This window comes from Poecilia reticulata, chromosome 16 (assembly GCF_904066995.2).
Source record: "Poecilia reticulata chromosome 16, P_reticulata-male-v2, whole genome shotgun sequence".
Lineage (NCBI taxonomy): Eukaryota > Metazoa > Chordata > Actinopteri > Cyprinodontiformes > Poeciliidae > Poecilia > Poecilia reticulata.
The window spans coordinates 7,272,715-7,342,715 of record NC_088845.1 but is presented as its reverse complement, the minus strand read 5'-3'; the positions used below and the strand labels follow the sequence as shown (position 1 = coordinate 7,342,715).

The 70,001-nt window shown below is 37.1% G+C and overlaps 7 protein-coding genes across 13 annotated transcripts in view; 4 read left to right on the top strand and 3 right to left on the bottom strand.

Annotated features, from left to right (window-relative positions):
- The window catches only part of arl16 (ADP-ribosylation factor-like 16), a 3,294-nt gene extending 2,002 nt beyond the window's left edge, over positions 1-1,292 (top strand). For both annotated transcript variants that reach the window (XM_008416118.3, XM_081597276.1), the window contains one exon: positions 1-1,292. This exon is cut by the window's left edge and continues 362 nt beyond it. The gene's annotated coding sequence lies outside the window, so the exon portion shown is untranslated.
- The window catches only part of LOC103468803 (epsin 3a), an 11,395-nt gene extending 646 nt beyond the window's left edge, over positions 1-10,749 (bottom strand). The window contains 12 exon segments of the mRNA XM_081597277.1: positions 1-2,370; positions 2,513-2,593; positions 2,596-2,744; positions 2,800-2,920; positions 3,001-3,138; positions 3,677-3,806; positions 4,036-4,119; positions 4,468-4,560; positions 5,045-5,122; positions 5,746-5,860; positions 8,461-9,142; positions 10,402-10,749. The exon segment at positions 1-2,370 is cut by the window's left edge and continues 646 nt beyond it. Coding sequence (XP_081453403.1) covers positions 2,075-2,370; positions 2,513-2,593; positions 2,596-2,744; positions 2,800-2,920; positions 3,001-3,138; positions 3,677-3,806; positions 4,036-4,119; positions 4,468-4,560; positions 5,045-5,122; positions 5,746-5,860; positions 8,461-8,993 — 1,818 coding nt within the window. The 5' untranslated portion in view covers positions 8,994-9,142; positions 10,402-10,749 and the 3' untranslated portion in view covers positions 1-2,074.
- A 5,963-nt stretch (positions 10,750-16,712) lies between these two features.
- Positions 16,713-20,733, top strand: LOC145555334 (uncharacterized). 2 transcript variants are annotated; one of them, XM_081617061.1, is made up of 5 exons: positions 16,713-16,820; positions 17,919-18,052; positions 18,277-18,423; positions 18,667-18,768; positions 19,538-20,733. In XM_081617061.1, exons 2-5 carry the CDS (start codon positions 17,951-17,953, stop codon positions 19,841-19,843), a joined length of 657 nt encoding a protein of 218 aa, XP_081473187.1. In that variant the 5' UTR covers positions 16,713-16,820; positions 17,919-17,950; the 3' UTR covers positions 19,844-20,733. The 2 variants fall into 2 exon arrangements, with proteins under 2 accessions (XP_081473187.1, XP_081473186.1); XM_081617060.1 differs by lacking the exon at positions 16,713-16,820 and having other exon boundaries at positions 17,866-18,052.
- Positions 20,734-24,956: 4,223 nt separating this feature from the next.
- On the top strand, positions 24,957-36,956 carry tmod4 (tropomodulin 4 (muscle)). Its single transcript, XM_008430880.2, has 10 exons — positions 24,957-25,109; positions 29,630-29,791; positions 30,752-30,908; positions 31,474-31,593; positions 34,344-34,436; positions 34,548-34,678; positions 34,885-34,992; positions 35,263-35,406; positions 35,523-35,667; positions 36,736-36,956. Exons 2-10 carry the CDS (start codon positions 29,690-29,692, stop codon positions 36,756-36,758), a joined length of 1,023 nt encoding a protein of 340 aa, XP_008429102.1. The 5' UTR covers positions 24,957-25,109; positions 29,630-29,689; the 3' UTR covers positions 36,759-36,956.
- A 1,567-nt stretch (positions 36,957-38,523) lies between these two features.
- Positions 38,524-42,779, bottom strand: scnm1 (sodium channel modifier 1). 4 transcript variants are annotated; one of them, XM_081617058.1, is made up of 9 exons: positions 42,648-42,779; positions 42,251-42,324; positions 41,675-41,745; positions 41,504-41,592; positions 40,403-40,497; positions 39,558-39,658; positions 39,335-39,468; positions 39,132-39,252; positions 38,524-39,040 (listed from the first exon to the last, which is right to left on the bottom strand). In XM_081617058.1, exons 2-9 carry the CDS (start codon positions 42,275-42,277, stop codon positions 38,932-38,934), a joined length of 747 nt encoding a protein of 248 aa, XP_081473184.1. In that variant the 5' UTR covers positions 42,278-42,324; positions 42,648-42,779; the 3' UTR covers positions 38,524-38,931. The 4 variants fall into 4 exon arrangements, with proteins under 4 accessions (XP_081473184.1, XP_081473183.1, XP_008429108.1 ...); XM_081617057.1 differs by lacking the exons at positions 42,251-42,324; positions 42,648-42,779 and adding an exon at positions 41,899-42,057; XM_008430886.3 differs by lacking the exons at positions 42,251-42,324; positions 42,648-42,779 and adding an exon at positions 41,899-42,057 and having other exon boundaries at positions 39,132-39,225.
- Positions 42,262-44,910, top strand: lysmd1 (LysM, putative peptidoglycan-binding, domain containing 1). Of its 2 annotated transcripts, XM_008430885.2 has the most exons (4): positions 42,262-42,393; positions 42,798-42,866; positions 43,500-43,777; positions 44,158-44,910. In XM_008430885.2, exons 1-4 carry the CDS (start codon positions 42,304-42,306, stop codon positions 44,339-44,341), a joined length of 621 nt encoding a protein of 206 aa, XP_008429107.2. In that variant the 5' UTR covers positions 42,262-42,303; the 3' UTR covers positions 44,342-44,910. The 2 variants fall into 2 exon arrangements, with proteins under 2 accessions (XP_008429107.2, XP_008429106.1); XM_008430884.2 differs by lacking the exon at positions 42,262-42,393 and having other exon boundaries at positions 42,687-42,866.
- Positions 44,782-52,356, bottom strand: tnfaip8l2b (tumor necrosis factor, alpha-induced protein 8-like 2b). The gene is made up of 4 exons (XM_008430883.2): positions 52,239-52,356; positions 51,870-51,938; positions 48,150-48,473; positions 44,782-46,398 (listed from the first exon to the last, which is right to left on the bottom strand). Exons 3-4 carry the CDS (start codon positions 48,465-48,467, stop codon positions 46,156-46,158), a joined length of 561 nt encoding a protein of 186 aa, XP_008429105.1. The 5' UTR covers positions 48,468-48,473; positions 51,870-51,938; positions 52,239-52,356; the 3' UTR covers positions 44,782-46,155.
- Positions 52,357-70,001: the final 17,645 nt, after the last annotated feature.

Genomic DNA, 70,001 nt, shown 5'->3' with positions numbered 1-70,001 from the left:
ATTATTTGCTGGAAAAAGGACATGATTCTATGAAATAATCATTGTGATGTTGGCTCAGTATCATTTAGGTTACATCTACCAATTTTCTTTTATACAAGTCGCTCCAACTAGTTCATTCTTGCCTGATGAGAGGTAATCTAAGCTAAAACTAAATTTAATGGATCCAAATATGGATGTGAGTTTGACTTAAACTTTCTTTAAGTTTTAACGGTTTATGAATGAGGGAGAACAAGGAGTGTGACTTATCAATAAAAGTACTATACGCAAAGAGTTTACTACTGGTTCTAGCGGTTCCAATTACAAATGATTAAAAGCTTATTGTGCAATTACAGATTGCATAAAATTAATGTTATCACATTTTGCATATAATTAGAATATTGTTATAAAACATCCCGACTAACGAGCGAGGAAACCATTATGCAGAGAAAGACACAAAAAGAAGTACAAATGTTTGCAGAAACAGTCAGAAGTAGGTCGCAGTCGCTCTGAGATGATGTGCTGTGTAGAGGAAAGCAAAGTACAACTCTTCATGTTTATTTATAGGCCAGAAAATGAAGGCCACTATAAAAAAATACAGAGCTAGATAAAGGTACGCCTATGGATGAAGTGGATAATTTGTTAGGTGTTGATAAAAGTGCAGAGGGAAGATTCGTCACTAAAATTCGTTTCTGGCATAAATCTAAGTTCTTTCAGCAGAACAATGACTTGAATTGCACATAAAGCACAAAAAGAATGGATTACTGAGGAGGGAAAAGTGGACCGTTTAAAAACCTGGCCGTGGATTAGTCCTCTGTTAAATCTTTCTTGGAGCTAGCACAAAACCAAAATAATATAACAAATAAAACAAACTGCTCATGGTCAGGACTTGGTCAGTGAATCTTTTCCTTCCATTAAGTTTTCCTACTTTTTTCAGAAATGACCATTTGTTATGTTCACTCACGGTGGAGTGCCACTGTCTGCTGCACAGCTGCTGAATCAGCTATCCAGTCCATATATTACATTCATGTATTTAAAGTTATTTTTCTATAGGTTTTCTTTAGCTGTAAGTAAACAGTGGAAATGACTGAGTATAACGAATCTGTACAAGCTTCTTTTATATTCGAATTTATAGCATTTTTTTTTTCAATGAAAATAAAATTTAGTAAGATGCAGCCATTTATGTGGCAACTTGTTTATATACCATTGTCAGTATTGGGGTACAGCATAAATGTAAATGTATTTTTTGACAATATCTATACTTTTTTTCTTCATTGGTCTCTCGATTTAATTAAACTGATGCTACCAATTCTGTACATTTGTATTTATTTTTTCTAATATTGAGAGATTTACATGAGATTTAGATGTTCCTTTAAGTTTTATCGGGATTTCACCCACTTGCATGTAAAAGCAAAACAAAGACTCAAACTGGTTTTTTTTTAGTTTTTTTTTTTACTTAGGGTGATTATTTTCTGTTTAAATGTACTTCTGATAACAGAGGAGATGAGGAAAAATAAAGAGTAAATCATTCTGAATGAAAATAAATGGTTGCAGATTTGCTGCTGTATTTCATTAGTTGGTGTTTTAACAAGCAAATGGTTTTACATTCCTGATGCAATCTTGCATGTTGGAAATTCAAAACACAATAGGTAGTTTAATCCCACAATTATTTTCAAATTATATATATATTTATTTATATACATTTAATAAACCGATCAGTTCTGGTCCAGAGAAGGTTCATCGGGTAAATGAGTTGATGCGGGAGCGTTTCAGGCACTGGGCAGCAGGTGTTGCCTGTTGCAAGAGATCTGAGGCTCAGCGCAAACCACAAAGCTCGTGGACAACAAAGTAATATCAAAGTGTGCTTCTGTTTTGTTTGAAATTGTTACCCATTAAAAACAGTACAACAGCTTTCATTGGTTGTGGTGGAGGAGCAGAACTAGCTTGCAACAATATAAGCATTACTGTTGTATACAACGATATAAAAACCATTAATAATACGCTTTTCAGACAAATCTTTAGGGCTGCGGTTTGGTTTGCAAAACTAGCATTATTCCAAGAGCATTCCTCCTTTTTCCTAGCCCAGTTTGGAGGGTTGTTATAAGAATGGGTTTATGTTGATTTGTGAAGCTTGTGATTCCTCATTGCTGGCCGAGGAGAAGGGCAACAAAGGCTCAGGGAGCTTCACTGGCAGCTCCAGACCAGGCGGAGTGGGGTGGGTGAGCGACGAAGGTATGGCGGCACCCTGGTGGCTTGTGGGCAGGGGCAGTGAGGCACTGTATGGCAGAGAGGTGCTCTGGGGAACCGGAGAGGTGAAGCTAGAGGTCATTTCATTCAGGCTGACCTTTGGCTGCTCGGCTTGGAATGGATTGGCAGCTGAAGGAGCACCAAGACCTGAGCCAAAACAAAAAGAAGTCATTAGTTTACTAATTCTTTTGGTCTGGTTGAATGCCAAACTGCAAGTAAAAATGTACAGGGTGTGTACTACTATCTGCTTTCAGCTGTAGCTGTGCAAACATTTGTAGTGCCAAAATACCTGCTAAAATGGGTTTGGTCTTAGCAGTAGGATTTGTTGGAATGAGCACATCAAGGTCTACCAAGGAAGCAGCCGACGGACGAGGAATGACTCCGGTGTCCTGCATGTACGAGGCTTAGTGTTGGCAAGGCTGTCTCTAAGACCAGACATGTTGAAGAGGTCAGAACTGTCCTCATCTTGACCGTTAATACTAGCACGGCCGCCATCCATTGCTTCGTCAAACAGATCCCATCTAGCAGGAGAGATAAGCGGCAACGTAAGAATGTGGGACACACAAAACCCGGTACAGACTGAGTGAAAGACAAACTTTACCTGAAGGGCTTCCACTTCGAAATGGGGGTTGCATGAATGCTCCTTTAGCGGCTGTTTTGTCAGACGGAGCTAAGAACGGATCAACTCCAGAGGACGCTGCGGATAAGCCACAACTTGTGACGTTTTTACTTAACTTTTTTTGAGATGTACGAGTGTGTCTGACGACCCACACTTACCAGAAGTCCAATCTTGGGCTTTGGGGTTGGAGATGTTGTCTTGGAGCGCATCCCAGGGGTACGCTGGAGGTTCCCACGGTGGTGGGGGGCTTTGGGAAGGTGGCGCCATCCAGGGGGAATCAGCTCTTGGAGTCTTGTCTTTTTTTGAGGAAACGGCAGTAAAACATGTTTTCGTCAGCAAAATGGAGGGAAAAAATTACCATCAACAAAGAGTCTGACTACACAATGCACCTACAAAGGTATATCTGTGTAAGAAAAACACTGATTGCGCAAGAATATTTTGACACAATTGCAAAAATATTCATACCCTTCAAACCTTTCTCACTTTGTTATGTTTACAAACATAAATAGATATGTGGATTTTTTATTTTCTTTTTATAAATCAACACAAAGTGGAACATAGTTCTATTGTACAGTTTTGGCCTAGTTACTGCTCTGAGTAGGTTGTTCTTCATCAAATAGCCTTTTTTTGAGTTTGTATCCAGTTAACAATTAATCGATTACTACATTACTTGACAACTATTCTCTTCCATCAGTACTTCCTATAGCCACTTCTGATTTCAATCACAGCTGCAACTCCTTAAGGTGTGTCTCTGCAGTCTAATAACATCTAATAAGTCAATGTTTTGGCCATTCTTTGATGCAGAATAGATTGTTAAATGTACTCAAGGCTCACCTAGAGAGTCCCAGGGGTCTGTGGCCCTGGCCCCAGCTGCTGCCTGGTGTGACGTGTTATCCCAGCGGATGTCACTAGGCGGTGCATCTTTAGGTGCCGCAAAAATATCAACCAGGTCCATGAAGGCCGTCTGAAGACACAAATAAGAAAAATAAACATGTGATAAACCTATTATTTCTATTGTTTTAGAACACTTTTTGTAGGTTATTTTACATGTTTGTAAATTTTTAATCAATGGCATAATACAACTTTAGGTTTTAGTCTAATAAATAACTTTCTTTTAGTAAAGAGTCTGTATGCATCTAAAATTATCACCCTCTACTTTCTATAAGGCAACAAAATGTCAAAACTATTCATACCCCGCCTTTTCCCTCCATTTCACGTTTGCTCTCCTCCAAGGCTTTCTGGAGATCAGAATCATCTCCTCGGCGAGTGCGCTGCTCCTAAAAACAGACACAGACACATGGATGCCTTTCAGCAGGACGGCTTTGGGCAAAATGCACATATTGTCACATTATCCTATATTTATGACTCTGCGCTGTCCCGGGGGCGGCCGGTTCACACAGTTGGCACAAAGTGGAGCGCTCTCTGGTTAAATAGTGCAGAGAGTGCGGCGCATCACTGTCACAATGCAGATCCATTGTGTTGCAGTGTGTTAGCATAGACACATAAAAACCGAATAAAAAAAGACAAATGATCTGTTGAAATGCAGCCGAAAACATATCATTTGAAAACCTAAAGGGTTAAACAGGAAGTTAAAAGTTGACCAAAAGTTAAACAGCGATGACTACCTGCTGGTGTTCCTCCTTGCTCAGGCTCAAGGCTAACTGGAGCTGGGCATCCTCGTCCATTTCCACAGCGGGAGGAGGGGCACGCTTCACTGGCTGTTGGAGGAAGTAAGCATGATTTAAATTACGATCGGAGCAAAAACAAAGCTTGGACATCCTCTTTATTGACTGCATGCAATTTTACTGAGTAAACATTCAAATAAAGGTGAAGGGTTCAATCCTTTCAGCACCAGGCCAGAGTATCTGATGCGTTGACCTCAACCAAGTGGAATTACAAAGCAGAAATCTAGTGGTTAGTTTGTAAAGAAGGATGAGGTTAGAGATGGTTATTCTTTGGAGAAAAGATGACCTTGTCCAGTTTAAAAAGTGACGAAACGATGGATATTATGAATCGGGTGGTTAATCTTTGGAGAAAGATGACCTCGTCTAGTTTAAAAAGTGACGGAATGATGGATATTATGAGTCAGATCTATAGGGGAAGAGAAGTGGGGGAGAGTGCATGGAGCTGGTTGTTGCAGAGCAACAGGTGAAGTGCTGCAAGACAAAGGCAGGCTCATCCCTGGTCCAGGTTTACTTTTACCTTCTGCGCTTCCTCTTTGCTGAGTTTCATTGCGATCTGGAGCTGAGTCTGCTCATCAATTCCCACTGTGGGAGGTGGCTAGAGTCGAGTAGGAATGATTAGGAGGAAGACTGATCAAAAGGAGACATTCCAAGCATTTTATCACTGAGTTCATGGGGAAATCATTTAAACAATGCAATAAGTTTTGTTTTTTTTGTTTTTGTTTTTAAAACACAAAAAGGAAATATGCGTTAATAAATTTCTCATTATTATAGAGCTCACCTTGTTTGACTTGGCCTAAACCTTTTTAGCATAAACTAGCATATAAACGTCTCAAACGCTGCCCTTGCTATGCAGACTAATGCGGAATGTGGGTCCTCAGGAGTGGATCGATGCACATTTCCTGTTTGGCTCCTCGCTCGCTCACTCTCAGATTACTCATTCTTCGGCATCACTCACACTGATTGGTCAAAGTCCCATCACTGATAAGCGTACAATTGCGTCATTTTCATCTCTAGGAAATGGTGGCGCGGACGACAGGCGGGAGAAGTGAGGGAGCAGGAGCTGTTTAATGTTTTACGAGGGTGAAGCAATTTTAGAAGGCAGCTAGTGCAGCTAAGAAATCTCTCTCTGTCCGACATGTGTGCTGGAAAGGCAGGAGTTTTGTATTCTGCTTGTGTATGCGCGCGCGGGTGTGTGTGTGTTATGTCCGTTAGAGGTACCTTTTCACTTTCTTCTCGGCTCATAGCCAGAGCCAGCTGCAGCTGCAGCTCCTCTTCTCCAGTAGACGCTGGAATGGCTTGTTCGAGGTCTGGGTCAAATCGAGATGAAGGGAGGCTGCAGGGAGGCTAGAAGGACAGACAGAGCAGAGTCGAGTTTTATCAAAGATTTGGGAACACGTGTTTGGGAGGCAGAAAGATTTACCGACGAAAAAAAAAAAAGGGAAACAAAACCACACAGGGTGATTTTTAAGGTCAGGAAAGAGCCAGAACTGTTGTTGCATGTTAATTTTCCGTTGGCTCTTGTTTAGGGCCTTAGCTGGCATGGCTCGCCACAGTCTGCCCAGTTCTGCCTGGGCTGAAAACAATGGCGCTGCTGTGTGGAGAGTGAGGTTGCTGGTTGGGGGGAGAGAAATGGATGCATCGGATTTGGAGTCGGGCCCACCTTGTTACCCCGAAACCTCTGAGAGGGTCTCAGGACGCATGTGTAGATTTGGGAAACTCACTGAGGAAAGTTTGGCACTGTACCAGCCCGGGTGCCAGGCTGTAGGTCACTGGGCTAAAATAAGGACGTAGGCCGAATGCTGGCAAACTGAGATCTCGGAAGCCAATCATTGCCAGATTACTGCTGCTCAATCTGATCTGAATTACTTGCTGAAAATGAATATCCGCTATCATCCTAACCCTTACATCATCCGTCAGCATTTTGACCGCTGGAGATCGGCACCAGCTCCCCCTCCACCCTCCTAGGATTACCCAGATGTAGAAAACAATTGTGAATGGATTTCTATCTGGGGAGGGGGAAAAAAAATCAATGCTAACTGGTATTGACAGGATGAAACAAACCAATCCTGTAGCATCAAAACCCAAAGCTTAAAGCCCAGATAAGTACAGGCGAGGAATATCGAAGACTCCCTGGACAAAAGGAAAATTGATTAGTAAACATTGAGATACAATCTGAGGACACATCTTTGTTCATTTCATCAAACAAGCTGAGGAAATCACCAGAGGAAAGTGGTGTTTTATGAAAACAAAGATCTGCTGCAACAACCTTTATAAAAACCATATAGACAACATGAGCTCTAAAGTATAATTATATACCACAGAAAAACATGTTTACAAGGGGGTTGTGGTTTTCACATCATGTGGTTTGAGTTGTTTGCAGTCGCTGATAAATCAGTGACATCAAAGCTTTCTGCAGATCAAGCAAAGGGAAACTGTTCAGTACAAGGAAAAAATCTGAAGTAAAAAGTGTTTGTAGTGAGATTTTGTTTGTCTATAAAACCAAACGGCAATTAAATCAACATTGAGAGGTCACTTGGCTTAGATATTGATTACTGTCACTAAAAACACACTGAAATAGTCGATTATGTTTGATGTTGATTCATCATTGTTTTTACAGCCAAATCTGACTCTGATTCAGTGTTTATCCCACTGTTCCCCGTCTACTCTGATATCGCTAAATAAAATCCAGTGCAATAAGCTGCCTTAATTAGAAGTCACCTAAATAGAGAATCTATCCGGCGGGCAACTACTAATTATGAACTTCACCAAATCTGCCCTTTATGGAGGAGTGGCAAGGAAAAAAAATCTAAAATCAAAGTCCAGTTTGCAGTGGACACAGCAAAAATGTGGAAGGTGTTCTAGTTGGATGAGATGAAAACTGAACTTTCTGACCTACATAAAGCTAACTCTGCAACTCTCCCCTACGCATACCAGGAGAAACAAGGTGATGGAGATCCTTCTTCAGCAGGGAAAGAAGCATTTTATCAGACTCGACTGGAAGGAGGGTGGCGCTAAATGCAAGTCAAATCCTGGGAAAAAAAACCCTGTTAGCGGCTGCAGGGAGACTTGAGACTGGGGCAAAGGTCACCTTCTAGCAGGGTAATAATTCTTAACTTAGAGCCAGAGCTACAGTATGATACTTCAGAGCATAGCCTTACTGTCTCTTAAAAGTTCAGGGACAGATACAGTTATGAATCTGTGGTAAGAATTAATATTCGCATATGCTCTCCATTCAATAGTTATAATTAAGCAATTCAGGTTCTTGATGAGCAAAGCTGGTAGAGACACAAACCAAAGTGTCTCTACCTAAAGTGTCGAGTCAGGGTGACTTTTTCATTTTTTTAACATTTTATTTAAAAAAAAAAAAAAAAAAGCTTAATATTCACCCCACTTTACATATCGACAGAAATTAAAAGTTTGCGTTCAGTGAGAATGAACACTTTCGCTAGGCACTGTACGCCACCAACTAGGATTACGGCAGTACTGTCATCACAGTTGAGGTTTCATATCTGACGGACACCAGCTGGGCCCCTTTCTTTTGTAAATCCAGTTTAGCTGACATGACGGTTAAGGAGAATGAAAGGAATGCAGACGTCCAGCTGTGATGGGCGAGTCTGACTGACATTTTACCACAGCAAGAAGACCAAGTGCTTCATCAACATGTCCTGAGAAGATAGTATCAGAGTGGAATCAATCGGATGTCGGTAAAGATTCACAAGTAAGAAGTCGGCAGAAATCCATACGTAGTGTTAAAAATAAACAGCCCAATCACAGTATCTATCTGATGATGTTATGACTCGTCATGTGTGCATTCCTTAACAATGACGGGCCGCATGCCGCAGGAAACGTTCAGGTGTCATTCTGGACAGTTTTTACCAACTGATAAGACATCTTGAGGTAAATATTCACGTGCTTTGTAAAAATCGGGGCAACTCACAGTTATACGATGGTGATCTGCATCTGTTTAAGTCGTCCCCGCCGTGGCGTCCAGCGCTGCCTCTCCCCACCCGTGACTTAGTCTTCTGTGCCTGGCTCCTCTCGCTCTTCAGCTTCCCGTCATCCTTCAACAAAGCCACCAGTTGCTTGGCCTTCTCTCGGACGTGAATGCCCTGGTCATGTCCGTCTCGGTCTATGTACTGGAAGTCTTTAAGCGTCTGAATGGTGTATATGTTGTCCCGGCACGATTTGACCACACGCTCAGAGCCCGCTTTGACCAGGTAGTCTAGTAGCGTGAGCGCTTTGTAAACGTGGCGCCAGTTTTTGCCGTGATCGTTCAGCCTCTTCAGAATCATTCCCATGACTTCGGTGAAGGCCACCACGTTGTAGGTCAAGTCTGCAATTTCACCCATGAGGGTGGAAGAGGGTCCCCATGGGTCGTTGGAGGTGGCCTCTCGGACCTTGATCTCGGCCTCCGTGTAGTTGTTGACCATGTTTTTCATCTGCCGGCGAAGCGATGAACTCTGCATGATGGCTGCAGTGTCTCACGTGTGGCAAAGGGGAGAACAAACAGCAGGACAAGCCCACTGCCTTGGGCGAGGTGAATGCTCAGTTCAGCAGACAACTGCAGGAATGTCGACACAACCTGGCAACTTTAGTGGCGTCCACAACTGTGGTCCTGCAGGGGGAAAAAAAAAAAACACAGCGATAATTTGATCCTTTACATTGATACCATGCTAATCACACAATTGTTACTCATTTTTGTCATTATCAGCTAAAAGCAGCTAAAGTGTCACTTTTAAATCGCGATTGAAAGAGTTCAGTGTTTCCTACAACGTTAACCACACACTCTCCTTTCCATTTAAACTCCAATAATAACCTCCTTGCAGAGACAACCACATAATGTGCTGATTTAATAACCTGTGTTTTACCTCTGAGTGTTATCAGAAAGGAGAGAAACTGACCTTCCCTGTTGTTCTGGGTTGATTACATCAGAGAGCAGCAGATATGTTTCCAGCTTCTGAAGTTTCAAAGACTTTGTTAAAAGTTTTTGAAAACCTCAAAGGAGCAGAATTAGTCACTTTCTCTTTAACGGTGACTATTTTGTGTAAATTTATCAGCTTTTATAAACAGATGGAACGAACAGCTTGTTCTGGTAGAGTCATTTTGGTGAAATCTTCCATGACATTGAAGGTACAATAAGACAGTGAGTAAGATTATATTGTAGAAAGAGTGAAACGGTGGCTTCATGTTGAATCCTAAAACGCAAGTCACCAAACTGCGACAGACAACATGCCTTAAATCCGGCTCAAAACGAGTCTGTCCTGTGGAGATGCTGCGCCTCAAAGCAAATAAGGTTGACAAATTGTGTTTAAATATATCTAGTAAAAACATGCAGTCTTCGTAGTAAAATTAAACAGCTAAAGAGGCAGGTAAACTCTCCTTCAGGCCTAATTTTACATCTAATCTGAGTGCTTCTGTATAAATTAAAAGTATTTGTGACAGAGCTGGCAACTTGATTCAGACGTTCACATTTTAAAACAGAGTGAAACCAATGGCTCTATGAGAAATAAACAGTTTTTTGAAAAAGTTTCCTCCAAAACCATGAAGTACTCAGAATTCTCGCTTGAAGCCATGGGTTTTCTCGCTCAGTAGCCAAATGAAATCACTCCCAAATCAGACCAATGAGCTCTCGGAGCGAACGTGAAGAGACATTTAAACCGGGCAGTAAATCTTGACTTATTTGTCCTTTCTGTCCTAAACCAGGACGGCTGATTGGTGCCATTGTTGCGTCAAGTGGGACGATCACGTAGGTGAAAGTATGTGACGGTGACTCAGCTATGTTTCCGAGTTTAAAAGTTAAAACATCGACGGAGCCTTAGCAAACAAAATCACCCGTGAAGACTTGGCTAATTCCTCCCATCTCCCCCTTCTTACCTTCATGTCATATCGCGTCAGCAGGGTCCCAACTTAGGGAGGATTTAGGTGGAAAGAGAGAGGTCCCCGCCTCTCGACATATCCCGTAGCTGCCTCTCGGATAGGGAACAACTAGTATGGGTGTTTAAAAGCGCAGAGGAAAATCCCGCACACTCGGAAATAATCTCAAACTGAGCGCGACGGTTTGTTTTCAAACTAAACTTGCGCGTGCATTTCTCAAATCCAGGCTTTTGGGGGGCTACAGAAGAGACACACACTCACACACACATACACACACACGCAAAGTGAAAAAAAAATGGATGGAGACCAGGGTAGGGAGGGGACGAGAAAGAGAGAGAGGGAGGGGAGGGAGGGAGGAGTGCTCGGTGCATGCAGAGTCAGTCTTAACCCTTTAGTGACCGGCAGGAGAAGTATCTGGTCTGAATGGAGCAGGTGTTCATGCTGAGGAATCCCAAACAAGGCTAAACTGGTTGAAAACTAAAAAGTTTTGGCCAGATGGAACCCCCTAGCTCAGCTGAATTAGATCCAAATACATTCATTGACATATGAAGTGTAAAAAAAAAACAAAAAAAAAAAAAAAAACGTATGGCTTTTGCAGCTGAATACTCACAACTCAGAAATCTTAGGTCATGACTTTATTATGCCATATAATCTTGAGGAAGACAGCTGATTTGACAGTTTCCCGGAAGACAGTCATTGACAATCTTCACAAGAAGGATAGGCCATTAAAGGTGCAGTATAAAACGTTTAATATATATTAGGAAGCAATCAGTGTTGCTTCCTAAGTGGACAGTTTGATTTCACAGAAGTTTGATTTACTTGGAGTTATATTGTGTTGTTTAAGTGTTCCCTTTATTTTTTTGAGCAGTATATATATATATATATATATATATATATATATATATATATATATATATATATATATATATATATATATATATATGTGTGTGTGTGTGTGTGTGTGTGTGTGTGTGTGTGTGTGTGCGTGTGTGTGTGCGTGTGTGTGTTTTTTTTACATATTTGGTAAAATTGTCATCATCTCGTGACAGTTTTGCGACAGATAATCTGTGAAAAAATCGATCTCTTTTTCGTCCTCCCCGAGCTATTATTGTCATCTGAAAAAACGCACTGCTCCTTTTCACCAAAAAGAACCAATCAGGGTCAGGAGGAGTGTCTTAGTACTGTCAATCAAACGCATGTACTCGCTGCTAAATGTGCTAATGGTGGAGAAACATCTTACTGTTCAGTGATTCTTGAGAATAGGGACAAAACAGGTCCTATGGATAAAGCACAAAATTTGAATAAAATATACACAAAATATAATTTTTTCAAATATGTGACTGAACTAACCTGGGTCATGTGAGCACAACAATGTATATTTTCCAGGTATTTGCTGAATATTTTTTTATTTTAAACATTGTAGTCGGTGGATAATGCCTGTAAAAGCCCTTGTCCAGGAGCAGAACTCAATACATTATAATAGTTTAAAACAATTAAAGAAATACAAAAATTATATATTATGACAATTAAGTACAAGTATTCATAGAAATAATTATAAAAGTATCAATAAATTGAATTAAAAATAATTTTTATATATTTTCCAACTCCATTAAAATTTGTGGAAATGAAAAGAATGTAAAAAGAAATCAGGCATTATTGGGGGGCACCAGAACTTCTAAGGACCCCACGACCACTTCCCTTCTCTTCCTTTGCTAAGAGGGCTGGTTAGCTCTGGTTAGCTTACGTTATTCTTTAGTTTTTTCTTCTTTTTATTCCTAAGTTTTTTGTCACAACCATGATGTGTCAACACCATAACTGACAATTTACAAAACTTTTGTGAAATTTTGTGAAATAAAAGCTTAATTTTGGTATAATGTAAAGATTTCATGGACCTGATGAACTACAATATGGCCTCCTTCAGAATTACATCATATAAATTGAGATAGTTCGGTTTTTTGTCAACTCCCTCAGATGTCAACTCCATCAGAGTTTTTGTGACTCTTTCAGTGAAATTGTTGTCAAATCTCACTTAAATGTGCAATTAATTCATTTTAATGTATTTTACATAAATTGCATTACTTCACATGTATCAAGTTTTTCTTTTTACTCACTAGTTTGTCATCACCTTCAGTTCTCCGTCATGCAGTGTCAACTCTGTCAGATGGACCCTTGGTTATCTGCCGTAACCAGGGGTGAAAGTAGTTTTAAATTCTTGGGGGTACTATGACAAAAAAATTAATAAATAAATAAAATTCTTACAGGTACTATTACAAAAAAAAAAAATATATATATATATATATATATATATATATATATATATATATATATATATATATATATATATATAAAATGAGAGCTAACCATGAAGGCAGACAACGAGCATGTCTTCACTGCAGACAGCGACTGCAGTGAAGACATGTCTAACAACGGTTTGATTTACATTTATGAGAAGAAATGATCGAACACCAGAGGTTACAGTTTCTTCTGCCCCTCCTCTGGAATATGGTAAATGGCCCTTTGAAGAGGAGCTAAAAATATTAAATTCAGAAGAAGACAATAATCCTAGAAGACCTAATTAGTAACCATTTTGAGGCTGGAGAAATCTGATTTGAACCAAACATGTCTGATTTAAATTTATGGGACAAAAGGTAAAAAGATTTGACAGGTTTCCCGTTTGCAGTTTCTCTCCGGGCACTCCGGCTTCCTGCCACAGTCTGAAATCTCCACTGAAATGATCCAGTAGGCAGAGGTGGACCCGTGGAGGCGGGTCCGGTGGGCGGCGCCGGTGCAGGGGGCCCAGCCCAAAAGGCCCAGTCTCCTGCACTGGGGTTAACACTGGGAAGCGGAGCCTCGGAAGGAGCATAGGGGGGCGGAGGAGCAGCGGGAAACGATGTCTATATATATACATTTTATATATATATATAAAACGAGAAATAAAAGCATAAATATATATTTAGTTTTTCCTTTTCCTAACACATGAGTTTCCATCAAGTAATGTATATATTTTCTTTCTTATTTCCCCCAAACATGAGTTTTTGTCAAGAAAAATAGATATTTTGCTTTGTCCTTTTCTGCTTGCTGTATTTCTGCTGCATCGTTATGTTAATGAGGAGCTGCCTTCTATGTCTACTAACTGATGGCTTTGCTAACTAGCCTGAGCATTCTTGACAAGCTGTGCTAGCTGCAGCGTAGCATGGAGCGAGGGGTTAAAGGAAGGGAAGATTGATTAGTACCACACATGATTGTGATTGGCAGCGCCAAGACCCGCCTCCTGGCTTTGATTGGTTGATAGATAGCACTGAGAAAAGGCAGAGTAGCTTATCTGCGTCATATACCCTACTGCCATGACATAGTGACAATTTCAACAAATATGTAAAACAAAAACAATATATATATATATATATATATATATTGTATATATACAATATATACAATATATTGTATATATACAATATATACAATATATATATATATATATATATATATATATATATATATATATATATATATATATATATATATATATATATATATATATATATACCCTATGTCTACTCTGGTTATTCACAGAGTAGAAAATTAAAAAGTCTTCAAGCCACAGGAATAATAATTTGGGGAAAACATATCTGCTGATGGTGGCCCACTGTGTTTTATCAGGTCTTCATGTTTCTCTGTCAAAAATGTAACATCATCAGATTACTTTATGTGTAATAAATATATGGAATTGTTTACTTTATGAAATATTATAGGCACAAATAAATTAAGTTGTTGTACTTTAAATTGTGTTGTTATCTCTTTTTGTATATCAATAAAAAAATCTTCATGTAATATTTGTACTCCACGCCATTAGGGGTGCCACAGTAAACACAGCAGACTCAAACCAAATAATTATAAAATGTCTGTACATGGAGCCAGTAGCAGGATCTCTAAATATTTAATAATACGTCATCTGGTTTGCTACAGATACGATCTTTCACATGGATGTAAAACGATGCAGCAGTTTAACCCTAACAAAAAATTTGCTTATTTCCTGGAGAGGTTATAAATAGAAAAACTGTGACAGAATTTCTCAGCACATCTCCCAGAAAGCCCTTTGGAAAAAAAAACCCCAACGCATTTCCTTTCCAGCAGCCTCATCTTTTCCTTTCTGTTCTTTATTTATTCATCGGCCCTAATGGGACATTGTGAAGCCACATCTTCGTGCATTAATTATTCACCTAAAAATCTTTTTTTTTTTCTTTAAGGCATACGAATTTGTTTGGAATCTCGAAAATTACGAAACTGAAATTTGAATTGTTTACAGGAACAATTAGGAGTATCAGTTTGTCATCTAAAGTGAGAAAACGATTACCTAAGTGAGAGAGAATAAAGCCGTGGGAGAGATGAGTGGGTCCTGCTGCTGACTGAGCAGGATGTACAGGAAATACCAGTTCCACCTTGAAACAACAAAGACATTCTTTGACACAACAAGAAAAGGCCAAGGTGCACAGAGATTAGGTACAAGCAAATCAATGAAACAAACTCCCAGGACTTGTATCTGGCATTTCAACTGTCACAGCTTCACCAGTTTAAGTCTGATGGGTTCTGTTTACAACTCTCGGTCTTTCTGTTTCTCTGTGGGCTATCCCAATCACTGTGGACACTTCCTCCCGCCTTCCTCCTTGTCTGTCTTGGCACCCTCTGCCTTTATTTCTCCTCAAAACAGATGCTTGGACGGTCTTTGTTTCCCAACAAAAGCGTGATGAGGTCAGAGCAGGGAGGACATGCAGGCGAGGTTTGGGAAACAGGAGGGGAGGAGGAGCAAAAGGAGGAAGAGAGAAAAACGGGCTGCAGTGACGTCACATGCAGAAGAGGAAATATGACTTCTTGCTTGCAGGCGTGTGTAGGTCTGTTTGCTAAGCATTTCTGGACATGAAGCTCTTTGTAGGTTCATAAGTAACTTATTGATGTTGAAATCTGTGTGTGTGTGTGTGTGTGTGTGTGCGTGTGTGCGTGTGCGTGTGTGTGTGTGTGTGTGTGTGTGTGAGTGAATGACTGTAGTGTGAAGCGCTTTGGGGTCCTCTTTGCTTGATAAGGCGTTATTCAAGTACAAAGCCATTTACCATTAACCATTTACCAAATATTTCATACTTTGGAGATCAACAGAAGAATGTGACAGAGATTTTAGTGGGGGGAAATCCCTGGGACATTAAACATAATAATTTAAAGATATCCATGGTTGTATGTAGTGAATCACTATTTATTTGATTTCTAAAAACTTGCAGTTACAACAAACATTCAGCCAGTGATCGTTTGGTGGTGGCCCAAGTTGATGATTCAAGGTTCAACTTCAACCTTGCAATCTTTCTCAATTGCTTTGGTTCATTTCTCTGATCAGAATTCAAATTCTCACAGCTGTTTGTTCAACGTCCACAACATTAAGTCATTTGCGCTTCATAGTAGTAGTTTCTCATACCTGTGCCAACAAGTCGAAAATGCTTTGTGTCAGTTGCTTTCATTTTGATGACACTGACACGTCCAATGATGTGAGTACTTGCTTTTAAGGAATGAACAATGTATTTTGCAGGTTCATAACTGAGTTTTGAAATTTGTACTGCTTTCAGAAACTTGCTGATGTGAGAAATGCATCAAAAAGCGACTAAAAAAACCTGTAAAATCAACTGAATCTTATTACTGCCCTCTAGTGGTGGTAGTTCAACGTGTTTCCTGTGAAACTTCACAAGAAAATCATTTCTAAGAGCTCACTGATGTTGTTCTGTCAAATATTTCCACTTGTATCATCTTCAGTGTTGGACAAACATAAATCTACAGAGTTCAAAGGTGAGGAGAACAAAAATATGACCTACAAACCTAATGACCCACCTAAAAGACTGAAACAAACAGAAAAATGAATAAATAGATTGTTCAGACTAGAAGAGATAATTAATGGAAAATATGAATATCTTGCTACTTTTTGCAAGGACAGCACATATTTGCATGAGCCTACTTTAGTTAAAATAACCTAATTTCATTGTATAGTAATCCAGAAACTGCAATCAAAATAAAAGTGAAATTGAAAGTATTATCTTCACCAGTTTAACTACACTGAAAAAAGTGTGATCAGGGTTAAGTAATATTTACTAAATAAATAAGAGCAAACTATACATAATAAAAAAGACTGTGTGCAGTTTTGAATGTCACTGAGCTGAATTAACCAAATTTGAATATTTTTTTAATTGCATTTTACTCTGTTTTATTTTAAATATAATCAGCAAAAAACAATAAGTATTATTTATTTATTTTCATTGGTAAAGTCCAAAATGCAGAAAATTGATACATTTTACTCATTTGGGAGGCCTTGACTTTTTCCCGCCCAAGGCATTTTCATCACAGGAACATCGCGTCTGCTCAGCATTTCGTGGACTACCGTTTGCTTAAAGGTAAGACATGTTTTAAGTGTTTTAGTTAAACAATTCAAGTGTCTGTAGCAGTTAAACATTGTCTTAAGTTACTGCAAATTAGCAAACATGGCAACTTTACTGTACAGCAAGTCAATTAAGTTATATTGTGAAGGATTCGAAGTCAGTCTAGTCATCTTTGATTTGACTAAATGCATTGCAATGATTGAAAAAGTAGTCTCAATGTCACAATTTAATGTGACTAACGTAACACCGTTATATAGTGGCCGTAGAATACAAGCTACTCTTTTATTTAATTTAGTTTCTTGGTCTCAGCCCAAGCTTCCCCTCCCCCACCTTAACAAGCTAGCTAGCATGTTTGGGCACCATAATGGAGGAACAGACTTTCAACGGTGAGATAATCAATGAGCTAATCAACTCAGGAGTTTCGTTTAAAGTTACTGCATGTAGTTTTTACAATTAAAATGTACTCAAGTAACATTTTTACTCAAGTAGCATGTTAAAAGCAGATTTCTAATCAGTTTTTATAACGGTACACATTTCGAAAGAAAAATCAGCCGTTTTGCATAGTTACATTTTCAGACAAAGTGCGCTGTTTCTTCTTTCTTCTTTTAATTTGGCGTGTTTTGAGCGCAATGGCTGGTGTTTTGCTAAACCCCAGTTCACCGGCTCTCACTGAGGCTCTCCATTAACATTACGTTAGTTACATTCAGTTGGCACAAACGGCTTCCTCATTTTTCCCGTTTTCTCGGAAAAACGTTATGCTTTCAAACTGTGGCTGCAGCTCACACTGACAGATAAACAGTTACAGTGAGATGCGTCTATGAATGTTGGGTTGAAATCAGTATGTAGCTTCGTACTGACTGAGCTGCGACAGAGAGAGTGAGAGAAATGTTTCCTTAGTCCGTTTTGGGCATCTTTGATTTTAATATTTATTTTTTGGCATTTGTTGATGTGCATATTACCTTAAAATCTGTTTCATATTTTTGTCTTAACATCTTAAAACGATAGTTCATTTTTTTAAGTAGGATTGGATGAGGTATTCATCCATAGTTGACATATTATAGAGCTGGATGATTTAAAAAAAAAAAAAAAACTTAATTGTGATGATCTTTTCAGTGACATTACAGTTGCGAAATGATTTGGCCAAAATGGCCAAAACATTTGCACACAGAAGAAACGAAATCATCAACCAATCACACAGTATAGAGGACATCAAAGCCAGATGGCCCGCTCTATTTGAGACATCTCACGTGAGTTCTAAGTGCATGCCAATCAGAAATATTCCTAGTCAATGTGAAGGATTGCATTTGTGATTCTGCATTTAGCAATTTGATACAAAATGTGTTACGTTACTGTCATCTTTTTTATAGATCAAATTTGATCCATCTTCTTGCTTTTGAAAAATGTCGTAAGAACAGTATGTATGTTTGTAATATTTGATGCTTTAAAACTGGTTTCATGATTTGTCTTTCAGATCCAGGATGAGTTTCACAGAATCACAATGGTGCATCTTGAATCAAAGTTCATGTCCAAACTGGATGAATATACTCCTCGACTTGTGAACCTCTTCCACTCGAAGGGCGGAAGCATGGGGTTGAGATTGCAGGCTATCCTACTCAAGGTATCTTTCATTGAGCATTATCGGTGCTAATATTTTATTCTCAAAGTTTTGTGTTTAAACTTCTGGAATATCATTACTTACATTTACTGGAGGTTAGCCTGTGATTGTCTTTATAAATGGAATATGAAATAATCGCATGAGAATTTGTATGAGTAGTGTTTATTACACTGGTCCCCAAGACGGCACAGGAACTCAATATTAACAGTAATATAAACCACCTGGTGTTTCTTTTTTTCGTTTCAGACTCCAAGCAATCCTGACATCAACATGACCAGAGATGTTATCATTCGATGTTTGATGATGTACCTTGGGGAATCTACAGATGAACTCTTAAAAGAGTACGATGTAAGTTGAATTAGATGTTAAAATATAAAGTAGGTGATTTCTCTCATCTCTTGTACTTGTTATTTGTTGGAAAGTCAAATCACAAAATAGTCATAACTGTATTTCTCCCAGTAGTTCTTGGCAAGGTATATTATTGTCCTCTGTTAAGTGTGTTTAAATTCTTATTTTCCATTAAGTAATTTTTAAATGCTAGTGCAGAATGCTATCTCAATTTGATTTCACCAACTGGCATAATGTAAAACTTGTCAGTAATTTATGTAATTTTTTTCCTAAGAATGCTTTACCTAACCATAACTTTTTTATTTTTAAGTCTTGGCAATTTGTCCCTAAAAGTGAGCTAAGAAATTATGGCCAAGACGCTGCTTTGTGAATACAAAGACATTTTTACAGAAAGTCTGAGGCAACGCAGAATAAGATATTAATCAAGACGGTGCCAAGAAGAAATAATAGTGTAATGGATTGATTTAATTTCAGAAACTTCATTTAGAAATATTTGTAACTGTTCAGCTCCTCATTGCATAATTGATTATAGTATAATATATTATTATGATTGATTTATATATTTTTTTTTTCCTTTATAAATTATGTGTGGGTTTTTTTTGTGTGTTATCTCAGATTTGTCTAAAACACTGACATAAATAGAGTGCATTACACGCAACGGCTGACAAACTCCAGATTTTCTTGTCCAAACAGTTGCAAGCAATTTGGGAAATGGAACCTTCTCCTTTGGCTGCACTGTCTGATATGCACAATGTTCTTGCTATTACAGGATGCTGATGAAGACAGTGTGTCACAGGACCTTGCTGTTCAAAGCCTGAAGATCTACAACATCAAAGCTAACACGTCAGAGGATCCAGACATCGGTATCGTGGTGGACGGCATGAAAATTCTAACTGCTCTGGGTAACTTTCCAAGGGCTTGCTCCCTGCTTGTTGGGTTGGCGTATGCTGTGAATCTCGCCTATCCAAAGGAGCTCAGATACACGTTTGAAGTGTTTCAGAAACTTCTCCTCGGGCTGGATAGTTCAAAGCTCTCCCCAAAAGTGAACAGCCTCAGGAATAAACTACTGGCTTAAGAAAACGGACCCTTGCTAAACAAAAGGGAATAGACAAGTCACTGTCAAAACCAACACGCAAAACTTTGTGAAATGCTCGGTGAAGTTAGTTAAAATTAGGGTCATTTTCAGTTCAGTGGATTTCTGCATGTGTATTTTTTCTTACAGTACATTACAGTTAACCACCCTTTCTAAGGACTGACCCCTTGTTCTCATATATGCCTGTTATATGGCTTGGATCTGTTCAGGTCTGTCACATGAACCCTTGTCCCTTTTATACAGCATAGAGCATCCACTATTGCCTTTTTGGAGAGTCCTTGCAGGCTTCACCACTGAAGGGTGATGATCTGCAGGCCGGAAAACTTTGTTGTGTTTCATTTGCACTTTATTTAATATGTTTTTTTCCAGTTCTGTCTTTCAACTTATTTTTTGAAAAGGAAAGTAAGTGTCACGGAGCCAAGGGCCCCAACACAGTGACAAGATGTAGCATAAACATACAAAAAAAGAAAATGGAAGTTTTTATGCCTCAAAGGTCTCGCCCAGCTCTCACATCTTGTCATGCGTTTTCCCCAGGTAAGTTTTATGTGCATACTTGTTTTGGGCTCTGCATGCCTTAAACATGCAGAGCACAAAAGTGAACATAAGAGTTCACTTTAAACATAAAGTGAACTCTTATGTGATTGATAAATTGTTGAAGCAAGTTTAACTGAGTCCACGTTGATTGTTGTTGATGTGATGGTTCTAAAAAATCATGTTAACTACTTTGAGCAGAGTGGCACTATGTTTTTGACTTGATACTGATGTATATTGCCCCTTCTCTGTTTTATTGTTGTATTTAGGAATTTTGCACTAGTTGGTGCTGGATAAACACGTTTTATAAAATTGCACAAATAAATGCTGCTGCTGTTTTATGCATTGTAATTTGTTATTTTTTGATGCCACTCAAGTTTGGTCAGGATATTGTGTAAATTAGACACAGAAAAATTAGGGCAACAAAGTGACATTCAATATTATTGAATAGATTTAAAGTGCTATGATACAAATAAAAACTTAAAATTGATCAATTATTTTAGCTACAGATTAATAAGAACAACAGTTTTAATGTGTTGAATTAACCAATAATGTGCTACAATATGAATTGATATTATTTGTATTATTTACTTAATCCAAATAATTTTTATGTTGATGTTTAGTAAATGTAAATCAATTTCACCCATTTAATTAATAAATATAAGTTAATTTTACCTAGATTATTAGTAAATATGATTAAATTTCCCCCAGATATTTAATAAATCCACATCATTTTTGCTCAGATAATTAGTAAATAAAAATTAGTTTTTCTTGTAAAATTGACTTGGATTTACTAAATATTTTTGGGCAATATAAATGATCATTTGCATTGATATTAATAAATCAAACACATTTCAGCTGTTGCTTTTATTAAGATGTACTTCATTTTTTTAAGTTAAGTTAAGTTAACATATTCAATACTTTTTAATCAAAATTGTAGAACTTAAATTCTATTCAATTATATTACGTGTCACTTTGTTGCCACAATTTTTTTAAGTAACCATTGGTCAAATTTTTCTCAGTGTAGACTTTCAATTAGGTGTTGTGTTTTTGGCAGGTGGGGAAGATACTGTGGTGCATTTTCAAGACATGCTCAAGTATCTTCATGGTTTTTCACTTTACGCTCCAGCTTCATCCCACAGTCCAAAAAAGAATGATTGTGAGGTTATTTCAGATGCATCGTCCTGTAAAAGGCCACCAACTTGTCTACAGGAAATCCTTCTTTCTCCTGAAACATTCCTTAGCCTTTTAGCTGGTTCTGTAAGGAATCATTGTCTTATTCCACCAAGTAGAGAGGTGAAAAGAGAAAATACAATTAACTAAACACCCATAATATACCCATGTGAACCAAAAAGGAAAATTTCCCGGCAAAGTTTGGAAATGCCACATGATGTAAACAATGAGAAGATGAAGTTATGAAATGAAAAGTGCCTATGTTTACTTTCCAAATGTTCCCATGAAACAGGGGAACTCCATGTAAACCTTTAGTGGGAAGAAATCAGACTCATGCCAAACAAACATCTACTGCAATTAATGTTGGCGCCATATTTTGGGAAAAAAAAATATACATCACACCACCTACTTGTTTCAGTGTAGTGAAAGAAAAACACTAATTAATAAAAAGAAAATAAAAAGAAAATCTAACAAAAATGATCTGAGGAATTGTTAACACTCAGATGCATAGTAGTTTATAGTTTTTTTAAAATTCAGTGGTATATTTATGTAGCTTAAACCAGATGTAGTTGAGGGCAAAAATATTCATACCACTGGGAAATTCTGGTTTAAAATTTAATAATAAATAATTAATAATTTAATAAAATTCATTCTAAGACACGAGACAAGCATCTCAAAATACAATAAAACAAATAGAAGTAGTATTATGTTATTGAACGTTGTCAGTTCTGAACATTTATATATAGAAAAAATATATGTTTCCAATTATTTTAACTATCTTGATACCCAGCTGTTTGGGCTTTGGTTTTTATTTGGGATTGATTTTATTTTTGTCTTGTGATCACTTTGGGGTTGTTTATATTGATTTAAAGATCTTTCCATCTCCATGAGAGATTTTTTTTTTAATTTATTACTTTCTTCAAATTTCAAATTTTACCTAGACTGAAGCTCCTTTACCTTTTAACAGTGTTGATGCCACAAGGGTTAATTCACAAAGTTTGAGTAAACTGGAGACATGCCTGTGGATTTATTTTAGGGTAACACCTTCAGCACACTTCCTCTGTGTGACATCACGGAACATCAAAAGAAATCAGCCAAGATAACAGGAAGAGACCTGCAGACTTCTAAAAGTCTGGTTCATCAGTTTCCAGATGGCTGAAGATGTCCTGTACAGTATAAGCAGTCCAGCCTATCAGGTCTTCATCTCCCAGCGGTGAATCTGTTTTGCTTCAAGATGTGTAAATCCACTCCAGAACAAAAGCTGGTAAGAGAGGGCGATTATCTATACTGAAATGAGTCAGTTACTGTCATAGGCTGAACCCATTAATTTGAAAGCAACATAAAATGCGTAATGCATTTTGTGCATCACAAAATTTGTGTGATGCACATTTCTCAGGAGAAAAATAATTGAATTTCTGGAGACATGTCCTGTGATTCTGATGAAGCAAGCATTTAAGAGTTTGGGCAGCTTTACATCTGGAGGAAAAAGAAAAAAACTCTTAGCCGAGAAGAACACTAACCCCTCTGTGGGGTACGAGGGATTGCATCAAAATTGTAACTCACCTAAGATAGGGAAAACATGTTGTGTAACTTTTAACAGAGTATAGAAACATCTATAAACTATATAAAGAAATTGAATTGATTTGTATCTGCATTTATTTTTCTTTCAACTTTGTATCTTTTCTTAAAGCTCAAAAAGATGGAGATTGGTTTGGCTCATCTGTATTGTCCTGTGATTGGCTGGCAACCTGTCCAAGCTGCATCCATTCTCTCATCTGGACCAGACTCATTTCTGCCACCTAGTGGTGATAAAGAAGAGAAAAGGTGACTTTACAACAGAATAAAATTAAATAAACAACCATGAAATGCATAAATGTATCAAAAACTTGAAAATTTCCAAAATACAGTTTGGAAGTGCCAAATGATGACAACAATGAGAAGAAGAAGTGAAATTAAAAGGGTTTGTTTCAAAGCACTTTCTAAAAGTTATTCAAGCAAAACAGGGGAATTACATACATGCCAGTCATTTCTATGCAGAATTCCTCAATCTTTAATTAGTGTGCGTACTGTCAGGTGGTCTGGGATTTTTATTGCATCACTTATTTCCTTTATTTTTGACAAATAATTAAAAAAAATAAAATATTGTGTAGATCTCAAAATGCATTTTGAGATTTGATTATCGTGTAACTTTAAAACACTATAATACTGGAGTAACAGTATTGCTTCATAATTGTTCTACATATTTTTTTTTTACCTCTTTGCATGAAAGTTTCGGGGTTTGAATCCAGGCAGGGTTCCATCACTTTAATTATGGAAAATGGTTGAATGAAATTTCTCGTATAAATTCTTTCAAAGCATTTCAAACAAACTGTATGTTACATTAGTTTTCTATTGTTGTGGCATTACTTCTTTTAAATGCTGTGCCACTGTGTTGTTACACAGTACAAAGTCTGACTGGCAACCCATTTAAATACATTAGGCAGGGTAAACATTTTTTAAATTAACATCATGTATACTATTTTTAAGCAAATTCATATTCTTTTAGATTACATTTCACAAAATCAGAGCTAATTTCTTAGCTTTCACTCATCAAGTGATGGTAAAATAAGTAAAATCCAAGGAAATGAAACACTACTTTGTGTCCTGCAATCATTCTTCTTCTTTATCCAATAACAAAATAATTGTAAGTTTGTCAAACTTGGCATGGTAAAATAAATATATCTGTAGACCTGTTAATCTTTGATTCTTCTTAATCAGGTCAAGGTAGATTAATTATTTAAAAATGTATATCTTCAACCTTTTGCTGTGTAGATGTAGTAGTAGTAATAAAATATTAAACAGTTACTATAAAAGGGGTATGATAACAAAAAAAACAATAACACAAAAATGTCAGCTGCTTTATGTTCAGTGAACCAAAAATTGCCATTAAGAAAATAACCAATTTGTAAAGAAATGTTTTTTTCAGATTTTTTTTTTAATTGAAAAATCACCAGAAAGATAAGAGGATGTCACAGTTTACAAGGAATTCATACTTAAAAATTAAATGTTGTATTTAAGAAAAATATGACTGCATTTAACAATAATAATTTAAAAAACAACAACTTCTACATATGTATGTGTTTTGTATGGTCGTTATTCAGGTTTTTATCACTAATTATCAGGCTCTGCTATTCCGCGGTCACAAAGGATGCCAGTATGTTTAGAGGCTACAGCCTCGTTGCATTCGTTTTCCAGTGTACCCCCCAGTCAAACCACCAGATGTCACTATTTCTCAACCTCTTGGACAACTTTAAATGCAGTTTGAAAGACTGATGAATAGGTCCCACTTGTTTCAGTCTCTCCCTTCTCTGTCACTCAGCCAAAATAATAAAATGCTGACTTCTCAAAGTGCTGCTGGTGAGCTCGTCTCAGCATAGCAACCATAAAGCCTGACCCATGAGAGAGTGAAACAAGAAAGGGAGGGGGGAGGAAAAACAGAGAGGGAACCTGCTTTAACTTCAGCTTCTGTCCTGCTGAGGGGCTTCAGCCCTGTGCTTCAGTGAAGGTAGGTGGGAGGCTGCTTCCCTCCGTCTCTGCTGCTTTTTCTTTGTTATATGGGGCCCATGGAGTCATTAATTTCTATTTCAGTTTGAATTACTCAGGTTGATTCAGCTAGAATGGGGTAAAAATTAATAAATTGTTGAATATGTTGTTCAGAAGTTTTTCAGTGTTTCTGTTTTGCTGTTAAATGCAAAATTAAATCTAAAAAAAAGTTCAGTTTGTGTGCAGAGGATTTTCCTGGGATAGTGGGTTACTGTCGAGGCAGCCTGCATTGTACGTGGAGGAGTTAAATCATCCAATCGTTTCCCAACACTGTGTTTTTAATTCGTCATAGAGGATTTGGAGATTTGTCTCTGAAAGCCGCAGATTAAAGGAGAGAAGGCAAAGTTTGTTCTCTGCCTATTCATCAAATCCAGTGAAGCTCCATTAATGGCTGACATCTGTATTTCTCTCCCTGGAACAGATTGTCTTTTGGATTTTTTTCCTCAAATAAAACTTTTAAAAGTTGCTCTTCAAGGTACAGATGGTACTCTGACACAGTCTTAAGTAGCAACCCAAGCTGGGGAGGATTCACACGACTGAAAGTAGCTGACTTGTGTGGCTAAAATTAATCTGAGGGCTGATTTGGAATGTTGCACTCGGACGGTAAGGCGTGGAGAAGACGACCCTCGCATGGCGAGAGATCTTCACAAAGGTCTGCTTGCTGAAGGAACCTTGGCTTTGTTGTTTGAAAAAGCCAAGGTTTTTCAAACCTTAATAAACCTTGGGTTTTTTTCAAGGGTTTTTGAATGCCTTTGATCTAAAAGGCAATCAAAACAGGAGTTTGGTTACTAAAACCTGAAAGGTTTATTGATAGAAAAGTAATGTATTAATCATTTGTGTTCATAACCTCCACCTCCAATTTCTCACAAGTATTTCATTACCTACTGTAGGTAATGTTAGTTTTTTAGATGCAAAGTATCTTTGAATGTAAGACTTTAAAACTCTGCCATACATATGTATTAAATCACAACAAAATAAAAGCACAGAAATCAGATGCCGTGACTAAAGTTGTGATTGTGCTTTTAGGAGTTCACCAGATGGTTGGAGGTTGAAACCCCATACTGAGAGGAATCAACACACAGCCAAATAGTCCTGATTTACTTTCGTTCATAAACAAGCTGCCTCCGGAAAATTCATGTTTGAACTTTTTTAAGAGCTCAGTTACACTTTACCTGAAAAATTCACTCTTTGGCAGGATGAGAGGTAATGAAATAGGAGAAGCAGCTTCTTAATATTGCACCTAGCTTTTGCCTAGCATGAGGCTTCTTTTATTAAAAGTGGACAAAGATCTTCTGTTAATATATTAGACAAGAAAACTAATTCATTCTAAACAACTTATAATTATATAAAAACAGGGAAACAATCATCATCTGCATCTTACTTGTTCAACACTAAGAGTCGTTTTTAATGTTTAAGTCTGAACAGTACCAGTGCAGTTTTCTACTCCTAAATGTCGTATCTGTATTTGTTGAATGATGCACAGATTCAGATTCAGCCACTTGCAGATGCATGAGTTTGACTTTTGACTGGAAAATGAACAGTCAGCCAACTGGCAGAACAGGTGACAACCGTCAGACGGCCTGGATCACAGATTGTTTGGTTGCATCTAGAAACTCCACAGGGACTGCAGGGGACAGATGAACATTTATTATTGCATCAATTGTTTCCACTGAGGTGGACTGATGCAATAAAACGGAGAACAGCATTTAATGTCGCTTTCTATCAAATTCTTTATTTAAAGAAATCCAAACAGGTCTATGCTGGTTTATGAAGTACAATAAAAAATAAAACCAAAAATTGAAGTTAAAAAGTTTGTTAGATTTTGATTTTCATAGAAGCTGTGTGTGCAATCAAGGTCCTATTTTTTTGTTTGTTTGTTTTTTAACAATTTACATCAGTCATAATAAAGCCAGTTCATTAAAATACATATTAATTTTTCCTTTATTGGCAGTGATCTTTATTAAGTTTCTCCTTGCATGAACTTGTAATTCATTAAAAGAGGACCAGATGCAGTTGGGCACTAACTCAGCAGTCATATTTTCATATTGAATTTCACGACTGTGCTTCCTCAGAGAATAGGAGTAAATTGGTATTATTAAAAGTTTGCTCTCTGGTTTCTCTGTGTTCCATCACATAAAGTTCAAAGGTCAACATGTGGGGAAAGACATAAACTGTTATAAATACAGATTCCTATTTTAGTTCATGATTTATTGTTTCATAGCTGAAACATTTTTTTCAAGGCTGGAAATGAACATGATTCTGTTTCTATCATGATGAAAATGTTGCAGACCATTCAGGTCAGATACAGTCATAATGAAAAGGGACTTTTCTAGTTTGTGCGTTTTAAAAACAGATCAAAACCACTTGTTCATGGTGAAAGTAAATCAGTTGAGTTGTTCTCCACATTGCCTCCTGAGCTGCATCCCCTCCTCTCCTTCTTATCCTTTAAATCTCCTCTATCTTCCTCGACCTGAGGTGTGATCCAGAGTTTGTGTCCTTGGCTTTACGCATTAGAGCCACTCAGCGGTGATGCGAAGCCAGCAGAGCTCGTGAGCCGCACAGGAACAAACTAACAGGTTTTATCAGGCAGTCTGATTCCATCATCCTTATGTCTGTTGCTGGATGATTGCTCGTTTAGGAGGCCTGAAACTAACGTCCATTGGGTTTAGATAAAGGAATTCATGACCATGTGAATTTAACATTGCACATTATTCTTAAAAAACAGTTATTTATCAGTTTATGACTTCATAAACCGATAATCCAAAAGAGGTTGCCTCATGTGTGGCTGATTATCAGATTGTTTTTGGACGTTAGCGTATTATGTTTGGCTTGGCTGACAAGTTTAAGACATTATTTCAATAAAAGAGATAAACTTGATGTGGTTAAACTCTAGGTGTCTTCTAGTAAAGTCTGTGACTTTGAGAAAAGGAGAGCGTAATGTTTCAGGATGACCAAGCCCTGAGTTGTGAGCAGAACTGTTCATTTTCCTTGGTATCCATTGTTTGGTATGTCTGATCTTTTGCTCTGGTTTGTCCTCGAACTTGATCTAGTGATACTACACAAACAAATGCAACAGTGTATTTCATATTTTTGTCTCTTTTTTACCACCATACTTTGTGGAAAGTTTCTTTCTTTTCAAAATAAGCTTTAAAACTATTACTTTTGGGAATTTGCAAGCCTCAACTAGACCAGGATGAAAATTCTAAATTCAAATTGATTTAGTTTTACCAGTTTAGTTATTAATTCTCATTGTAGTAACAGGCAATGGAGGGAAACCCAGAGATCCCAATTGCTCCTTCCAGTGAGTTTAGGGTCGGCGCTGGTGTCTCTTCAAGGTGTGATGTACTCAGAAAACTTTGGAAAAGAGACATCAAGGACGCGTCAACACAAAGGAGCAGCAGCTTTATCTAGAATTCCCCCTGGATGGTGAGGTTCCTCACTTTATCTATTTCATCTGACAGAGAAAATTCAATTCAACATCACTTATATCTCTTGATTTTTTAAACGTTGTCCATGTCTCATGACATGAACCAGAACCAAAGCATGTAGAAGCAGCATTCAGTTGTTATGCTCACAAATCTGGAACAAAAACTGCAAAGATGCTGAAACACTGAGTTTCTACAAATCAAGGCTAATAACCTTCCTGTTTAGAGTCTCCTTTCATTTCTAGTAACTGGAACAATGATCAAAATATTTGACATGTATTTGCTTGATGATGTAATTTGAAAAATGCTATGTATTTTTACTTGTTTCACCATTGGTTATTGCATTATGTTTTATGATGAAAAACACTTTGAAAGGCCTTGCTAGTTAAATGTTCTGTACAAATAGACTTGATTTGATTTGACTTTAGTCTGTATGAGAGGTAGACCATGGAATCATTCATTTACCGTTATTTGGTATTAGAACTCCTTTTCATTTATGCAAATTATCCTCTCTCTTTAATAAACCTTATTTTGTTACATGGCCTGACAGGATTTTACTCCTTTGACATAGTTGGGAAAACTCTGGACCAAAAATAAAGACATTGACCAATCAAACTCTGATGTCTCATGCTGTGTTTGTCTTGTTTAAAATTCTTATGTAGAATGAATCCTTTGCTTCTTGTTGGTGTGGCAGTCGCCCTGCGTTTGTGTTAGCAGATATGTTTTGGGTGGGCCTGCTTCTGTATGAGTGTTTGTCAATGATAAATAAGGGATTGCTCCTTTCAGTCCTCTCCACATTCTGCTATTCTTAGTTGCTATGTGGTGAGCGAAGGGTTTAATGTTACAAGGACTTTGCTCTGTGTGTCTCATATGTTTCACTTACGGAGGACATCAGTCTGTGGTTAATCACCTTTCAGATGTTTTAAGGTGAAGCTTCTCTTAACTGTTTGGTTTGATGATTGGGAATGCATGCATTTTTATTTTATTCAACATTTGTAAGCATATGCTTAAAAGTTTAAGAAAATGTACTGACCTGTTTTCCTTTCTATCCTCACAGTGCCCTCGAATCCAGGGGTGTGCAGCGGTGTGTATGAGTGACTGTGAGTGTATGTGAGCCATGTCGGACCCAAGGAACATCGATGAGGATGCCATCCTCAAAGGCCTCAGTGCTCAAGAGCTGGAGCAGCTGGAGTGTGAACTGCAGGAGATGGACCCAGAGGTATGGAGTGACAGTCAAACCTGCCAAGCGCTCAGCTTTGATCTCTGACACCTGGGGCACAGCGGGCTGATGGTCTCATTCAAACCTGGTGTGGGTTTTTCTTAAATCAGGTCATCCGTAGATTCATAGTTCTACTGAATTTTGATGTTATCATTTAATTGTTTTCCTTCTGATGACTCCAACATGCAACACAATCTACAAATCCGATTTATTATTCTGTGTATAAACTGTGCTAAATGCTTTTTTTTATCAGAATTTTATGCAAAAAATACTATGGAAAGTTCAATTCAAATTCAAATTAAAAAATTTAATATTGAAGCTCATTTAATTAAAGAGTTATTGTAGATGGTGAAGGATGTGGACAGGAAAGGTCTCCTGTAGCAGTCAGTGAAGAAGCCTCAGACTGAAGACACCTCATGAAGAGGATGCTCAGGGTTGTCCATATTTGTTCTTGATTTTATGTAAAATCTTTCTTTGCACCATCACAAAGATTGAAATGATGCCTATCATCAAGGTATTGTTTCACTTTTGGAGCACCTTTGAACAATTTCACATTTTAACAAATGTTAGTGTGTGCTCTGGGTTTTTATGTGACAGACAAAAAAGGTACCTGAAATAAAAACATCCCTGCAGGATGATGTTTCTATCTCTATTTTTTATGATTGTGATGGTGTTTTCACGGTTATGTACAGAATTTACTTCCATAAAGCACTTTGCACCTAGGAATCTCATGAGATCCAAATTGTCAACCTGTCTGTTGGATCACCTACATGACTTTTAGCAAACTGCATTAAAAGTCTCCACTATGTTCCTTCTGCCTGCTGTGTTATTTGGTGTTCATGATTCTGATTGTTCACTGTTGTTCTTTAGCAAACCTCTGGAGGCTTCACAGAACATATTCCTGAATCTTTGAGATGTTTCATCTGGACATTGTTTTGTTTTGACCTTGTGTTCTCCCAGAATGCCATGCTTCCAGCTGGCATGCGGCAACGAGACCAGACCAAGAAGAGCCCGACAGGGCCGTTTGACCGTGACGCCCTGCTGCAGCACCTGGAGAAGGAGGCTCTGGAGCACCCCGACAGGGAGGACCTGGTGCCCTTCACTGGGAAACAGAAAGGTCGGGGATAGCAGTTTCTCTGAACTCTTTGAAATTAAAATGCAATTTGTGTCATTTAGATCTGCATTTTGGAAAACAAAACACGACTAAGGGAGTTCTTCACCTCTAGTTTGTGCGTTTCAAAAGGCTTGTTCCTTCTCCTTCCAACAGCTCTACAGCGTTGCAGTCTGTGATGCACCGCTGCTCCAAAGTTCACTGCTCTTGGTTTCAGAACTGTGTGGGATTTTGCAGCCGACTGACTTTTGAGGCCACATTCATTAAGCAGCTGCAGTCCACCATGTTTAGACCTAAAAGATCTGCAAGAGAGTGCGCTTCAGTTGACGTTTATTAGATTTATTAAATAGAAACTAGGAATGCAACAAGTGCTTTTGTATTGCCAGGTGCTGTTGTGTAGATTTATTCACATAAGAAAAATGAGAAAGTAGTGCTTCATAGCTCTTAAACACTTTTATGAGAACTATCATCCGTCAAAACAGAGAAAGAAATCTGCAGAACATCATTTAATATTAGATTGCTTTGAATATTGCAGTTATGCTGTTTGATTTTCTTTTTGTCTGGACTCCAGGAAAGAAATTTGTGCCTAAGAAGCCAAAGGAGATTCCCCTGCATGAGCAGGTGATCCTGGAGCCAGAGCTGGAAGAAGCTCTGAAAAACGCTACAGATGCAGAGATGTGCGACATTGCAGGTTAGAAAACTTTCACAGCACTAAACACTTAAGATTAACTAAAAATTTTCCTTTGACTGAAAACTGTCTGTGCCTAAGATCATAAATGGTTTTACAGGATATCATTTTCGTTGCTGTTTTGCAGCAAAAAATCTTTAAAAAAAAAAAAAAGTTTATTTTGCTCTGCCATATTTTTCCCCATTCAGTTTCCCACCAACAGCTGCTATCTAACCCATAATAATGGCCCACAATGCATAGTGTGATCTCATTGTTTTCACAATGGCTGCTGTGACCCACATAGTTCAATCATGCAGGGCTGTTGTCTCTGCTGTTGGCTTCAAATTGTTTCCCTCAACACTAAGATGTCAAAGTTGTCCCGAGTTAACAGACGCTGCCAGAAACGCAGCAAGCTCCAATTCCCCGAGCTCAGCAAACACTAAAATAAATAAGCCTGGCTACAGGCCACTGAAGAAAGGGTGGAAAGGATGTAGGGATGGTGAGAGCAAAGATACTGTATCTGCCCCAAGCAGACATGTGTGAAGGCTCTGTGTTGTGTGATAAAGCCACAGTTTTTCATGTTTCCTGAAGGTCGGAATCCTTAAACTTCAGTTTAGGATGCAGAATGTGGCGCGCTTCGCTGCTTCAAAGTAATGGCTGGTAATTGGAGAAGTTGGGTCTGTCTGCAGTGGATGAAACTGAATCATTAAGAGAGTCAACTTTATTGAGAGTGACAAAGCAGGCCGGGCAAGCAGTCACACTCTCCTGACAGTCCGGTCAGACAAGCAGGCATCTGGAAAGGTAGAACGAGGGAGTGTGTTTGTCCAGCAACTGCGTGTCTGACCCTGGACAGCGTCCAGATCAGGATTAAATCTCAGTTAGCCCCTGTCAGGCTTTGTGTGGGCAAACACATTAAAACATGTATAAAACATCCAATCTGAGCTCAGATAGCACCAGGCAGGTTAAGCAGAAAAGTTGGATTTACAATTTTGTCCTGATTTTGACAAACACATTTAATCTGAGTTTAAATATTTTAGTTCAATAGTCTACTATGAGTCGTAAAGCTACCATGGGTTATTGTCAGGGCCAAACCGGATGACGTCCAGGTGTTAATGGCCAGAAACACCTCTATCTCACTCCCAGAAATCCCTGCCCCCTTAACTAGCAGCTGTCCCCCCTGGCTTCTCTTTTCTCTCAAGGCCCTTCCCATGGTTCCCCTCTCTGGGTCAGGAGGCTGGTGGGTGGGGAGGTGGGTGCTGTCACAGCAGTTGGCTTCTACATCAGATGGGTGCTGGCAGTTTACAAGACCAAGCAAAAAAAAAACTAACAAAAAAAACACTCTGCCTCCTGCTGGTGACAAACTGTAATAGCAGCAGACATAGAAAGCAAAGTTCGGGTAAAATACGTTTACTTTCATTTCACCTTTAAGTAAATTATGGATCCTTAAGTACTGATCCATAAAATGTTTTATTTTGAGAAATACTGTGCTCTTCCTGTACTAGATGCATTTGTTGTATTTGTTGTTATATTCGCTGCAAACTTGCAAATTGTTGTCAGGTACATGATTCCATTGATTTCAGCTTATTTATATGGTGCTTATTCACAATGAATATATCAAATATAAACACTAACTCATTATTGAAATTGTGGTACTACATCTTGCATGTTTTTAAACTGAATACCAGTGAAAATATGGTACTTCTCCCCTAATGGTTTGGATGTTTATAGAGGATTTAATAGCCTCAGCAATTATTGTTACCAACTACAAAAGTAGGTCAAACTTCTTTAAAAGAAGTGTGTGTTTATTTCACAAACACAAACTTTAAAGACGTTTGTGTTTATTTCACAAACCTTAAAGAAATTTGTGTTTATTTCACAAACAAACTCACTGGGAAAACTGAGCCTTTGATTCCAAAGCAAAACATGTGAGAAAATGTATGTATTTTTTTTCTCATATTTCTTTTTAAAATCTAAAAATACAGTTTAAACGGAAAAAAATACTTAAAGTTCAGTTTTAGAACCAATGTTTCTGAGAACTGTTTTATATCTTTAGATTAGAAATATCTTCGTTGTCCCACAGTGAAGAAATTTAACTAGCAACACCCAGGTAAATATAAATAGAGACATGCATATTCAAACTAAGATGAACTAAAATATAAAAACAGAAAAATAAGAATAAAATGGTGTAAAATAAGGCCAAATTTACAAAAAATGTCTATATACTGTATTTCTTGCAAAAAGTATTTGCTAACTAATAAATAACTAAACTTTGAAATATTCATTTTAAATATCATCACAGTCAGATTGTTTTTATTTCTTTTTCTTCAATTATTTCTTTTGTGAATGAATGTGGCTTACAATTTTCTTTTTTTTACTGTCATTTATCTTTTAGCATATTATTTAACAAATTCTGTCAAATGTGAATTTCCATCCATCCATCCATCCATCCTTGCAAAACTCTGATAGGACATCCAGGTCCCTACTAAGCTCAGCAGAAATAAAACAATATTTTTGCTTCAAAAAAACATGCAAAAAAGCTTACATTTCATTGTGACACGCACAGAATCCAGAAGTCTTTAGGTTTTAAATCCAAAAGTAGAACAGAAGAAAATAAAAATCTGGTTTACGAACAAAACAGTGTGTAAAAACTTATCTTCGGGCACAGTAGCAGCACCGATTTAAAAAAGAAAATGGACTGTAAAGCAGGCTGTGGCATTATATCTCAGCAGTGACCATGACTCAGCTGTGTAGTGATAGTTTTCCTCTCCTTGCAGCCATCCTTGGAATGTACACTCTGATGAGCAACAAGCAGTACTACGATGCTCTGGGCACCACAGGCACAATCGCCAACACAGAGGGCATCAACAGTGAGTGATACTCATTCTAGAAATGCAGATTAGTTGAATAGTGCTATATAATCAAGATTTATTTCACTCTGCATCTCTTTAGCCTCACTTGTGTCTTCCTGTCACGTCCAGGTGTTGTGAAACCAGATCCATTCAAGAGCTTCCCTGAAGAACCTCCAAACCCCACCAATGTGGAGGAGACCCTCGAGAGAATCCTCAACAATGACAGCTCTCTGACTGAGGTCAACCTGAACAACATCAAGGTAGTTTCAGCCGTACATTACAGCAAGAACAGCAAAAATCTGCTACTTGATTCATTTTTTGGTTCATCCAAAAAAAAAAAAACTTTTTCAAGTTGTTTTTTGCCAAACATTTGTCATGTCACCAAGTGCCACAACACACACACTATTAAATAGTAATTTGAAGCTGGCTCAAATAAAGACTACTGATTTAACCTTTCGACCTGTAGGACATTCCCATCCCAACACTAAAGGAGGTCTTTGACGCAATGAAGGAGAACTCCCATGTAGAGGTTCTAAGCATTGCTGCAACTCGTAGCAATGACCCTGTGGCTTATGTGAGTACATTGGTGTTTTTATTAACAGTAACAGCAAAAAAAAGTTTAAGATTTTGGTGTTAATGACTTCATTTATTCTTTACAAATTAGATATATTTCTTTCTATGTACTTTACGTAGTTCTGCTGTGTTAAATAAATAAAATTTAAATATTTCCCTATTCAAAAATCAGCATTCTTTAAGTGTTTGTCGTACGGTTTTTATCTGTCAAACAAAAGATATAACGTAAACGTAGAGCATGTGATCATATTATGTGTGCTGTTGTTTCCAGGCATGTGCTGAGATGCTACAGGAGAACACCAGCTTGCAGAGTCTTAACATTGAGTCCAATTTCATTACTTCAGATGGCATGATGGCCATAATTAAAGCCATGGCTAACAACGCCACACTGGTGGAGCTCAAGATTGACAACCAGGTAGGAAACAGATGTGACCTTTTTTTTCACGCAATGCATTTAGTCAGTCTAACCAGTATCAGTAAAAAAAACAGCAAAAGAACAAAAGATGAATCCATTCCTGTTCTTTTATGCAGAGGCAGAAGCTGGGAGACACAGTCGAGATGGAGATTGCCTCCATGTTGGAAAACAACTCCAGCATTCTTAAGTTCGGCTATCATTTCAACCAGCAGGGACCCCGCGCCAGAGCCGCCATGGCCATTACAAGAAACAATGACATGAGTGAGTGCTGCCCTGTCTGCTCAGAACAACATGAATTGTTAGGGTTTTGCTTTGGTAATCAAAAATAGATCAACACAGGCAAACAGGAACACTTGAAAGTGGCTTACATACACATCCTGGGCCTGCATGTCTGGAAAAATTATTTGAACCATTATTTTGGATGATCATACAACAAACAATTTCAATTAATATATTTTTATTGGATTAGTTTATGCCCTTTAATCTATCCCATAATCATTTATGATCCATTTGGGATCTTTGTCCTGTCAGAACATTAGCCATGTAGCTGCTGATTGAACTGAAATTGGAAGTAATTTCTTATTCCATTCATCTTGTGCAATGAACCAACAGCTCTGGTACTGAAACAGATTAAAGGACCATCTTGTTCAAAAGCTAAGTCTTTAGGCTTGAAAAGCTCCTCCAAACGTCTAATTTGAACATGAAACTGGTATTTCTGTCATTCGCAGTTTACAGTAGCTTGAGCTACTGTTTCCTGAATGTTTTAATTTTCTCTCATCTGATGTACCAGACAAATAAAGCTGAGGCAAAATCAGCTAGCATTACAATTCCAAACACATCAAAGCTGGTTTTGAAATGAATCTAACATTTAGGCTTCTGTCCCTGACCTTAAACCTAAAAAAAGTAAATGCTGAGTCTGTACCGGACAATCTAATTACTTAAACTGTAGCAATTGTTGACAGGAGTGATCAAATAACCAGTAAATCCAGAAGTTTTTTTGTTGTTATGGAACTTGTAAAGGGACATTTACAAATGTTTGTATATATTTCAGCTTCTATATGTCCTTTTCACTATGCAAATGTTAAAAAAATAAGAACTAACAAAACCTCCGTAACACAATCATACTTGCCATATTGCTTGTTCATTCATTTCATTCTGGGAAATGAATTCAAATGAATGAATAGAAGACAAAAAAATCTATGACCGAAATATTGAATTTGATTAAACTTTTTGTCAGAACTGCATTTCCCCTTTTGAAAAGAAAATCGCTTTGGTTGGAGCAACTGCAACAGAGTGAAAATGTGACTGCAAGATCTCTTTGCTTTACAGTTCGCCAACAGAGACTGAGATGAAGCAAACAGGAGAAACACTGAAGTCCTTCAGAGCCTGAAAAGTCTCTGATGTCTGATGACAGCGATGTGACAGCTTCCTCTATCAGGGGTGTGAAAGAGATGAACCAATCATCCCAAATTCATCTGAACCATGTCCAACCTCCACGCTTAACCATTTCATTTCATTTACTGAATTCATTATAAAATGATGTGATCAAATGTGCTGTGTCTTTTTTGTGATTTTAATTTGTTCATCACCAACATCATCATCATCATCATCACAGAAAATTATTTGATTCATGGAAACTTTTTCACTTTTGTGGTGCTAAATCTTTTGTGAGGAGGGAAACTGTAAATATTTTCAATAAAAAAATATCTATTGGACTATTTTTTTCTACATCTCTGGCAAGTTTAATTTTTTCTTCTACATACTTTTGCACATATGGAAATTATGGTCAACTAATGACCAATCTATTTATATGAGTCACAAGACGATTCTGAGGATCACATTCTCTGAATATTTCATGGCAAAATTATATAACTTCAAAACATTACTGAAATTTAAGAACAAATGAATAACATCAAATTAATTTAATTTTTCCTGATCCAATGACTTTTCCCAAACACCAGAGCTATTTTTACACCCTGTGCCCTCCCTTTCTTGACCCTGATGCAAAACAGAAATTAGCCGGCTGAGCTTGAGTTACCTTGTTCCAAATATAAGAACCAACTTTAAGAGAGCTGCACTTTAGTGAACCCAGACGTCTACAAACAGAAGCAGCTGCTAACCTGAGGATTTCAACCACTTCAGATCCTTATGCCAACTACTTTTTTATTTCCATAAAACATTTTTTTTTTGTCTTTGTACAAATAAGACCATGCATCACATCTGGCTTGTTATGATTTTGACACAATATTGTTGTGAATAGCATGATCCTCATGGAAACCTATACAAGTATTTCTGGAAATTATTAAACTAACAGTTTTACTGATCCTAATACATGTTCATCTTTGTGTTAATAAAGATGATCATTGAGGAAGAAAACGAACAGTGAATCAAACTAAGACATATTGACCCCCAATGAAACAAAATGTAATTAAAATGTATTAAACTAATCAAATTTAGCTCTAAAAATCATGCAGATAACAGAATTAGGTATTAGAGAATTAACTTTTAGAAAATAATCTGAATACTAAGTGTGGAAGTGGAAATGTCTACAGCTCGGATCTCAAACTTTGGAAACAGACATGATAACTGCTAATGGTTTAGCATAGATTACACTTACAATATGACAAATAACGATTTAAAGTTCGTTGAGCCATTAAATTTGATCATTTTGCTCCTGAACTCTTAAGTTATCCATTGTTGATTCCTATATGGATCCAGCAAGTTTACATTTTTTAAGCTAATTCACAATCATTTGACTTTATGCATGTGCTTGTTGAATGCCATTCTAGTAGAAGTAATAGTATTACTATACTATTTCCAGCAAGTGAAGTAGAAATAACTGTTGTGCATTTGGAAAGCCACAGAGTTTAACAGAAGAAGAAAAATGCTACATGTTCTGTATTTTTTAAACCATGAAAATGCCTGGAGGGTCAGTGACAGAACGGCTGTTATTGCTAAACAGAACTGACATTCTTAATGCACGGGTGGACTTGTGAAGTTAATGTGACTTGATACCTGATAGGAAGAAACCTAGAATGTATACCTGATATACTACTTTAAACACCCAAAGTAAAAGTAGATTAGAGTAATATGTATCAAAGAAACATAACACAAAAGTTATAAGTTATTTGGAGTTTATCTTGCGCAAACGTTTGCAACACTGTTTTCTTCCCGTTTCTCGTGACTTTATTTCACACCAGCAGGTTACGGCCCACAAAAACATGTCTGTTGACATGCAGGCGGTGCAGGTGAGTTGCAACAACTTGTCAAGCAAGACACTGCAGTCATAAAGGTTCAAAAGGAAAACAAAGACAACGTAGTTGCTTAAACAGCTCACTACAGTGGATGTGAAAAGAAAAGAATCAGAAAAGAAAAGCAAAACACTCTGATGGAAGACCAGAAAACTGTTTTGTTAGTTTCACAATGTCCTCACTGATGGGAGTTGTGGTTCTTCAAAACAGAATTGTTGCTCAAGCGTACCACTGTGGTACAATAAGGGGCATCTCACAGCTCTTTGTTGTGACACTAGCTTGTAGATAAGGGAACCAGAGGTGCAGGTTCTTCCTCATCCGAGTCAAACTCCACATTCTCGTCTTTGACCCACTGGCCGTTACGATCTTGCACCCACCCATCACTTAAAAAAAACAAACAACACATAATGAAATAAATGACAATCACTCTGCTGCTCTGCTATGGTTCCAACAATAAGAAAAAATGTTTTTCACCTTTTCAGTTTCAGATAGTGCTCCATTTCCCTCCTCCTCTGGGCTGTTAGAGGTTCTGCAGCTTGTGTTAATGCAGCCTGGTCTTCTGTTTCGACTAATAATGTTGATGACGATTCATCATATAAAAAAAATAAATAAAGACAATTGAATAACTTCAGAAATGAAACAAAATTAGCACATTAATTTCCAGTGAGAGACTTTACCTGCATTAGAGTCGTCATGGTTGCTTGCTGATGTTTCTGAAACTTCAGTTTTACAGGATGTAGATGGAGATTTGCTGTGTAGGTTTCCAGTGGCACCTGAGACAGTACTCATAGATCTTCTTTCAGGTTTTGTACTTGGAAAGAATGACAAAAACTATTGTTTAAATTCAGCTATTCTTTGTGTGAATAAAATAAAAGGAGACTGCACATCACACAGACACACCTGGTTTTTCTGTGGCAGCTGTTATACGGGACAGTCTTTAGTAAAGCATGATGGGTGAGCTTCCGTGTTTGTGCCAGTAAAGGAGCTGAACTGGAGGGTTCCTGAAAGTACAACAAAACTCTTTTTATTAAATTACATTCTCTCTTAAATGCTGCTATGAGCTCACTGAAGCAACCATTCTGGTAAATAATCTGCTGGCATGCAACATTCAGGCATCAAACTGCTTTAAAATGTATGGCAGAGTCAGAAGACATTCCCAGAGACACCACGTAACACATTTCACACAAAACATGATTTAAAAGTGTTAGCTCGTTGAGCTCATGATGTTTTTGATGATGATTCATTTGCCCTCTGGTAAATCTGACTACTGCCTACAGATTTCCCACACATCTTCATATGTCCCACGGTAATTATATTCAAAATGAATTCCCTGGAGTTTAACTGCTAAGCCTGGAGTAAATGACATAAATAAAAAGCTTTGCATATTCTTATGATTATTTTAACAATGTGACACATTTTATAGTTGCATGTTTTTTCAGCAACAGTAGGTATGCTTGTCAAGCAAAAACAACAATAGCATGTGAAACTGAGAAAAATGCTATAAAAATGTCATAGTTTCAAAGTTAAGCTTTAGAGCTCTATTCTTTTTGGAAAACTTAAATTGTTGCATTCAGGTAGATTATGTATCCTCCACAAACTGTTAAAGAGCATTTACAAGAATCATTAACACAAGGTCCCCATTTAACCCTAAGAGGCTTTGGCTGTTAAAGGAGGACCCAAACAGCATTAAGTCAAAATGCTATGGCTGAGTGGTGAACACAGTGAACATGGAGAAAACCACCAACCTGTTGTTTTTCTTCAGACTGGATATAGTTTTCATGTTGTCTTTTCGATACTTCAATCTTCAGCTTTGCTTTCTTGCCGTAGAATGTTTTCAATCCTGAAAATGCACCAGGAAAAAGAATGCAGCTTTCTAACAAATCAATATAATGAATTATAAAAACATTGACATTTACTATTCATTATATCAGTATAACTAAAATGAAAAAAAAAGAATAATATTTTTTAAGACTAGCTTTAGTAAATTGTTTTATAATTAAGTCAAAATTTATCTTGACTATTAAAATACCATATGAAGGTATTTTTCATTTATCAATAATGTAATAGGAGTTTCATTTAAATGTTTATCATTATAATGCTCCTTTAAAGTTGGACTTGCTCCTGGTGAGAGCTTGATACCGACTCCGTTTTAATATTTATGGACAAAATTTCTAGCTAATTTTCTTTTTACAGTATACTGCTCACCTTTGGCGACAGTATAAACAAAGTACTCCACAGAAGCTCAAGGTGGCCTACAATGACGGAATGAGGATGCTGCTCAGGATGCCGAGATGGACTAGTGCTAGTCAGATATTTATCGGTGTTGGGGTCTCCACTTTTCATGCTGTGCTGCGATCTCTTATGTACAGGTTCATGGGGAGGCTTTGTGTCTCTACAAACAACATTATCTTGTCACTAACAGATATCTCACAGAGTTCAGTTAGGTGTAAGTCCAAGATGTGGACTCACTGGCGATGTTGCCTTATGGCAACTCAGTGACTTGCTTTTGTGCTTGCTGTATTTAAATTTTTTATTACTGTGTTTTATTATTTTATTATTGTTTTTTCTTTTAGATCTTCATACTATGGACCTATTCTGCGTCTTTAATAAAGTAAAGTATAAGTATAAGTATAAGACGTTGTACAATTTTACTGTGTTAAGGTTTTGCACGATGGGAATTAAAAACTTTATGAAATGTATATTATTTTATTATCCCACAGCATACAAACCTGACAAATTAACATGCTAATCATAAATAATAATACAAAAAAAAAATCTCAAACCTGTTTTTGTAAAGGAATGAAAACATTGCTCCCTAAAGTGAATTTTTGTTTGGGAATCCTCACCTTCTAGATGCTTCTTTCCTTGCCTGTGAACTGTCAATATGTCTACTGTATCAAACACAGGACGGTAGGAGCATACAAGACAAGTGTATCTGAAAATCAAACAGACAGCGGTTACTACCAATTTAAATCCACTAGATTTCAGTTACAAACGCGTTTAAAGGCATAACTTACCTCCCATTTTTCATAAGAGCCGCTTCATCTTCCGGAATAAAATTAGACAAAAGGTCTGCCACACGACGTTTCTGGAAAACGTTTTAATAAATGTAACAAATATTTTAAGATGCTCGTCATACAACCGATACACTGTGGTTAGTAGAAGGATGCTAACTTTAACATTTAACGTCAGTTGCATTATATTCTTACCACAAGGGAAATCGTGTTAAATGAGCTGTTACCTTCAGAATATTGAGCTGACTTTTATCATCTCCTTCTCTTTTAAACGACATTATAAATAGAGCAGTAATCTAAAAACAGGTTTCAAAACAGATTAGCAAATAAGCTACTTCCGATAGCTGTGATGCGTTCACAAAAAAATTGTCAAATGGGTAAAAATCTAGTAACATTTGAGAAACGTTTATTAACATTTGAGTAACGCTTAATTACAAAACATTAATATATTAAATTACAATAGATAGTTCAGATACAAAAACGCAAATATTATTCAGTGCCTGCTTTAACTATAAGTATTAGTATGTTTTCAATCAATGCGTGTACGAACTCAAAACATAGCTACTTATTCCAACTGACCTGAATGCAGCGTTTGTGACGAATCATGTGACCAATCACTCAACACGGCAGCCATGGCAACACACAGCTGCTGCCTGCGTGAGATAGAAAAAAATATTATTTCTTACGGGTTCAGAGCAACTTTTCAAATGTTATATAGGCAGGTAAGGTTTGCATTTAACTAATGTTTTAATATAAATGATATATGGTTACTAGGTAGATTTAGCAACGTTTGTTCTTTGATATCGTAACAGGTTTTACAAAACAGAAACACGGTTTAAAGTAGATTAAGTGGACAATTTAGCCAACCTGGCTCATTAAACTGCCAGTTTAACATTTGAGCATACGTTCTAGTTGAAAGAAACCCGCTCTCTTATGAGGTTACCAAATGTAAAGTTCACTGGGAACTGTATTCTACCTCCATTCTGGCTGCTACCAACCCAAATGTTTCTGGAATATGTCCGGGGAGCGAGCGTCGTTGCCATCCGGGGGAGGCGGCCTGCTTCGCGGAAGCCGAGCAAGATCTTATGGCAGCTTAACTCGCTCTTCGCTTTCTCCGGTTCGCCAGAAACTCATTGAACACACAGTTAAACCAGGGGAGACACTTCAGGGTCTGGCTTTAAAGTATGGCGTGACTGTAAGTATTATGTACTGTTAAAACAAGAATGAAACGTTGAAATGACTGTCTGCCTTTTGTATTTTGGAAAACACAATGACAAAATACAGCACTTTAAGAACCTGTACTGGTGCATTTCATTACCTAACAAAATACCATCGTAAAGTTTTGTTTTTGTAAAATACAAACAAACTTTATGGATATGTTGATTACGTTTTCCAGCATGGCTTGAAACCTGTCTACCCTGTCAAGAGTAATAATTGTTTGTTTAATAGACATAGTGTTACTGATTCTCCAGCAAACTCAAACTGACTTAAATATTACTGAGGATATATGGAGTAATACAGAGACCCAATAAAGCCAATAGGCTGAAAGCTTTTGTTAAAAAAAACTGGGCTTGAGTGCATGCTGGATGAAATATGGATGTGCATTATTTTTTATAAGAAAATTATTTTTTAAATGTTATTATTTGAACGATTGAACATAAACATTTGACATATTTTGTATTTTTATGTAATCATAATTAGATGAATTTTGCTGTTTGAACTGAATTACTGAAATAAATTAATATTATAATCTATTGACATGCACCTGTAAGCTTTGATTAAATGTGATAAATATCTTCAAACCTGACAAAGAAAATATATTTTCCAGGTCGAGGTAATCAAAAGAGCAAACAGACTGTACACCAACGACTCAATATTCCTGAAGAAATCCTTGTCAATCCCAATCCTGTCAGACTTGAATGACCACAGCAATGGGGTAGATTCGTCTGAGGAAGACCATAAAGAAGGAAAGACAAACTGTGATACAGAGGATTATAGAGAACCTGAATCAGACCTCACTCCTAGAGATTTTTTGAAAAGACTGGATAACTCGATCAGCCAGTCCAAGGAGGCTGCAGCCAGAGGATGCAAAGACGCAGAGAAACGGTACTTTTGGTTACTACGTCTTTATACCATAACTGTTTTAAAGTGTCCCCATTTACTGAAAACAAATTTTATTTTAATGGTAATCTCATCAAAAAGGCACATTTCCATTCATGTACCATAGAACTACAATTTATTTTGTCAATATTGAACTTTGCAGCAGCACATTAATCATAAATTAGCAGATGCTAATTATATAAGTTGGCTAAGGTGATGTTGCAATGATTGCATGTGTGTGTGGTATCTGGAAATGTGCATTACCAGATACTTTAACAGTTAGACTTTGATAATATTTATAAAGTCTTTCCCAAAGTATATATCATTGATTCATTTCAGCTTTTCCTTTCATCTGTTTCTTTTTATCTTTTTTTTTTCTTTTACAGTGTTGCAGCCCTAGAAGCAGCTTGCTCAAGCACAACTTCAGACTGGCGTCCGTTAACAAGGTCACAGAGTGTTATTTCATCATCAAGATTTCAGCAGCAAGCCCAACTTGGGGCAGTCCCCCTCACTACCACTGAGCTCACCAAGAAGCTGAAAGAAAGGGAAGATGAGATCTTTGAACTGTGACATAATTTTGTTTAATGTCTTTCTGATGATTAAAAAACACTAGAAACACATAGTGAAGGGACTAGACTGCAGGTCAAGACATCAAAGGAAGGTGGAAGATCTCTACTAATAGTGCTGCTTTGTAAAATTTAAAAAACCCTTTTAGGTAGTCATTAACTAAAATTTGTTGGAGAAATGTAAAAATTGCACATATTTATTTGTGGGAACCTACAGTTTGTATGAAAAGTCTTTTTGTCTATCTGTTTGGCTTGTTCCTACAGAGAATAGGGACATGAGGATTTTGTCACATGATGCTTCAGTCATATGTCTGCGTATGGAAACGTAGCATTTTCCACTCCTGATCATTTCCCCAGGGATTGCAAATACTCATTCACTGTAGCAGTAAGAGCATAAACAGGTTGACATTGTTGCTAACACAAAAAAGAGACAAAACACAGAAATATGTTTTTAGGCTATTTTTAACAGCGTTTTTTTATTATTTGCCAGGACTTTGTTTTTCATTTTGTTATTTTATGTGATTCAATGTTTAATAAACTAATATTTGATCCTGCATTGCTGGAACATTTACAGTTTTAGTGCTTCTGTGAAATTTTACCCTATTACAAAAATGAAAAACTTCACATAGCCAGAAGAGACAGTTCCTTGCAAAAGTATAAATACATGATAAAAAGTGAACTTTTTCACTTTTTATCATGTTTCAAATGCAAACTTAATTTTTTTTATCATGATTTTAGGTTATAGGCCAACACAAAGTTCACAAGCTTTCATTAAGAATTTGACAAAGCAATATCACAGGGTTTGCATATCTCACTGGCCACTCTTCAATATATCAATTAAAAATTAAAAGAATATACCACAAAAGCAAACCTACAGAGATGTTGCAATACCCCTTAATTGACCATCTGGTTAAGGTGAGCATGTATGTGTGGCAGTATCATTCTGAGGGGATGTTTTTCTCTGACGTAAATCGGAGTTGACGGGAAGCAGGATCTAGCTATACAGAAATGCTGTGGAAGGAAAAAAAAAAAATATGCAGCAAAATTTTTTTTATAAAAAGTATCGAGTCAGGGGTCCTGCATACTTTTCATTTTTTGAAACATTTTGAAAACAAACCATTCACTTAATCACTGAGTACAACTTTGTGTGTATCTATAACCAAAGACTTCATAACAAGATTGTTGTAACATGAAAGGTGAAAAAGGTCAATAGGGGTGAATACTTTCCCATTGTCAATTTTTCAGTTTTATCAAATGTGGTTTGTGCAGTCTATGGCAGCAACTGCAATAACTGTTCCTGTAATTGTTATGCGGTTCCCTTTTTTTACTTGTATGTCCATCTCCATATTTCAGTAAGCAGTGCACTGTTTCTGTAGAATCACAGGTTAACCACCAGATGGCGGTGTTGCAGCACAGTGGCATCAGTCCATTTTTGTAAGACTCAACTGCTGTTTCATTCTTCTTACGCAATTGTACACAGCCCTTAGGTCTCAGCAAAGAAAAAAAATACAATCTCAAATATAAAACAACAATATTTTGGACCACTGATAACAGTTTAAATCTGTTGACGTTCAAGTTATTTTTCATGTACTTTACTTACACAGGATGTGTGTGCCCCCTCTGTACATTGTACAATTGAAATATCATTTCCCTGACTTCATCAGATATGTTCTCTAAAAGGGGAGCCAGATTTGTTTTCAAACCAGATGTCTTAAGTTGCCTTTTTCTCAGCAAAAGAGAAATTTTGTCCACCAGTCCAGAGTCTTAAGTGTGTGTTTCCTGTTCATCTCCCATTGTGTGAAGCATGTTCCTCACACGTCATATCGTCCCATCCTCCACCAGTTTGTCGAGTCCTTTGCAGATTTTAGTGAGGTTGGGTCTGAAGGGTCCGTTTGGGTCGTATAGTTTGGTCAGGAGCTGAGGGTCGGAGTAATGGTTGAAGACGTGGCTGATGCGATCATGAGATTTTGAGGTGAGGTGGGAGTTGACAAGCTTCAGCAGAAGATTCTTACACTCTATCAGGTTGTCCGACATCACGGTCTTATCAAAGGTAAAGTCCACCTGCATCAGTCAACAGATACATTGTTAGAGAGCTAACTCTTGTGCACAAAAAGTGAAATCTTTCTAGTATAACTTCATATTTGAAGTTCATTTCGAATTCAAAATTAGGAATATATATGGTTGTTCTCAAAAGTATACACATGTATTTAGAAAGGTTTTTGTTTTATTTGAAGTGAAGCTATGAGTAATTTCAAGCTTCTTTACACATAATAGAAGGTTAATCGTGCGGTTCAGGCAAAAAACAAGTCACTCTTTTAGAAGGACAACCTTTAATACTTTGTTAAACAACCTTTTGATTCTTTTACCATTTCACATAATGACTTAATATTTTCCCACTCTACCTGGCAGAAGTTCTGCAAACATATCAGATTGTCTATTCACATATTTTTAGTTTCTTCCAAAACTTCAGTATTCCTCTCATGACACCATTTTATAGTCTGCTATCACTATGATCCTGAAAAAAATAAAATGTTCATCTTTCTCACAGACTCCTGCAGAATTTTGTGTCAAAAAATGTAATTCCATCTGAGGAAAAGTAACCCCAGACAATGGTGATACTGGGGTCAGTTGTTTTTGTATCAAACTTTTCTCTTGGAATTGTGGCTTAAGATTCAAATTGTGTTTTATTAGCGCATAATTCTAGTGCACATTCTGCCATAGCTTGAAGAGACTTTAGTCTGTCATGAATAATTTGTTTGGAATTAAAAGTATCTTGTTTTAAAACTCTGCCCTTTACTCCAGACATGTGGAGAATATATGAAATTTCTATAACGCAGCTAGCGCTTGACAGAAATTTATGCAGGTCTGTCAGTGGTGGTGTTGACATTTCAAAGCCTCCTTAATTACATTTCTCTTGGTCTGTGTTGTTTTTATTAATATTTGTGAAACATTGAGCTTCTGTGATGTCAGTGTTGTCCCATGTTTTACTGAGGACCATCTTCTCTGTTGAATTTTTTGTACATTTCATTTGATTGATACCTCTTTTACAAAGTGATTGTAAACTAATATGTCTTTAAATAATGACTTCAACAAAAAGAACACATATTAGAAAATGTCAGTAAAATCCTAATATGATAGTTACAATTTAAAGTTAAACAGACGTCAAATAGTTGATGTGAGTTGTCAACCAAACAAAATTAGGTGCAGAAATGTAATCAAACGTATTAATTTGAGTTTATGTCGCCAGATTATGAGTACATTTTTGAATTTTTTTAACGTGTTTTCCAGTTGAATTATACATCATATGTGTAATTTTATGTGTAGACTACATCATAAAAATCTGATATTTTAACAATATGTGTGTATTTTTGAGAGCAACAGTACAAATAGCAATGGAACATGAATTGTATTTACATGCTTAGACTCAAATGCCCCTAATATTTTATGGTAATATCAGAATTTAAGAAAAAGTAATTCAAATTGAAATTTAAAATCTGTTATTTTCTTGTCATGTGCATTGAGAACAACTCACTGAAATTAGTATTCTCAAATTCTTTCAACCTACTTTATGTTATCAAAACAGTTTGTGTATAAAGCAGGTTTGAGAGTTGTTACTCATGTTTTTTACCATGAAAACATCAAGCAAGAAGTTTATGCTTGATGTCTGCTTCTTGTTAACATATTTGAAGTATTTGGTATGTATAAAGCCTTTTTTCATAATCAGTTATAAACAAAATGTTTATTTCTATGAGCTGGATCTGTAAAGGCTGCATGTAGTTTGCATATTGTGTTGTTAGTATCTGGAGGTTTACCTCATAGAAGCTGATGGCTGTCATGGCTCCTGTATGGAGCTTCTTCTTAAATTCCTGAGCTAGTTTTAGTTCCTCGTCACTGAAACAGTTGTTTCTAAACAGCACACCAATCTTGACAGCGATCTTGATCAGGTTTTTAATGACTTTCTGAGCTGTTCCTTTATTTCCTGTGTACTCCTTGGAAACCCGGTACAGTTCATCCAGTATTTCACTAGTGGTATCGTCAATAAATCTTTGGACGGTGCTTTTGTTGGCCATGCTGCTGAGGATCTTCTTCTGTGCCTTCATGGCCAAATCCTTGGAGTTGAATGCCTCCATGGTTGCCTGAATTATCAGAGAAAACGAAAAGCATTTTACTCATTTGTTTATCGCCTTAAATATCAACAAAGTCATTGACTGCTCTGCTTGAGAACATTTCAGCTTAATGATAGAATGGTTTAAAGTCAAGTTGCAGAAATTAATTACAGTTTCTCTTGGAAGAGCTTGCGTATGTCAATCTATTGTTTTCACTTTCTATATACACCTTTTACTACACGATAGAAAACTCTACTTTACCAATGAAATAACATTATCATCAATTTTCCTGAAATAAACATAAAATTCTTTACATTTATCTCCATGAAAGATGTAGTTATAGTCAGTTAAGAGTTTGGTTATTTAGATTTAGCAAAACTAAAACCCAATGTATTTTGCTATTATGCAACAGATCTACTGCTCTACCACATTCATCTGCTTACTTTGTTAGAATAGCTCTCTATATTTGTGTATGCATTGTGGAGTCATGATAACAAAAGGGAAAGATACCATCAAGAGACTTAGCAGAGACTATTAATTTTCCACAGAGGTTTTAACCTCACCTAGCATCCAACATAGAGAGCCCCCCAAGGAAACCATCAGCATGAACACAACACATCCTGACAGAACTGCTAAATATGTTTTTTATCCTTTTCAATATCATCTAGCTGAAACTATTCATTTGAAACAATTTGTTTAATCATAATTTAAAAAAAATAAAAATAAAAAAGTAACAAACTGAGTACATATTGGGGACACCTGATATTTATCTGTTTTTCTTATTGAAGACAGCTGCAATTAAAAAATGTTGAAAGTAAAACCTGTTCAAGGACCTTAAATAGTTTAAATTTATGTTTCTTTGCAGGTAACTTAATTGTGGACATGCATCAGTTTTGCTTAGTTTCTATCTCTTTGTGATCCTATGTGTTTAAGACGGAATCTGCACAGAGAACAAACATCCAAAGATGGCATTTTGTGTTAGTACATGTGTAGAAGTTCACTGTGTCCACAATTTAGAGTCAGTCTCCTTATATCTTTAAGTGCATGTTTCTCCACTAACTCCCATTTCTTGCCTGTGTGGGCAAGTATTTAACAGTACCTTCAAGGCTGCATAGCTGCGACAGGTCCATGCGTGCAGTTTTAACATTGCATCAGTGCTAGGGCAAGAACGGAAAGAGTGGCACACTGTACTAAGCTGTTGACTTCAGTACTGTGGTTCGGTGCAGACATCAGCTACTCTGATAATGTAACATCCTGTGCATTAGCAGCGACTTGTGGCCCTTTACCTGCGATCTAAATGGCTTACTGATGGCTGCTTTATTGCATTTCTCTTGTCCCTCTTTGTGTATATTAGATGGTGTTTTGTAAAACCTGATGTTTTCTAGCTATAATCATGAAGGGTCAGCAGTAATTGAAGAAACAGTCCAGTCACATTAAGTGTTTAGTTGATGAAACCATGCATGTAGTTACTATCCCTATCCTGGTGTAAAATTCATAATCTTGGTTTCATTTACATGCAGAATCATCCATTTTGTACAAGTGTTACATTGCTAATAGCTGGCTTTGTTTCAAATGCTTTGGGATCCCTGTGGAGAATTGAAAAACATTCATTAGATTAATTTCCCTGAACAGTGATAATAGAAGTGGAGCACTGTGATAGCTATTTAAGATCTGTGCTTCAATCTCATTTATTTGCTGAAAAGACTAGAGGGATTTGAGAGACGTGTGCAGTGAGCGGTCATCAGCCAGTTTTTCACATGCTGCAATCTCCATCTTTTTAGTTTTTACTGTTTCTACATTTTTCTTTTTTTGAGGATCTCTGAGGTTGTTTTGAGAGCTTTAAGGCATTTCTGTGTTACAGTACAGCACTGGAACAGAAAAAGAAACACCTTTCTCTAATGGACAATGCTGAGCAGCAATTTGTTGGTACAATTGGATAGAAGAGGGCCTTTGAGGATTTATCAGTCTGTTTGTTGGCATTCGCCAGGGAGTGGCTGCATTACATGTTCAAGTGTTTGTTTCCCTTCTTGATGCCTGTTGGGATTGATGAGTGTGTGCAGTGCTGCAGGGATAACAACAATAAGCAGAGGTGGAACCATCACCCATAGATAAAGTTTTGATGTATTTCTGAATTATTCTAGCAGACAGGCAGTGAAGAATATAGCAGCTGGGCCTCATGACCAGTCAAAGCAAGAGTAGTGAACAGTGGGGCCATCAAGGCAAGCAGTGGAGGTAAATATTTAGCATTCCTCAGATGTCTCCAGCATTGAGCTACAGTGTTTGGGTGCATGTATGAACCTGTGTGCATCAGGAAGTTCATGTCTGTAAAAAAAAAAGTACTCTCAGAAGACTCAGATGACACCTCTTTGATTCAGCCAAAATCCATTTTACTTTCTTTCTAGAAAGCAAACATGTTTTTTAGTTTAACTTCAATGTCATCAGCATCATTCATGACTGCCACCAGGACTAATGAAGGAATGAAGTCTGTAAAAGTGAAAAAGTGACCACCTAAACCACCTCACAGCCTGAGTTCTTAACAAATACATACCAAAAACAAGGAACCCATTTTTGGAAGGTTTATCACTGTGTTAGAATGGTGAATGTTGTAAACAAGGAAATGTTCTCCTGTCATCAACCAGGGAACGTGAAATAATAACAATAATAATGAAGATTCTTAGCATGAAAGCTGAGCCTTTTGCCTGGATGAGTTGTCACTTCACTGCACAGACCTCTAGTTTGAGCTCCTTCTTTTCACTCAAACTGTTGAATAACTTTATCTTTTGTTGAACCACCTACATAATGTTTTTTTTTACAAATTAATTTAAAAATTGTTTTATTTTTAATGTAGATTCATACTATACTTAGATGAAGATGGCAGACAAGAAAGGGTTTTGAAATCTTTCAAATGTGCATATTGCAGTATCTCTTTCAAAATTGCACAACCTTTCGAGCAGTTGCAGTTTCAGCCTTCCTCACATCTGCACTGAACGGGAAGCGAAACAGAGCAGTTAGCTCAGTATTTGTCCTATTTGTGTGAGTTCCACAGTTTTACCCTGAAACCTGTTGCTGTCTTTAGTAGTATCTTATAACCTTCAACAAATCAAAACCAGCCAGTTACGTTGCCAAAGTCCACTTCCTCGAGATTTCGCTCTCAGCCTGTACAAACAAAAATGTGAGCTCCATATGCTCCTGTCAGTGTAACTTGTTGCAGCATGACTGTGTGCGAACAGATCTCTCAACTTGTACTCAAGATGGGGAAGTGGAGAGAAGTCGCTCAGTTTCCAGTCATCCCTTGACTGAGTCTGTCTTTGCTCATTGCCAGTAATATCACAGTTGGTCTGAACTGATTTGAAAGTTATTGAACGTAAAAAGATAGCTTGGTTTTCATTATTTTACCAGGAAATGAACACAGCAGAAATGTCTTACCTGAGTGTTTGCTGAGTCCCCCTCCCTCCTTGTGTGTCAGATGTCTCTCTCCCGCTGCTCTGTGTATCACTTTGACAGCACAGGCAAGTTAATTTAGCAAAGTACCTTCATCTTAACCAACAAAAACACCAAAAGCCATAAAAACAGCCCTCCTGCAGCGCTTCTGTCAGTTCTCACCACCCTGTCTTAAGATAATGTTGAGTTTTACTTCCTTAAGGAACTAAATTGCTATGACACACCCCTCCGCGTGTGTATGAGTCTCTCTCTCTCTGTTTCTCCCTCTCTTTTCTCACTGGCCTATCTGCTGTTTTGCTTTGAAATTCAAATTCAGACTCTCAAAACCTGTATTTCTCTCCTGCTGTTGCTCACCAAAACTTTGCAGCTCTCACTTGATGCCTGTGTCTGACCTCTCTGCTGACGTTGTGCCTCTTCTTGTTCTGACGAGTAGAAAACGCTCTGAAAGAATTTGCCAATGATCCTGTGATGCAGTCGATTGAAAGGGGAGCGGCTTAACCCCCTTTGTGTGTACACACCTTTGGTGGAATGTAGCTTCTGTCAGTGTTGCAAAGCACCATGGTGCTCCCCATGTGTCCCTTTTTGGACGTAGAATCAAAACAATGAGCAGCCATAAGCCTGTCTTCAAGTGCATGCACAGTCCAGGCTCAACAGCTGGATCCAAATACAGTCGGTAAAGATTTTATACTTAATTTTATTTAAAATAAAACAGTCTAAAAATTATGTAACATTCTAGCCATTCGCATCTGTTTATTTTAATTCAAAAGCTACACATTTATAGCAATTTGTGTATTTTTACTCTTGTGTCACAGTTAGTATTTTTGTGTTTGTTGTTTATTGGAGATGGAATTATAAAAATACATTTATAAACATCAAATATCTACATGTAGTTAATCTTTACTCTGAAACTATTTCCTATGGAATAAACTAACATTTTATAAAATCTGTGAGGCTATATTCACTGCTCCTATGAAGTCATACAATTTATAGCTAAATCTTTCTTATGAATTAGGTTTTCTTTGAAGTTGTCAGTCTTATCTAATTTAGATACATATATAGAGGATGTTACTGAGCTAAATTCAGCATAGACTGCTAGATTTCACAACAACGAGGCATTCCGTTTTAGCTGCTACAGCAAACATGTCCGCCAGCCTGAAGCAGTGAAATGAGCCATTGTCAAATCAGGAAGTATCCCACCACTTCTAGATTTGTGTTTATCTGTGTGCGTTTGAATGACAAACAGCTGCACTCAAGGGCTGTTGGCTGCAATTCAGACTATTCACTAAAAGACATGTCCACTGAACAGTCACACATGTTAATTGTTGTCAGATGTTAGGGGTTAAAGGGCACACGAGAGTCAGGGTGGATCGAGAGGAGTGTCCGGACATGAATCAGCCCACCAGCGCACCGCGGGGACCAAAATACACCTGCCTCTTTATTTCTGCCTCCCACTCGGCACGTCTGCGAGAAATTTACTCAAGTAAAGTTGTGGCTGCTACTACCTCTTTTGCAACTGCAGCAATGAGGTAGTCACCATAGCAACAGACAGGAAGTTGTGCTTAAGCGGTTTCCTGATAGCTTCCTCTTTATCGTATAATGACATCTCACAAGGAAACACAAGCAGGGAGAAGTCTGCTGAATATCTGCTTGTGTGCGAGCAAACACACTTGACTGCGTTCATGTTCATAAGTGCAAGTGTGTGACGGCCTGTGTGTGAGATGACTTGAAATAAACCCCTCACTTGTCTCACTTTAACATTGTACACATGTTATGTACATGCCTCTTTGGTTAAGACATAATGAGAGGATCTTGTGTTATGCCACTTATCTATCATTAGAAGATCAGAGAAACCTTCCTATGGCCAACCCTCTCTTACACATATAGTTACTCACATAATGGCAGTGTGTTCTCATAGAGTGACTAATGTAAGAATAATCAACCACTGAGCTCAGAGAAGTGCACCTGAAGCTTTAGATCTGGAATGTGATGGAATATTTGACTTTCTGCTACTGGGCTGTGTTTCCACTCAGTGATAAAAAAACAGATGGAGAGCTTGGATCAAGATAAACAGATGGAAATGGAATTCATCTCATAAACCGTCCCCCTTCACCTTCAAACATTTTAGGATTTAAAGGCCCCTACAAGGACAAGAACAGAGATTGTAAAGTCTTGTGGAGTTTGGAATGGTCACTGCTCAGTTTTACTTATCAAATAAGCAAACAGGTTGTCTGAAAAAGAAAACAAGAACTTAATAAAAGGAGAAAGCAAAGCATTTTGGCAAATTATCACCAAGTTAAAAGTCTCAAATATAATACTTGCCTTTTTGTGATAACTATTAAGCTCCAAAATAAATTAAAATTTGAAATTGTGGCACTGGGAAAATAAGAGGCCTGATCTATTTATGTTTTCCACTTTATGAACAAATCTAATTTGAAGAAACCAAAGTCATTAAGAAGTGCAACACATCTACGTGTAACTGTTCTACAACTCAAGAAAGAAAGAAAGACACAAACCCCAAATTTGATGCTAGAGATAACTAGTTCCACTGATATATTTCTGCCTATTTTGGTTCAAGTTTGAAAGTAGGTTGGTAAGCATCTACTGAAAATCTAATTATGCTGCTTAAACTGCTCTATTGAAAACACAAGTCTAAGCAAATGCTATCAAATAAACACAAACAGTTGGAGGTCTTAAATAAGTTTTTACAACACTGATGCTGCATTTCAAAAAAATTAAAAAGAAAGAGGCCATATTGAAGATGTAAGCTTATCTTCAAGTGTTTAGTCAAGCAGCTCATTCTCAGTTTATGTTTGACAAGAAGACTGACTTAAAAACTTATATTTCAAATTATGACTCCAGTAATATTAGTATTATTATTATTATTATTATTAGTTTAGTAATATTAATTTTGTTAGAAAATGCTTGCATTGTTCAGGAATCTTCAGTAAAGAAAGCTACACAGCTGTTGCAAGAAAACAATAAGTGAGACTGGAAAAACCAGGTACTGATTTATTGCTTTCTTGTCCTGACAGTCTCCTTCTCCAGATGATAGCAGAACAAATGAAACTTTTCAGACCAGATCTGTGAGGAAATTGGTGTGTTTTTGTACTTTGCCAGCAGCAGGTTTTCATAGAATATACTACGCTGCAGAAAAAAAAACATTCATAATGCTAAACATACCATGGATTTGTAGCCCTGCCTTGTGTTATCTATAAATTATCCATGCAAAATAGTTATATTTTTGATCTGATCTATTTACTTTTCATCTAATATCCATTTATTTTATCAAATAAGAACTCAAAAAGGAAAACATTTGGGGGTCATGTGACTGAACTCCTGTATTTTTTAAAAGATGCCTGGTTGAGAAGGTGTTTAGCTCGATGTTACTGGGTGAAAATGTTTCACATTGTTTAAGGTGGGGGGATCTAGCCAATTGAATAGCTTTATGCAAATCTTGTGTATAGATATGTTAAATGAAGCGTTGACTAAAAATGTAGCATTCTGGTCTTACAGGAGCAGTCCTTTCTAGGGTGGACTTTGTGAATATTAACATAATGAACATACAGGAAAAACGTGAAAAATAAAACCATGATTATCTGTGGTTTATGTGCTAAGGCGGGTGGAGCAATGTGGCTTTACCCTTGCAGAATTGCCTAGGTATTTTTGTCAGAGGTGCTTCAAGAGTATGGGTAATCTAGGTGGCTATATCCAATCTTTGTACCCCCAAAACAAGTGCCTTGTTCACATTCTTGGCATAAAGTCAAGTCTTCCACCAGGCCCGCCCCTTCTTACCAATCCGGTTTGCTGTATTCATAGACAAGATCTCAAGGTATAATTGTGGAGAGAAGGTTCTGGTTTGAGAAAGGATCTCATCTTTACTTTTCGCAGATGATGTGGTTCTGTTGGCTTCTTTAAGCCATGAGTTCTACATGTACTGGAGCGGTTTGCATCTCGGAGTGAAGCTGTCGGGATGAGAGGCAGCTCCTCTAAGGCTGAGCCCATGGTTTACGACTGGACAAAGGTTGTCAAAGGTTGCTGCCTTTATGCCTGTCTCTATGGTTCATACTTGCCAAGAAACTCAGAAATGTATGTGGGTCCCAGTCCCTTTCAGTGTTTCACTGATTAAACACAAAACCTTTTAGAAACAAGTGATCTAAGAACTGGTGTAATGTAATCCATTTTCCTGGTGGTGTCTCTGGCAACAGCATTTTAGATGAACTGCAGCTGCCTGATTGATTTGCTTTCCATCATTTAACCTACTGAAAACAAAAGCAGGAACTAGTTTTTATATGTTCTATTTTGACAGAAACCCTTTGGAATATTTTAAATAGTTGTTAAAAGACATTATGGTTTCTTGAATGGCTTGTCAAATATGAGTTGCCATTTAACACAGACACAATACATACATTTGTGTTTTAAACTCTTCATTGATTTGGATTTTCTGTGTTTGTGTGTGGTTGAAATAAACTCACAAAGCAGTGATTTACTAAATTAAAAACACTTTTTTTAAAATTGCATCTTCACTCTAATGCTTGTTACATTTTCGATTCTCTATGCTGAGTCTGAGTTTGTATTTTGTGGAGGATGTTCAACTTCCCTTTTTCTTCAAACGGTTGATGCAAAGAGAGATGTTGTGAAACCTGCAAATTCTCAGCATTCGGGGTGTGGATTTAGCTGTTTGTGCTTTACAAAAATATCATTTTCATAAAAGCTGATCATGCAATGCACAAAAAAAATAAATATTTTACTTCACTTATTTACAATTTAGATTAAATATACATGCAGCATCCAGCAACTGCAACACATCCAGCATTTTATTTCCTTTTAGTGAGAAAATGAATGGACGTTTGCTAGATAGTTAAATGTAGTAGTAAACTGAAGATGTCTTCATGTCTTATATCCACTGCACCATATCTCTTCCTTAATCATTTAATCAGAATTTGGTTCAAAAGTTTAGATGATGTGAAGTAAGTTTCAAGTGTTGCAGTTTAGCTCTGCAGTAAGTCAGATAGGACAACGCAGCTCTCTGCTTGGGCATGTTGGCAGACAGATGTTCTCTTGTTTTTGAGCAAAAAACTGTTTCTGTTTCTGCACCCATATGCAACAAAGACACAGGTAATGCATTTCTTCGGAACATGTCCTGACTTTGCCCCTTTGTTAATGCTTTTGATATAGTTGGGGTCTCTTTAGCACCCCCTAGTGTGATAAGTGGTAGTTCACTCGGGGCTTAGTTTCTAAGCTGCTGGTCCTTTATGGTTAGGTGTATGTAAAGTTAACCATTTTATATTTCAGAACCTCTAAATCAGTAAAAATAAGAACAATGCTTTAGATTTATTTAGAGATCCTAGTAGAAAAAAAATACAGCCAGTGTCTTTTGGATAACTGTTAAAGTTGTATTGAAGTCATTGAAAAAAAACCAGCCATGGATTTCTTTTTATACGCATTAGTAAGTAAATACAAATATGTTACATTTTTTTCCCAAGCAAGACAATATTTGCCCAAGCAAAGTCACGCAAAAATACCAAAGCACATGGTGGATTGGACAATTTAAAATAACTCTTGTTTCATGTCAGTCTGAAGGAAGTAAAAAAGACCGTTGATGTCTACTATCTGCTGGATCGCAGTAGTTGTGGTGGGTAAATCGTAGTTTGCTGCTGACATCAGGACTTCTTAAAACATGCAAAGGCACCTAAACGGTTCTCCTGCATGCTTTCTATCTACAGGATGCAGTGACCACAGATCTGACCTCCATCCATGCTTCTGTTCGAGTTTGTTTCCTCTCTACTGTCATGCAACACTAACCAAGATACAGAGTTTTTCTTTCCAGTTAGAAGACAGTAAAAAAAAATTACTGTGATAATAAAATACATAGGAAATACGATGTTAATTTTCATCAAACGTGTGAACTGTAAGGGTGTAAACGTCGGGTTTTCTATCTTTTAGAATTAGAATTCAAGCTACTTCACACTTCTAGACGGAAACACTGAGTGCATCAAAAATTCCTGCTGAAACTTTTCTACATCATTAAGAGGAACTGAAACGTACATTTATCGAAACACTGAAAAAACATTCATTTCCTGCTTAATTATGAGACAAGTATTCAAAACATCATTTTTGAATTTGTTCATCATGGATGAGATCCTCCACAAAACATAACTCCACTGTCATCCACAAATAAAAAAGTAAGACGTTACAATAGTTCCTACAGGCATGGTTATATAAACTAACAGAAAATATTTATATTTTTATCTGCATGAATTGGACTGAGAACTCATTTTTATCAGCAGCATTTGTCATTTGGCAGAACTTTCTGGATGCTAGTTAATAACTGTGCTGGCATCATATCTTGGCATGCTCCTGGTTTCCATACTTAAGGCTGTATTTACAGAGCCATTAGAAGACAGTAGTGAAGCATTTCAGAATTTCAAAGCCATGTGACATTGTAGCTGGCTTCTATCTGAGAAATAAAAAGGTATTTATCGAGGAATAAGTGGGCAGTTTTTTAAATGAATCATTTATCTTTCCAATGCAACTCTTTGTTGCACTCGATTTTAATGTGGAAACAGAATTTTTGATCATCAAAACCTGAAACAGATAGTTGTTGGAAAATTGTAATATCCAAGTTGGCACAGCTGACTGCATCAAGTGACTGTGCAGCAATCTGTCCTCCTAAATGACCATGTAGTAAGAGTTGGTTGCATTTGCAATATTCCTTCATAGCAAAAGTGAAAAACAAACAATCTTAACAAGAAGAAACTTCTGTTTGCAATAACAGCGCAAACATGCAAAGAACACAGAAGATTCATGGCTAAACATAGCCAACAGAAAACTCTGGGATGTAAAGCATAGCACATCGATAGCACATAGATGGTATCAGCAATAGCCCATTGTTGTTCTGCAGCGGATCTTCTTTGGACTCTTTATCATCATCTGTAGCTTGTGTAGAGATCTTTGCAGCAGAAGTATTATTTTACTTTTTAAAAATATATGAGACAGGAGACATCATTCTCAGTTTAACTGGTAGCCACACTGCCCTGCTTTGGACAAACAAACAGAGAACAAGGAGGCTGTGCCTTTATTGACTTTCTATAACTGCGTAACCTTCCTCTTCACAAAGTAGTGCCAACTAAAATGCAATAGTGGCAAGCTTTGCACCCATTCACTGGCTTTGTCTGTGTGAGAAGGACAGGGAGAAATGTCATCTATAGAAAAAAGCTCAAACTTGTTTTCTGAATACAGAATTTGAAGAGCAGATTGACAAAAAATGGTACCTGATATTCAATAAAGTCTCTTTTTGTTTTCTTCTTCTGTACTGAGTTCTATCAAAGTAGATTCAGACCAAAAGCACAACTCTACACTGTACTAATGAGTTCTTAATCTTTCGGATACATATGTCTTTTTGTCATGAGAATCCTAAAATTTCTGTAGCTGATCAGATTTTTGTATCACTTCTGCAAGATCAGAAACAAGACACACTAATCAACCATAACCCTGTCTAATACTCACAAAATAGATATTTTCCAGCATGACTGAAGTGGATTTAATTGATGAAATTAAAAGAAATGTGCTCAATTTTTTTAACTGATCAAGTGGCTGAATAAAAAAAAAAAATACCTACAATGTGATAGAAAACGACAGTTTATTAGATAAGTGATATCAAAGTAACAAAGATTTATGTGATTTCATAAGCTGCCTCTAAGTACCCTGGTAATTCATAATCTTGGAGAATTTTCCTTTCTGTATGCAGTCTGGTTTTTTGGCAAAATAATCTCTTTCTAATGATTGGAAATTCAGAGTTTATCTTCACTCATTCGAGGGCCAGCTGCACCTCAACTGATTGTTATATCTCAGCCAAAATAATCTCCCCGTGGAAGTCATCCAGGTTCAAATGATTCTGAACACCTTACATGTTCACATCAGACTGAAGATGTACAGAGAGCCAAAGAGTCCAGGCAAAGTGCTTGGACAATGACACACACTTCCACTTAAATATTTATCTTGGAAGTTTTGTTTAGTCTTCTAACTGTACACATGTGCAGCACCTGGAGTTTGTGGTGAAAAAACATCACCATTAAATAAAATGCTAAAAAATGTTAGTTTGGAGACAGAATAAACCACCACCCACCACTGGAAGGATTTGAAAGCACTCTTGCAAGTCCAGTGTGTTTGTTATTCACCACAGTGCAAATAAAAACTTTAATTCAAAGTCCTAAATTCTGGCAGCATTCAGGTGAGTGATAGAAATCATGCTTCTGGTCTGACTGGTGCCATTATTCTGGTAACAGTGGGATTCTCCCAACAACTCACCAGAATAGCCTGCTCTATTTTAGTGCTTTTCTCATGTTTCTTCATGTTATTAGTTTGAGTTTTACATAGAGAGATGTAACAACAAATCAGTGACGTAGCTGCCCTATGCTTTTAACCATTCACTGTCTGCCAACACCACTGAAATAGAGGTAGCATCACTTACAATTACCAGGGATAATTTGTCTTTTATACTGATGAAAATATGGTTTATTATGGTAATGACAGCTTTAAATGATGAAGATTGCAAATACAGAAATTGACAGTATTTTTGGAATTGTTATTTTAACACTTGTAGTTGGGTTGGACCGTAACCTTTCACATGAAACACTGATTTGGGACCCCTGAGTACCTCGTAAAAAAAAAAAAAAAAAATTCTCCATGAGAATTGTGCTCTCTTATTTTTTAGATTCTGATTGCACATGACAAAACTTTCACATAAATCCTCCACTCACATATACCATGAACCACTGATTTCACAGACTCCCACAGAAACTTTCATTTAAATAAATGTATATTTCAGCATCAGGAAGCGACTGCTAACACGGGTCGTCTGTGTAGAAAATAACTTACTTTGTCAGGACAGCTGCTCCCGCTCTTGTGGCAGTCAATGAGTTAATCAAAGCATCATATATGGAGAAGCCAGAGTAAACACTAGATACATGCATTAGCAACAATATTTTTACATTTATATAATTGCTTTAATCTTCTAAAATAGCTACAACCTGATTAAATGTGCTTCAAACAAAAACACAGGCAGTTAAATATAAATGAACACACTCCTGACTCTATAATCAGTTCGACAGTGACTTCACCCAGGATATATTATGAATATTTTATTCTGTTCTGTCTTCTAGAGTGACTTGGTAGACATTTGGTCATCTCATCCATTCTTAATGAACCCTGTTTTATGCATTATGAACTTTAAATTAAAGAAAAAAAGGATTATAATGCAGAGACTGTTGTCCACTCGCTCTTCTTGATGTTGACCTTCTGCTTGCCACCACCACAGTTCAAACAAATCCTTCAAATGGGTATAGATCTGATGAAAGTTGTCCAAAATGTGTCAAATGTTGATGTAAGAATTTTATACAAAGATGATGGGAAATGTTCTCATAAGGGCTGGAATTGCTTCTGTGCAGCACAAACTACTGGATAACGTTGACTGTTTTGGTCGTAAATTATAAAAAAGGGTCAGAAATAATCAGGTTCTGATCATGTTTTCTTAGACCCAACATTTACACCTAGCTGAGAAACCCACTGTACATGCAAAACAACTATGCATAAAATAGTTTGGGGTTTTTGTAATAAAAGGGCATGGTGGATTTGGAGAGCCCAAATGCAGGCAAAAGGCAAATACGGTAAATAAAACACAATGACATGATATACATGAACTGATGAAGCAAACCTGGAACTCTACGGACAAGATGCAAGAACCAGTAAAGTTTGCAGTTTTTATCTTATGGAGCTGATCGTTTCTGAAGACCTCAGGTTTTCAGTGAGTTGGTTGCAGAACAGAAGCTTTTCCCTTAGTGATCAGAGCTCAGATGACCTGAGAGTTCAACACGGTTCAGACCTGAGCAGCAGTTCTGAAAGACCGGTGGGCTTTTCCCCCGATCCTCAGATTCAGGACTCCTGTCCTTCATGACTTTTTATGGGCGTCTACTCCAGCAGACATGAATCAACTGATTTTATAACCTTGGCATGCCATCAAGTGTTGCTGTTAATCAACCCATTTATTTAAGTCAGGTGTGCAGAGGCAGGGAAACACTTAAAACGTGAAGGACATTGGGTCCTGGGAGCCAGGAATAAAAACCTCTGCATTAGATTGTTCTGTGTCTTTTAAAGTCTAGTATTTGACAAACAAGGAACCAGTGCAGTGTTTTAGGGATTATTATGACCCATCGTATACAGATATACATCGTATACCCATCGCATACAGATTTTAATTTGTGTCATTTTAAACGTGACATTTTAAATGCCACTTTAAAATGCCTTAAGTTCCCATGTTGCATGTTCATAGCACTAACACGTTACTGTTTTGTGTTGCTTATCTTTATTTTATGTCTTTGTTTTAAAACATGACTGATCATAAAGTTAAATGTAATGGATGCAGATGACACAGGCAGAAACCCAGACTAACAGGAGGGGGTTAGAAAGCTGAATTTCACAAAGGTTTGAGGTTGAGGGTCAAACCCAGTTTCCTGCTGTGGTGGAGTATTTTAAACACTCGTGTTTCCCCTAATGTGCTTCTTGTTACCTTTCAGAAAAGGAGGTGAAGACCTTGTAAAGGCTGTGGTAGCACAGCATGAGGTCTGGCACACACAACTAAACTTGTAGTCAAACTTCGAGGGAAGGGAAGCGGAGATATTTGTGTGGGGTGCATGCAAGGTCATGATGAAGGCATGAATATTTTGTCCTAAAAACCTGAAATGTTTAACAGTTTTTAATACATATGTATTTTGGAAAATTATGTGCTTTTTGTTTTAGGATCGCTAACTGAGAGGGTAACTGATTTATTCAATTTCTATGTTGCTGAATTACTATGGTAAAAAAAATAAAATAAATAAAAGATCATTCATATTTTGATTGAACAGACAGAAACCATGAAAAAACCTGAAATATTTTACATTTCAGGGGTTGATGGTCTCGGTCAAACCTCAGGGAGCAGGAAAGAGTTGAAATGCAACACATGCAGTGGTGCACAGACATTTTGAGGGCAGATGCTCAAGTGGAAAAAAGACAACCTTATGTTTTATGAAAATGTGAGACACTAGCAATACCTTGGGTCACACTGTACATTGTAAAAATGAATAAATGCTTTCAGGAGGGCACTTTGTTGTCCAAAGGAAAAAGGTCTAGCAGCTAATTATGTCTATCTTTGCACATCTCTGAACATTTGATGATTCTGGCTTTATAATGATTTAAATGGTTATGTTTATTAAAATAATTCAACACTATCCAGTTTTTCTAATACAGATTTTCAATAAATAATTCTTGTCAAGTTCATCTGTGTTTCCATCATTGTTAAAAGTTGTTGCCATATTAGTTCATAGCTTTAGATTTGTTTTCTTATTTATTTATTTTGCTCTCTGTGTATTTGTTTCCTTTTACATCAATATGGGACTTTACTGTTTAGCCCCGTTTTACTCTCCTTCACACTTACCACCAATGTTATCCTCCTCATCCGTCCTGCTTAGGAATGGTCAATTTTAAAGTGAAGTAGAGTTAAATAAATATGAAATAGAAACTGAAGACTCCAAATCTTCTTTTTAGAAGAAATGGCTTAAAGGATGTGAGCCATGCAGATTGTGCTTTGTTTTATTAATATTTGAAACGCCTCAGCAGCTTTTATTAAATGAGGGTTTTCTCATAATACACATTTTCTATATTTTTACAACAGCTCTGCCTTGAGCAACAGTGAGAACATGTAGAATTTGTTTTTTTACTTTTTCAGCTTTGTTTCATGTTGTAAAACTCCACATCCTTGGGAATAACGAGCAACTGAAGAAAAACAAGGGAACAGAATGCTCCAAATCCATCAGTTAGCTGCTCTAAACCATAAAATGCTAAAAGGCACTCAAAAGTAGAAAAAGCAGCAAGTTAGCGCTGTGTTAACCTGGACTCCAGCTGTGCCAGCCAGCACCGTACTCCTCCCTGCTGAGATTTTCCACCTGTAGCAGACATCTGAGCTGTTCGAAAACTTGCCTTTTAACAGTTGGCTGTAAATAAAACTTAAAGTAGTTCATCTGTTTAGTCTTGGGGAAAAAAATCACAGGAGGTGTATATTTCTCTTTAGTGCTGTTTTAAAGAATTCCTTTGAAAAAAAAAATGACAAAGTTTCTGTGTCATTTAAAAAAGTCCATAGTTTGAACCTAATGATAAACAACGGTGACTGTTATGAAACTTTTTCAAATGACACAGAATTCAATCAACTTGATAGAATTTATATTGATGAATTCAGTAATTTCATTGTTAATGTACATTTGATAAGAAGTCATTAACATGGCCAAATACTGTTCTAAAACTTAAATAAAATACATTGATCAATGTATTTGATCATTGGTCATTGATCAATCAAATTTGTATTGACCTGCGAGTTGATACAAATTGACCCATATTGTTGACTCTATCTCAAAGTGAGGTGACATTCAAGACATGCGGGCCATGAACTTCTTTGGATCACCACCAGATCCACTAGGGGTCACTCTTACACCATTTTCTTTATTTCCAAATAGTTTCTCCAGTGCTGAGGGAAGTTAGTTTAAAGGTTAAAACCAGAGAGTAACTTTGGCATATTTTTCAGGCCAGGCAGAAAATATCAAGTATTTTACTGTTATAGGACATATGTGGTCTTTTATCCATGTGCATTTTGGGATTATGGAGATTTAATTCAGATCCTTGTTGTCCTCCGCTACAGAAATACCAGATTTGCTCATAAAAAATGATCATGCAAACATTCTGATCCTGAGGGTTAGTGGGTTTTCTCTGATCATGTGGAGAATTAGAGACCCAGAACAATGTTCGTCCAAACATTGCTTTCCTCCATATCTTGTGTCCCTGAGTCGTAACCAAAGAGGCACCGTCAGCTAACCTGTAACCGTCTGTGGTTTATAATGAGCCACTCTTTGTTCCATTTCCTCTGTTCCATTTTGCCTCCTTTCTCTTCATTTCCTCCGTCTTCCAAGCGATGCCCTATTTGCCAGGTGCTACAGTCTGTCTTTAATGGTCTCCAGTCTCTCTCCAGCCTGGAAGGTCTGCTACTGCCTCTTTGCCATCGAACAAAGGGAGATAACAATGTGCTGATGGTGCCAACCACAACTCCACACAGATGCTGTGGGTGCTTTCATTAAAGATGACACACTCATCTTCTTTCGCTCAGCCAATATTGCACACTGCCTTTGCTACTTTCGTGCAAAACGAGAGGTTCCGCTGTTTCAAAAGGTGTCTCTTCATGTCATTTTTCAAACGCTAACGGGAAACCAAGGAACACCTCCCCCACACTACCTGATGTGAGCAACATAACAGCTTCGCACTTGCACAAATGGACACACAACCTTGTTTTTCTCTTCTCCAACCTCTCTTAGAGGTGCTATTTTTTTCACTCTTACTTATACATGTTTTCATTCTTTACATGGCAAAGGTTCGGGAAATTATTGTATCAAGTTCAGTCAGCCTAATGAAGGCATGATCAAGTCTTGTGGAAGAGTTGGGGTAGTTTTTATAAATAGAAATCTGGAAAATGTGCAAAAGTATCATGTATTTAATCCCCTGGAGTCAATGCTGTAAGTTTAGAAATAAAGTATGTGTACCAGCTTTGGCAGCATGATATCAGCTTTGGACACATTGCTCTTTGCAAAATATCTCAAACTGGGTTAGAATAAATAGAGGGCATCTGAAAACATCAGTTTTCATTTCTTGCCACAGATTATCAATAGCATTTTAATCTGGATTTAGATTGAGCTGTCCCCATTTGACTTTCATTTCATAATTATTTCACTTCTCCTAAAAAATACAGTGAACCTTGCGGTTGTAAAGTGCCAAAGTATGGAAAACCTGAAGAGTGTGAATACTTTTACAAGTCTCTGTACTATGGAGCAAAACATAGACAAATACACAAACTTACAGGCTGAACAACATAAACTGTACTGGTTTTCACAGTTACAGGCAGAAATCTCTCAAGACTAGATTCTGCTTTCCTTTTCTGCAGCGAGGCTTTGCTGAAACTGCATGAATGAGTCCAGGGTTGTGTAAAATGTAACAATCTGCCTTTGTGAAGCTAGATAATGCTCTGACCCCATCACTTCACCTAATGACAGTTTGTCTAGATTTGATATTTCATTCATTCAGTCTCTCCAGCCTACAGCAGACAAAAAAATAAAATAAAATAAGGAAACATCTGCTGTTATTTCTCTTGGACTCCCATGATACCTCCCTCTTATCACTTTTATGGCACACCTAGTGGACTCTGCACCACAGTGCTGTGCAAGCTGAATGCTAACAATGTCAGTGAATCTTCTGACCCCAAGCAGAAACCAAAATTATTATTTTTGGTTTCTGCTTATTACTTTTCCATAATTGATCCACCATTACGTTTTCACCTTATGTTGTCAGTAAAATAATTCAAGACTACTTTCTCTTTTCAAACCCGCTTTATATCTTCATTACTCTCTTTCTGTGCATCTTGGAGTTATTCAATGAGGCACTTTGGCACTGTCAGAGTGAGATAAATGCAGTTTCTCAAATCTTAGGCTGAATTCTCTTTCTTGAATTCAACAAAGTCCTCTGCTGCTGTTTAAATGTCTGTGATATGTACTTTTCTGGTATTACTTATTTCAACGGGAAGCTAATAGCACCTGACCAAGATGTGTTCACATTCATGGCGCCTCTCTGCAGGCACACCAACTGCAGCCGATAGAAACGCTCTGCTCTCAGAGGTGTAAAAATAGTGTCAAATTCTAACAAAGGCAATTCTAAAACCAGAGATAAGAAAGGTGTGTGGGGGGGGGGGCAGAGGAGGCGGATGGGATATGGGGTGTTGCAGACTGTTCAGAAAAGAAAGAAAATTCACAGCTCCAAAGTCTGCATATAAATATTCTATTAACTTCAGCAGGTTCCATAACGGCACAGCAGTGCGGTTACGCATTCTTTGCCTGGCATTGGAAATGAAATTATTGTGCTGGTGGAGGCAGTGGTGGTGAAATGGCCGTTTCCTTTCTTCCAATTTTCTCCCCTTCCCTCCTTCGCTCCTTCGCCTTATCACGGGTGACACTAATCCAATTTCAACTCTGCTTGTGACAGCTCTAATGTGGTTTTGTGTACCGATTCTACCCCCCCTAATACAACCGAACAAACACACAAGTGGTCCATGCACACTTTGAAAGGTCACGTACTGGACAGACACAGGAAACGCACAGATTTTTATATAGCATAAACCACACACATATCTCTGAAAAGTACAGCAACATATAAACAGTTACAGAGAAAGTAAAAAATGTAATAGTCCCAGAAGATGGGATTTTATAGAAAAAAAAACAGATTAGATGTTAGTTTTGGTGCAATATTCCTTTAGATAGCATGAACATCTCAGTAAATTAGAATACAGTTATGCAATTCAATTTCAGTATTTCAGAACAAAAAATGTGAACACAAATTTCTATTGCACAAAATGTGATATATTTTAAAAGTTTGTTTTTATTGATTACGACTCAAAACCAATGAAAACGCAGTATCTTGTTTTATTAGTTTTTTTTTAAAAGTAGATATGAAATTATGGATATACACTAAAGAATTATGAGAAAGACTGCAGACTTAAGTCAGCCCAGACTTATTGACACCTTGCACCAACAGGATTAGCCACAAAATGTCAGTTCCATAAAAACAGAAAATAAGATACAATTTCACAAAAATGAACAGAAATATATGTCGGTATTTTATCACTTAATGTCAGAAGCCTTAGGATTTTTGGTTTTGAAGCACATTTGCATTTGTTGAGATGGACCTGCGTTTATGCTGCATTCATTGTGGTTTCCTTTTTTTTTTATTCTTTTTCACAATTTTCAGAATCAACTTTATTGCCAGAGTATGCAGAGAAACAAGGAATATAACTTTAGTTCCACTTTGCTCTAAATGTACATTTTAAAGATGAAAATATAAAATTTGTGGGAGAAATCAAATATGTAAGAAAAAGATTGCTCTATAATATTAAAAAGAAGAGAAGGTTGTTTGAATAAATAGATCACAAAGTAATACATCCAGAAAGAAATAGGCTTTTTTCTACTTCGGTTACCAGGAAATTGGTAACACGTTATTTTTTTTAATAAAAGTAAGTTGCTGTGCAGCATTGCTTAGACTGCTATATTTAGATTCTAAAGATAAATCTGGATGTTGAGAGGTTTTCCATTCATCCCCAGCAGACTAAACGTGGCATTATTGCATCAGTCTCTGGGGGATATTTTGGTGGAGAAATTAGTCTCTCTGTGCCACTGTGATGGATTTCTCCCTCTTTGATTATTGAATCTTGCTGCTGAATTGAGAGATCAGGAACAAGCCCAGGGCCTTTTGATTCCTGATGACTGACACTGAAGCTTGATGTTTTCCAGTGATGGTTTAGAGATCACATTGTGGAAGCTGTAAAAGACAAACACAGTCACACATAACCAAACAAAAATAAGTATTAAACTGTGTTTTAATTACAGTTTAATGACAACAAAATTACCGTAGCTAATACAGAAATTGGAAGGAGAAAACAAGAACGATCTATGGCACTCATAAAATAGGGCGCAAAAGGTGGGGTGGTGGTTTCAGTCATATTTAGTCTTCTTTATACTCTTGTCAGATTTAGATTGAAGAAGAGTAAGAGGTTAAACTAACTCAAAGTTTTATTGCTGTATCTTGTGATAATATTATTGTGGTATTACATTTGTAATACTCATCTTTATGATACAAGTCACATAAAGAAGTGTGATTTGTATCACTTAAATGAAGACAGTAACTAAATTTAGCCATGTTTTCAAATTTATTGATATTTATCAATCCTATCATTGAACAAAAAATGGAGAAAATAGTAAATCTGGCAATTCCAACAATGCAGAGTTTTGTTTTTTTAAAAACATTAAGTCACAATTCACAATTCCTATAAGAAAATTATCGCGATAAATGATATGATAAATGCTCATCCCTATTTTTTTATTTTCTTAAGCTATAGAAATTCAAGTGGAGAGGGAAAACTCAAGTATTCACACATTTTGTGGTGAATGACAATATACAAGATGAAATTTGGTGTTTAAAATTCAATTAAGCTGCTTATATTGGGGGTTTAGTGAAGACGGGTCATTTTGACCCGGAGGACACAGGGTGTATACAGAAAATGAGGACGACAGGAGGGTTAAGATAAAGTACAACAGTAAACCTGACCTAACATAGATTTGAAAGAGAAGCCAATGATACACAAGTCATTTTTAAGACGTTAATGTAAACCATTCTTGCCAAGAGAACGAGCTAAGAACTTCCCAGAACTCTGACAAACTAGTTTGTAGTGCATTGAATTTGACGATGAAAATTATTTTTTATTTTGTACTGAGTTAATAGGTTCATCTTAAAATGAATACCATTACTCACCGTAATATCTATAATATGTTTCTGTTTTTTAACTATTGGAATTTGGCAATGGTTTTATTGGTTATATCTAACACAAACCACAGTACAAGCACATCTTCTCGGTGTTAGCAAGTGCAGGGTGGAGGGTTAAGGTTAACGCAGATATTTCAGAAAAGCTAGTTGCTGATCTGACTGAACCTGGTGCAAGTAGAGCGCCATGATAACCAGTAGCTGATATCATTTTACTGGTCTTATGATACCAGCTTCATTAATAGAGAATAAACAGACATTGTAGCAAGAAGAGCCCAAAACAAGTGTTTGATTTATGAAAAGCTGAGGTGTCTCAAAGAAGGTTTCTTCTTTTCCTCCATATTGTGGGTAATCAGCATGTGAAAGGGCTTATTTTTTATAGATGGTTCATTTCGCTGTTGATTTCATCTGTTTACTGTGGAACAAAAGGGTGATGGGATAATGTCATTTAATTGTTGTAATAGCTATCAACAGTCTCTTCAAATGCTCCTTTTTTCAGTTTTATCCAGCCGTCGGTTTGACATTACCTGCCTGTGTTATGCAATCAACTGATTTTCCATCTGCCCACGTTGGTTTTTATGGCCCCACCAACCCACATTGGACTGATTACAGCTGAAGGCAGATAATTGTTCACATTGGTAGTAAATCAGTTTCAGGTTTAAACTAAAAGCAGGCTATTATTTA

Bases quoted from the DNA above. Each gene is read 5' to 3' on its own strand.
- LOC145555334 (XM_081617060.1), top strand. From the start codon at position 17,906: ATGATCTTTTCAGTGACATTACAGTTGCGAAATGATTTGGCCAAAATG. The intron at 18,424-18,666 runs GTATCTTTCATT...TTTTCGTTTCAG, and splicing joins TGCAGGCTATCCTACTCAAG to ACTCCAAGCAATCCTGACAT. The intron at 18,769-19,537 runs GTAAGTTGAATT...TTGCTATTACAG, and splicing joins AACTCTTAAAAGAGTACGAT to GATGCTGATGAAGACAGTGT.
- tmod4 (XM_008430880.2), top strand. From the start codon at position 29,690: ATGTCGGACCCAAGGAACATCGATGAGGATGCCATCCTCAAAGGCCTC. The intron at 29,792-30,751 runs GTATGGAGTGAC...GTGTTCTCCCAG, and splicing joins TGCAGGAGATGGACCCAGAG to AATGCCATGCTTCCAGCTGG. The intron at 35,668-36,735 runs GTGAGTGCTGCC...TTTGCTTTACAG, and splicing joins TACAAGAAACAATGACATGA to TTCGCCAACAGAGACTGAGA.
- scnm1 (XM_081617057.1), bottom strand. From the start codon at position 41,949: ATGTCGTTTAAAAGAGAAGGAGATGATAAAAGTCAGCTCAATATTCTG. The intron at 41,746-41,898 runs GTAACAGCTCAT...AACGTTTTCCAG, and splicing joins GTCAGCTCAATATTCTGAAG to AAACGTCGTGTGGCAGACCT. The intron at 40,498-41,503 runs GTGAGGATTCCC...GTGCATTTTCAG, and splicing joins AGGAAAGAAGCATCTAGAAG to GATTGAAAACATTCTACGGC.
- lysmd1 (XM_008430884.2), top strand. From the start codon at position 42,687: ATGTCCGGGGAGCGAGCGTCGTTGCCATCCGGGGGAGGCGGCCTGCTT. The intron at 42,867-43,499 runs GTAAGTATTATG...TATATTTTCCAG, and splicing joins CTTTAAAGTATGGCGTGACT to GTCGAGGTAATCAAAAGAGC. The intron at 43,778-44,157 runs GTACTTTTGGTT...TTTCTTTTACAG, and splicing joins TGCAAAGACGCAGAGAAACG to TGTTGCAGCCCTAGAAGCAG.
- tnfaip8l2b (XM_008430883.2), bottom strand. From the start codon at position 48,467: ATGGAGGCATTCAACTCCAAGGATTTGGCCATGAAGGCACAGAAGAAG. The intron at 46,399-48,149 runs GTAAACCTCCAG...TGACTGATGCAG, and splicing joins CAGCCATCAGCTTCTATGAG to GTGGACTTTACCTTTGATAA.